We start from the raw sequence: 72,089 nt of genomic DNA on the forward strand, positions 1-72,089 counted from the left end.
AGCGAAATAAACATTTTGTCATATTTCAGATGTAAATCTGTCTTTATCTGGTTCTGAATGTAATTCACGTACTTCCTTTGAAACGCGGTGCGTTTTCGGCACTAAGCTGCTGCTGTGTGCTGCTTTCAATATGAAAACATTTGGAGGTATAAAACCATCTTTGATCAATGCTTTCAGTCACAGTTTGCTTCATTTTTCCACACAAATTATTTTGTAAAAAACTGCTTACAGAAAATATTTTCTATGCTGAAATAATTTATCAAAGTAGTATGACTTTTTCAACATCTGTTGTGTTCACTGGTCTAAATATTACACAGTTTATCTTGTTTTTTAGCTAAATATACTAGTTTGTGAATAATTATAACCTCTATTAAACTACAAAATCCATAATTTTGTGGCCTATTTATGGTATTTTGTTGCTAATATGCATAATAAACACCGGAAACAGAAATTGAGAATAGCTGCTGTTTTTAAGCCATTTTAGTGGTTTATTACTGGGGGTTTTTAACCTGTTTAAAGAAAATGATCACTTATTTTATCTTGGTAATGACATGCGAAGTGAACCTGCTTTATTTCTTCATGGTTATGATATGATTCTGCTTTGGAAATGCCTCATATTTCCCCAGGTTTCATAAGTTGGTATCGCGGTTCGGCCACTTGGGGACGATAGAACAGGAAGTGAAATCATGCATGTCAAACTCTGAGCTGACAGGACATGCTAGTCTTTAATCAGCTGCCGGCATGGCTGTCTGGTCTAAAAATATTATTTCTCTGTGGTTCTTGCTGAGTTTCTAGCTCTACTTCTCACAGAGAGAGAAAACTATTTTAGCAGGAAAGGTGTTCAGCAACACGAGAGCAGCTAAAAGTCATTTTAAATAGAATATTGGAAAAAAGAGTCAATTTATGCCAAAAAATCAAGAAAATGCCAGAGTTTGAAAAGTCAAACATTTGCCAGAAAATATCAAAGGTTTTGAGACGAATCCCAGAAATTTTCTAGAAAACTCCAGAAATTTCTGAGTTTGAAAACTCAAAAAATTGTGTTAAAAAACTCAGACAAAATTAGATTAATATCAGAAATATTTGAGAAAAAACAAGAAAATTTATGAGTTTGAAAAGCTGAAAATGTGCCCAAAAAAACAGCAAAACATTTTGATTAATTTTTATCAATTTTCTTGTTTTTCTGAGAAAACCTTGGAAAGTCAAAAAATTGCCAAGAAAAAATCTCAACATTGTCAGAAATTTTTGCAAGAAAAAAAGGAAATATCTGCATTTGAAAAGTTGAAAAAATTGCCAAAAAATCTCTGAAACATTTAAGGTTAATCTAAGAAATTTTTACAGAAAAAACAAGTAGATTTCTAAATTTGAAAAGTCAAATTGTTGCCTGAAATTTTTTTTTCCTTCCACCAGGAATTTTCTGAGTTTGAAAAGTTAAAAATTTGTGCTTCAAAAGTCAAAAATGGCTGGCTTTTCAAACTCAGAAAATGTCCAAAAGTTTAAAAAAAGGGAAACAAAAGACTTTTTTTCTCAAAAACTGCTGAGATTAATCTTAAAACAAACAGTTGCTCTTAAAAACAATTGGAAAAATACAGAGTAGAAACGTTAAATGAAAATTCCCGTCCTTGACGATCATCTCTATAAAAGCTCAAAGATTTTTCAGAAATTACAAAAAGAGGACAGTTTTACAACACAGTGACAGAAATATTCTTCAACAAGGAAACAAATAAAGGTGGGATTTGACATTATTTTAATTAAAATAAAAATGACATAAAAAAGATGTCAGTCAAAGAAAAAAACTCAAATTGTTGAACAGGAATTAATTAAAACAATAATTAAAGATTTTAAATAAGGTTAAAATTAAAATGTGAGTTTTGTTTTTATATTTCAGAGCAGTTTTACTGAGCTATGTAGGCCACAAGTTGAAAAGGTGACAAAATTACTTTTAGATTTAAACATTTTGTCTGATTTTAGTCACCAAATGTACAGAACTTCCTGCAGTCATGAACACAGCAGTTGGAGGGTAGCTAGTGACCGCAGTCTCTCTGCAGGAATGTCTGGCTGCGCAGCAGGGCGCTCACCAAGAAACCCTGCAGACCGCAGAATGCCTGGGGCGGCGTCCAAAGCCTAGATCGCCCTCTGGTGGGAGAACCGAGACACTGCAGATCCGGCTGCAGCGTTATTACTGTTAGAGAAACACAAATAACAGGGAGTTTACAACGAAGCTCAGACACTTTCTGTCAAAAAACAAAACAAAAAAAAAACAAGAAAAAAAAAAAATTTTTCTAGAAAAGAAACAATACAAATTCTGAGTTTGGAAAGTTTAAAATTTGCTAGAAATTTTTCTGAAAATTACAAGAATAATATCAGAAATTTTGTAGAAGAGTTTAAAATGTAGAAGATGTAATGTTAATCATGCTTTTTATTATTTAGTTTTTAAAATACCAAGATTTGCACAAAACTTTGCATTTTTGTCTGTCTGATGACATCATTTTGTATAAATAAAATCGGGTGTCATTATGTACTAGTACTGAGGTTAGTACATATAAGTATTAGTTTTAAATAAATATTTAATTATGTGTTTATTTAGATCTAATATTGTTTTTTTAAAAGGAGCAGAAGTGGTTATAAAAAATCTGCAAAATACGCCGAATTTTTTATTTTTAGAATAAAGGCCAAAATACTTGATAACTAAAATAATCGCTAGTTGCAGTCCTATTTTATTTTCTTTTTATCTATGGTTTATGTCTAGGGAGAGCAGAGTACTTTACTCAGGTAAGAGTAAAAAATATACATCCAAGAAAGTACTTACAAATTACAGAATCAGACAGACCAAAACATAAAGTTAAGTGGAAATATGGGTATTTTAAGGACAAAAATGACAATAATTTATGTAAGTAACAAAAAATAACAAAATCAGGCAAAAGAAAAATGTTTCCAAATCAGTTTCTTTCAATAAAAAAGCTCATGAAACTTGCATGAAAATACAAAAAAATAAATAAAATAAAATAAAAGAGATTTTAGCTTTTGTTTAATAAATAATAAATAACTTAGAGCTTACACAGTTGCGATGTTGACATTTTAATCTGTGGCGTATTTCCTCGCGAGGAAACGTTAAATGTTGATTTGTTGATTTGAAATGGAATCAGCTGATTTGTTGGCTGCGGACGGCTTCAAATACGGCTGGGAGCCATCTTGAATCCTTGTTTGACAAGACTCTCTCGTAGTCAGCTAAAAAAATCCAGTACACTGTACAAAAAAACCGCAAACGGAACCGCTTTATTTCTGTTATCCAAGGTAACTGCGTTTGTATTCAACCCGGGACAAAGTAATGACATGTATTCGACTGTTAGCGCTTTCTGGCGGCTTTTACCTTTAATGGTGAACGTTAATTCGCCTCCATTAGCCAGTTAGCTCGTAGTTACCCAGACTTGTCACTAATCGACAAACGAATAATTCGGACTGTTAATAATATTGTTCGAGACGATTTAACGCTAAAACACAGCATAAAATGTAAGTCGTGTGTTAGTTTTTTTTTTTTTTTTGAGCATATTTGAATACGGAATCCTCATTGGTGCCGCAAACCTCTAGCTTCATGCGCTAGCTCGAAGCTAACTAGCCCCGTTTGACGTTGGTTTAACAAGCTGGATAAAACTGGGAAGAAGCTATCTCATTCTTTTGTATACACGTATGCATACGTGAAACAATAAATATGTTTAAGATGGGAAATATGTTTCACCGTGACGCTTTGCCTTGCTGTTGGCATTTAGCAACGGTCACCGCAGGGTCGGCTAACTTTTGACTTTAGGCCAACTCCTAGCTAGCGCTTCTTACAATTAAAAATGCAATTTTTAAGGCTAAATATTGTGACTCACTTATTTAATTAACCCCTGTTTTTATTTAACAATGCTTCCTTCTGCGTTTCTTATATTTCAGGGTTGGACAGACTTGAAAGGACACAGAGGCCCGGTTAAGCTAACGGGATGGCTAATGGGGCCAACGTTTAAAAGCTAACTAAGCCTTCCTGGTGTATTGATTTCCAGATAAAGTTGGCCGATTATAACCCTATGCCAAACCCTTATTTAATTTTCATGCTCAGAAGTCTTAGTAAATTTGAAAGGACGAGTTCATTTCTTGACACTTGATGGCCCATTAGTTTTGATGAGTAATTTGATTTATTGAAAAGCCAAGGGCAATCTTTACTTTGAATAGTCCCAGAGAAGTGGACACTGTTTGTTTAGAGACTGTTAAAGATTTAATTGGTGTTGGAGTAAAATAAAAATAAGTGGACATGAGCACCACCAGGACAGAGAACCCAGTGATTTTGGGCTTGTCCAACCAGAACGGACAGCTGAGGAGCTCGGTGAAACCTGGAGGGGCACCAGGTGGAGGTGGAGGAGGTCCTCAACCTCCGCAGTTAAACCAGATGATAAAAGGCGCAATCAACGGCAATTCCCAGTCAGCCCCTCCAACAAACGCTGTTATCAAGTAAGTCTTGCCACCAAAGAAATTAATGTTTATCAAAGAGGCCCCAATAAAATGGTAGAATGGATTCTACCATTTTTTTCCACTTGATTCATTTCAAAATGTTAAATTCTACCAATTTTTTTACTTGATTTGTTCTATAGCATTTATTCTACCAATGTCTTTAGTCGATTCATTCTATAATATTGAATTCTACCTTTTTTTCCACTTGATTCGTTCCAAAATATAGGATTCTACCATTTTTTACTCTTTATTTGCTCCAATACATTGCATTCTACCAATCGCTCCACTTGATTTATTCCAAAATGTTGGATGATACCAATTTTTTCAACTTGATTCATTCAGATCAGTCGGGCAGATGCTAAAAAATGAGATTTCAGGCTATAATATTGTCAACTATGCATTTTAGGTGGATAGTATCAGGATAAATACTGAAGGCAGATGCTTTGGTAGTTAACTCATCTGTGTGAGAATCCTACAGAGAATCTGTTGGAATCAGTCCTGAGAATCATAATCTTCATGAGTGCATCTTTAATGTTCACTCTCTTCCTATTTATGATTTCCTTGAATTTTGGTCTCTTTTTCTACTGTAAATGTTTTTCTTTACCCACTCAGGCCTGGAGATGACTGGAAGAAGAATTTGAAATTGCCCCCAAAGGACATGAGGATCAAAACTTCGGTAAGTATAAATAAAATTTTTATTTTAATGGCAAAACACATATCTATACGTCCTGTAATCCTACTCATGAGCTATTTTGTGGTTGCAGGATGTGACTGCAACTAAAGGCAATGAGTTTGAAGATTATTGCCTAAAGAGGGAGCTACTTATGGGAATCTTTGAGATGGGCTGGGAAAAGCCATCTCCAATTCAGGTACAGTCTCAAACTGGTTCTCAAAGTTAGACCTGTCTCAATAAATCAGTTATTAACACTAACTCAATCATCTCTCTTTATTTATTTTTACCAGAAACTGAATGGCAAAAGTCTTCAGTCTGGTGATTGTCTCTGCTAGAGAGTTCCACTTTGAAAGACATAATTAATTTTATTTGTTTTTCTGTTTTATTTATTTTTGGTATTTAAAATGTCTTCCAGTTCCAGTGTTAAATGTTTATTGATCTGTGAGAATGTGTTCCCAAATTATTATGGCATTGCCATTACATTACTTAAACAATATTATCATTTATTGCAATAACTACTTAAACTTTATTTTTCTTGTAAAGTACATGTCTGCAGTAATTAACCACTTTGATACGTTTTGATACAAACCGCATCAAATATTTGTAGTAAAATGTTCATCAGAAGTGACTATTTTCCGTTAATAAACTCTTGAATTATCTTAAGTCGTGACATATATAATATAATCTGTTGATATGTGGGTGAGTTGCTGCTGCTGTGTTAATCTCGGTGGATATTTGTGGGTTTAGATCGAACCAGTCTGGACCGGGTTTGGTAGAAAGTGAACTCTTACATTTGAAGATGAGTTATTTTTATCTCGGGCTGCCGTTGCCTTTCCGTTTTCTCTCCCATTGATTCAGCTGGAAATATTTTAACTGTTAAACTGTTTCTCATGTTAAACTCAGATCAGAATGGAATGAAATTTTGAAAGTGAGCCAATTTTAACTTTAATCTTTCATGTCTGTTTTAAAGAGTGATGGATAATAATGATTTAAACATGTGATGACAGGAAAAGACTGGAGATACTGCGATAATCAGTTTGTGGAGGGAAATTAATTTGTTTTCTGCTTCAAATTGATATGAAGCCTTAATGTTTGAAGATGTTGTGTACATAAACAGGAGACGTGTTTTGTTTTTGTGCAGGAGGAAAGCATTCCCATCGCACTGTCAGGAAGGGATATTTTGGCCCGAGCCAAGAACGGCACAGGAAAGAGCGGAGCCTACCTCATTCCCCTGCTGGAACGCATCGACCTGAAGAAAGACTGTTTACAGGGTCAGTCTGATTTCTGCTCATTTAGCTGCTGCTGCAGATTCACATAACGAGAACGATTAGAGAAATGAAACCGCATCCAGGACTGAGCGACTTTAAAACATGAGACTACAGAGACACAAATTAGCTTTACTTCTACTGGAGACCTTTGTTGTGAATTTACATTTTATGCGGTTTCTTTGTTGCACAACAAAAAATAAAAAAAATTTCTTTTTGAAATTTGGGGAATGTAAAGTTGACGTTGTTGGTAGTTAAATTTTAGAGAAGGTTGAAAAATCCTCAATTATTTCTGTACGTCAAGAGTTAAATCTGGAGTTTTGTCTCAAGTTTATGCCAAGTAATAATTACTGAAGAACAAAAAGTCTTTGTGAAAATGGATGAGGAATTCCCTGATTGCTTCAAAAAGACTTATTCTAAAAATAGCTGCATGTTAATCTCCAGAAGCTTCAATTAAAGCAAAATAAGACCCATATAAAGTCTCTTCTGTGAGCAAAGAGAATTGTTTTGCAGGTTTATCTAAATGTTACATTTTTGTGACGAATGTCCAACCTGTTTTGTTTTGTTTGGGGTTTTTTTTGTTTCTAGATTTTGAATTTCAGTTGATTTTTAGTTGCATTTACATTATTATTCTCCCCGTTCTCTCCTGACCAATCATTGCTTATACATTACAAAAACCTTGCAAAATATTTTTGTCTTGTTTCTCGTGCAAATATGTCAGCTTTGTCTTATTTCAAGTGTACTAACTTACAAGTAACTTTTCAGCAAGAAATAGGAGCTTGTTTTAAAAAAAAAAAACATTCCTTAATATTGATTAAAAAGTACAAGTTCCACTGGCAGATTATTTCACTTAACAATGGAAAAATGTCTCATTATAGTGAAATAATCTGACTGTGGAACTTGTATTTTTTTTTAAATCTACAATCAAGAATTATTGGCTTAAAACAAGCTCTTATATGTTGCTAAAAAGTTACTTATAAATTAAATTTCTTATTTACACTTTACTGATTTATTTGCACTAGAAACAAGGCAAACATACTTAGTAAGATTTTATATTTTTGCAGTTTAATGGGAGCCCTGTCTCTGTAAAACAACATTTTAAAGCCAAAATAATTACAAAGTTGACAAGTAATTATTATGGTTAACATTATGAAACCTGCAGATTTCATATTTATAGTCCAAATCCTTCTGGTGCCACAACAGGAAAATTTTAAAAGCTTTTTGACATAAATAATTGTCTCCAAACAAGCTGCAAATTTGACAACTTTAGTCATCAGCAGATTTCTTAGAGCCTTTCTTGGCTTAATTAAACTAGAAATGTATTCACACAAGGATGTAAGCAATTAAAATAATATCTAGCATTATTTATTACGATGTTGAGGCATAAAATATAACTAAAGCGATAATAGATCCAAAGGACTTGATGTTTATTCTCACTCTGAAACTTTTGTTTTTGACTCTGCAGTTCTGGTAGAAACATGACGGTAAATTAATCTCAGCTTGGCTTGGGTTTTAATATCATTTTTATTTGCAGCTTTGGTAATCGTGCCCACCAGAGAACTGGCACTGCAGGTCAGCCAAATAAGCATCCAGGTCAGTAAACACATGGGCGGCGTGAAGGTCATGGCGACCACAGGGGGGACGAACCTCCGCGACGACATCATGAGGCTCGACGAAACGGGTGAGCATCCAATTCCCACCAGGATGGGATTTTATAAAGCTGCACCTAAAGAAACTAAAAAAAGAAAAAAAAAGCAACTTTAATGTATTTAATTGGTCAATCTAATGTAAAAATAAATAATAAAAACTGACATTAAAATAAACTGCAACAAACCTTTTAAATAATTCAGAAAGTGCAATTAGGAAATCTAAATATAATGCAAGATAAATAATAAAATGAGATGTTTCTCAGAGCAGAAAAGCGTAGAATTAGACTCAATAGATCTGCACAGTCACAAATGTCTGATCTGATTTTTTTTCACAATATCGAGTTTAATACAGATAATGTATTTTTTTTTTTTTTGTCTTCCAGTACATGTGGTTATTGCTACACCAGGGAGGATTTTAGACCTAATCAAAAAAGGAGTGGCCAAAGTCAATCAGGTCCAGATGATTGTTCTGGATGAAGTGAGTCATTTTTGGTGTTGAATATCTGGTTTTTTTTCTGAATAAATCCATGTATTGAGCTGAAAACAAAACGTTTTCTCTGCGTTAAGGCTGACAAGCTCCTGTCTCAGGACTTTGTGGTCATGATGGAGGAGATGCTGGGCTTCCTGCCCAAAAAGAGGCAGATTTTACTTTACTCCGCCACTTTCCCGCTCAGTGTGCAGAAGTTTATGGTGCCAAAGAAAATCACATTTATTCACATTTTTTTAATATTGTCTAAAGCTTCTAGAATCATCTAAATGTGTTTTTTTTTTTACCCCGGTTACAGAACGCACATTTGCAAAAACCTTATGAGATCAACCTAATGGAGGAGCTAACGCTGAAGGGAGTGACTCAGTATTATGCTTATGTAACAGAAAGGCAAAAGGTCCATTGCCTCAACACCTTGTTCTCCAGGGTAAGTTTGGTCAAACTCATCTTCATTTTGGGCCAAATCAAGGTAATAAATGTCCTTAAAGGGCCGGTTGTGCCAGAATGTATTGATTAAACCTAACCGTAAAAATATGAACTCTTAAAATTAAATATTGAACATCTTTTCAGTCCCTCCAGGGTTTTGCCATTGTTTTGGGATTTAAAAAAAAAAGAAAAAAGTTTGTGTAAGTAATTTATAAATATTTGCGCTCATGTGTGATAGTAAATGCCACTTTATACTATAGATTATAGCATCTAGTGAGGCAGCTGTTTAGTAGAAGAAACACTGCAGGTGAGAGTAAACAGTCAGTTGGAACGAATGTTTTTCACCATTTTTGCCAAAAGTCTGCGATAAACTTTCAATTACATATTAACACAAAAAAGTGCAGGGATTTGTTTTTTTGTGTGAATTTCTGCAATAATTCGCAAGAAATCAGAGGGACTGATTGATGAAAACGGATAGAAACTGGTTTGATTGGATTGATAAAATAATATTTAGGCACAATGTCATCTTTACGGTTCTATTTATGTCCCCTTAGAGTCCAGAGCAGGGTCATTTTGGGCCAAATCAAAAATCTGAATGTTCTTAAAGGGCCGGTTGCTACAGAATGTATTAATAAAACCCAATAAACTGTTAAAATATCAATAAACAGTTGTTTGTTTCAGAGTTCAATAAGTGTTTCTTAAGAGTAAATAATATTGAACATCTTTTCAGTCCCTCCAGGGTTTCATAATTGTTTTTGGGATTTTTTGGGGCCACTTGTGGCCCTCGATCACAGTTCAACGGCCTAAAATTGGCATCAAATGCGAATCCGCATTTAAAATCAATGTTGGTGAAATTTTCACTGATGCCAGGCTGTTCAAAAATTATGCAATTAAAATCTTAAAATGGAAAATGTAACGTGCAACACAAAGTATTCATCCAGGGTTTGGCTTTTAATTTAATTTATTTGTAACAAAAACATCCAGTGGGTTTTAATAAAATACAGACCTGGACACGACCAGGTCTGTATTTTACAAGAGTTAGCTGTTCTTATGGCTAAAAAACATTGACATTTTTGTATTATTTCAAATCTACAAAAAAATACAGATATCTTTGCGTATTTCATTGAAATATTGTGTGCTCAAAAATTCAAAAAAAGAAAGTAGTTTTTGTGATTATAGTTGGGGAAAAAAGTACAAAAATTGCAACTTGAATTTTTTGGCCTCCATGCCAAGAGGTTTGGACGCCACGTTTTGGCCACATAAAGAGCTACGGCGGGCAGGATTTGGCCCCCGGGCCTCGAGTTTGTGCTATAAAGTTCGTTTCATGGCATTCTGTCCACACACTGATTTCCTTTGTTTCTCTTTGGCCTTCAGCTCCAGATCAACCAGTCGATAATCTTCTGTAACTCCTCTCAGAGAGTGGAGCTTCTTGCCAAGAAGATTTCCCAGCTTGGTTATTCATGTTTCTACATTCATGCCAAGATGAGACAGGTCAGCTGGAAAACGAGTTTTACTGTCCTCTTATCACTTTTTACTGTTGCTCAACCTGAGCTTCTGCTCCAACGAAAACAAGAAAAGCCTTAGCTGCTTTGTTTAATCGACCAGGCAGCAGCCAGCTAACTAGCGTAGCTTTAGTTAGCAACAGACATTTAGCTTCTAAGACAGCAGCTAACTTAATATCTTATGAAAGCATAGAGGATATAATGAAATGTTTGGTTTCAGGTGTTTTAATTGATTAAATGTAAGTTGGGGAAAATACTTAACTAGCTTGTACTGCTCCATGTGCCACAAAACCTCTGGACTGATAAAGAAAAATAAAAAATCAGAAATGTCCCTTTAAGGGAGGCCTTTAGTATTGACCCACATGGTGATGTTTCCTAGCAGCTTACTGTTAGCAAATGTTATTATATTTAGTGACTTTTCAGACAAAAGAATAAGAATCAGGCTTTAAAATGGATGATTGGCCAGAAAACTGATCGGTTCACCTCTAGTTCATATGATTCCAGTTGTTGAAAAGACACTGTAAAACAAAATCTGGTTGCTTCATCTGATTAACTTTCTGAGTCTGCAGTTTAAATGAATCTTTTTTATTTCTCAGGAACATCGCAACCGTGTTTTCCATGACTTTAGAAATGGGCTCTGCCGAAACCTGGTCTGCACTGGTGAGTGATGCAGCTGCTCGGTGCTTCAGTGTGTCAACGTCTCGTCTGATTGGTGGTTTTTACATTTTAAAGCTGCTCCAGTCTCATTCAGAACCTGGGATCACATTTAATTTATTTGTAACTGTTTGATTAGCTGCTGCAGTTTGAAAAGTGGTTCTGATGTTTCTCTACCTTTATTCTGCCTGTTGAACACTCGAATGTGTGCAGTGTTTGTCTGAACGTTTTGGTAATTACCCAGCATGCACCTTGTCATTTCCTGTGCACTGTGTTTGGGATGATAGCTGCTGCTTCAGATTATTTCTCCTTTCCACTTGTTTGTGGTGTCAAGAGTAAATCTCATATTTTTCTAAACGTAGCTTCTTGCTATCGGAATAATTTTCTGCCTGGATTTCATCCTGCAGTTTTCTGCTGCAAATGCTGAAATTATTTGATCGCCTGCTGTTATTGGGAGCTAAATACTCTGAAACAAAAGTTACAAATCTTTCCATTTGACTCTGAACTACACATCAGAAGAAAATGTGTTGAATGCAAACCATACACAGTGGAATATGTTTTCCTTAATCTATATTTACAATCATTTTAGTTACCATTAGAAATGAAAATGTCATTATCCAAAAATTTAATGAAATCTATTTATTTTGGACAAGTAAATATCTGACAAATTCAAATTATAAAAAAAGAAATATATCACAATAATCAAGCATATCCTGTTTGAAAACAAATATGGAGACAAAGATTATATAATTATCCAGATATATCCCAATTTATAAATTTTTACAGTTTTTACTGATATCACAGTTTCCACTCTTTCCAAATTATGAATCAAGTTAAAATGTGTAGCACATTTCATCAACAAGGCATTTTAAAGAGCTTTACATCATAAAAACACAAAGATGTAAAAGACAGTAAGAAACATTACATTTTGATAACTGCCATCATTGTTGACGTTTCATTTATTATGGTTCAAAAATAACTTTAAACATTTGGGTTTCCAGTCTTGCTTTAGAGGAACTCAGTGTTTCGGCTGTTTGCTCCAGATTTGTGGCGCATAGAAGCTGAGTGCTCAAATTCTCCATTGCATCTATTTGACTAATTAGTTTTTATTTTAGTCTACATCATGTTACCATCTGCAGTCTCTGCTGTTAGATATTTACACAGCTATGTTAATTAACAGGACAACCAAAAGCAAATTATTTCCCTGTTTATGAATCTGATCATGTTTAATCTGCATCCCTTTACAGTATGTGGTGCGCTACGGTAAACGGTTTTCCATAGTTCTTTTTATTTGTTTTTAGACCTCTTCACGAGAGGAATTGACATTCAAGCTGTGAATGTTGTGATCAACTTTGATTTTCCTAAACTGGGAGAGACGTACCTCCATCGCATTGGGAGATCTGGTAAGAGCAGCAGAGTTTATTCCTGGAGTAAATGTTGTTTCAGTAACTTTAAGTGTTTAAAATCCTGAAGTGCTTGAAATTCAAATAGCATCTTTTGATAAAGTGCAATTTAACGTTAATTTAAAAGTCTGACTTTGGAAAACATTTACAGTTAAAACCAGGTATTTTCACATGCAGAATAAAAAGACATGCACATTTTTTCCTCACAGTCTGAAGTTAAATCTGACTAAACTTTTCTTGCTTTTGGTCACTTGGAATCACTGACATTATTTCAATAATACTAGAGAACTTGGCGAGAACATTTTATAAAAATATTTTGTGACTTTTTGTATATTGTGTTCATGAATAAGAAGGTAATTTACATTTATGTAATTTAGTTGAATTGTTTCAATGTAATATCACATAAAAATTGGCCCACAGTATATTCTATGCATTAAATGTTATTAAAATTTTGAAATTTTTTAGTTAAATTGGTTTTCTTTTCCTTCACAGATCAGTCAAGTGTATGTTTGATTAAAAATAAAATTTAGCTTTATTTCACTTGTTCCTGCTGTATGAAATGCTATCACAAGTCACTATTGATCAGTGATAAATCATACAGTCGTGAAATGAAAAGTCGTCTTTAGTTCGTTTGTGCTGCTGTTATCTCCAAAGTGTTGTGGAAAAACTTGCCTTGAAAATGCTTGAGCGTACAAACCGTGTGATTGATTCCCAGGACGCTTTGGCCATCTTGGTTTGGCCATCAACCTCATCACGTACGACGACCGCTTCAACCTGAAGGCGATCGAGGAGCAGCTGGGGACGGAGATCAAGCCCATCCCCGGCATCATCGACAAGAGCCTGTATGTGGCCGAGTACCACAGCGAGAGCGGCGAAGAGGTCAAGCAGTGAGCCTGCAGGTACAGCAAACGTGTGCCAAACTGAAGGCTCGGGGGCCAAACATGGCCCTCCAGAGCTTTTTATGTGGCCCTCTAAACTAGAGATGCACCGATCCAATATTAGTTTGAATCTGTCTTGATATTGAAACAATTCTAGATCGGGTATCTGTGGCAGTAGCTGCGTTTTTATTACAAATATGTGCAAAACCTTATCAGTATTCTGCTAATGTTGGGCAGTTTCGCTAATTTCGCAATTGCATTGTTTAATAAACACAATTTAAATTGCACATGAATAAGTTTGTTCACATCATAAGTCATTAAAAACATGCAGCACCGTGATACTTCAGCTACTTCCTGTCGTCTTTGTGGTTTTCCAACATCCAATTTGTTTCCCCTGCAGTTTAGAGAAATAAACAAATTTCAATTATTTAAAAGAAATATCCCAATTCTAAAGCGTCTTTCCTAAATTGACGCGTTTCACTGAGCAAATTTATCTTCAAGATGTCAAATTGCTCAATTATATCATCAATGAAACAAAGCTAGTGTGTTTGATCCATAATCTATTCAGTCTAGTTCTATGCTTTGTGCTCCGAGCAACGTCATGCTTTCTGATTTATTTTATATTTCCTAATTGCACTTTCTAAGCCATTTGAGAGAAAGTTTGTTGCAGTTTGTTTTTTACATGTTGGACTGAAATAGTCGACCTCTTATTGCCAGTTTCTAATTTATTTTACTTTGACTGTTCTACTCCTGACTGAATAAATTAAAGTTGATTTTAAACAATAGACAAAGCTTGTGAAGCTGGTGGTGAATCAGCCAGCTGATAAATTGAACGATTTCCTTAATTTTGGGTGATTGACTGATAATTGTACGTGAAGCCGATCTTAACTTCTGAAAATCATGTCTGCACGTTCTGTGTTAACAATAGTCACCCCACTGTTGCCAACACAGCAACTTTCTTACCATATTTAGCAAAATTTCAGATGGGGGGGGGGGAAAAAAAATCAGCATTGACCAAAATCTGAATTGGCAGGTCAGGCTTTTTTTTTAAAGATCTGTGACCGGCAGTCTGCCAGAAATCTGCACCTCCAATTGGTGCAGTGTTGATATAAATATACTTAATTACAAATTTATTTGATGTTTAGAAAAAGAAACTAGGGGTGAACCGATCACAGTTTTCTGGCTGATTACAGATCTTTAAAAAGCCTGACCTGTGGATTCCGATTTTAGGCAATGCCAGTTATGTGAAATGTTGCTAAATACAGTAAGAAAGTTGCTGAATTGGCAACGGTGAGGTGACTATTAACATGCAGACATGACTTGGTGGGCCGGTCTCAGTCTCCTCTCTGTTTCTGATTTTTAGACCTTTGCTGAGGTAGATGAGATCTGATTCACGTTCAAGCATCGGCCGATCACCCAAAATCACGGAAATCAGCGCTGATAAATCAGTGCATCCATAAAAGAAACGTTTACGTGAATTCAGCTGATTTTCTGTATTTGATCGACATTAGCCGATACTAAACCTCAGGTATTGGCATCAGAAGGGGACGAAAAGTGGATCTGTGAATTCCTAGTTGGAATGTGAACAGTGTGAATATTTTTGAAAGTTGCTACATTTTATAAAAAAATATTTATTTTCTAATTTCCTGTCTGACTTGATTGTAATCTGTCTTCTACAGATCGGTCTCCGCTCTCCTTCAAACCCTTCTCCATCCCCTGCTTGTCTTGCTTCTTTTTTCTCTTTTTTTTTTAAACCTTTTTTTGTGTACAGTTTTTTTTTTCGGATGCCGCCACCTGGAACGCGTTTGGAGACGGACACTTTCTGGAAGAACTCACTGGCCTCACTTAGAGGCTTCACGCTGCTCCGCCACGTACCGAAGACGCAAGCGGCAGGAGGAAAGAACGGGACCAAATCGGAAACGACGTCGGCGCAAACGTATAAAATAAAAAAACGACAACCGGAACGACTGACCCACATCCACCTCCGACCCCGAAAGGACGCCCTCCATTCTGCACGTCTTCACCTTTAAAACTCTTCACCAATTTGTAACAAGTGCCTTAACGAGCAGTTTCAACACGTTCCGAAGTAATAACCCCGCCATCTTTAATCACTCCATATTCATGCTCACCTGATTGAGAATTGGTTCCTGTCGACGTCCGACCAGATGAGGAGGATTCATAACCGGTTTGGTCTGGCGGATAAATGAGGGCAAACTTGGATTTTCAAAGAGCACAGACTGGATTTTGTTTTTTTTTTTCTTCTTCTTCGCCCAGAGACGACCAGACTGCTCGGTTGCTTGTGATGAAGCTCGTTCTCCCAAGAGACCCTGACCCCTTTCCTTTCCGCTCGTCTTCAGCATCAGAACACTAAAAGTCAAGAGAGAAAAGAGGGGAAAAAAAGCAGCAGCAGCGTGGAAAACGGAAAAAAACAAAACACCGCGATTTGTGGGGATTCCTGCTCCAGTGGCGTTCCTTCGTCTTTCTTTTCTTTTTCTTTTTTTGTTGTACCTTATTTTGCGAGACACGAAGCCGACATGCGGGGTCAGCTTTCACTTCCTGTACATACTTTCATTTTAAGATTGTTTTAAAGAAGAAAAAAGAAATTGTAATAGTAACTGGCTGGCGAACTGGAAAGCTGCCCGTTAGCACTGGAGATCTCTTTCCCTCTACTGCCAGTTTGTTTGTCCTGCCCGGGAGTTTATTTATAATTTTAGAGAAGAAAAAATTTGCAAAAACATTTGACTGTGTTCATGAAATGTTTTTGAGGTAATCAGTAATTATTTTTTTTTTTATTACTTTAAAAATTTTACGGTGCAATTCCTTCAACATGCACTTGGTGTTTAAATGTCGCCCTTATTCTCTCCTGCTACCAGTGTTAACAAGCACAGAGTCAACAAGATGGCTTCCCTTAACTTCTGTGTTTAGATTGACGACTTTTATCTTATTTTTCTTTTTGTGTCACCAGCTCAGGTTTGTTAAACCGCCTCCAAAAATTGATTTGTCAAAGCGATCGCTGGTGTTTTGAAGAGGAATAATCTGTGGCGTAGTCGTGCTTCTTGCTGCAGTGCAGCTTAATTGGCCGTTTTTGTTTTCTGAAGGGAAGCTGTTACGTTGATTTATGCCATGTTTAAGCCTGGCTACATAAATTCCTGTTGGGCAGAAGCTGTTTTGTCCATCCCCCTCTTTTGTTTTGTTTTTTTTTTTGTTTAATGTTCGCCAAATGCATCAAAATGAACCATCTGATTTAAAATGTACCAGGAATTTAATCAAAAACAACCTCAGCAGGTTGAGTTGCACTTAAAACACTCAGAGAGGTGATTTCTTCCATCTGCTCTGACTTGGACTGCTTTATTTACATCTTTGATGACATAAATATATTATGGTGCAGAACTGCTGAATAATTGGCCTAAAAAGAAAAATAATTAAAGAGTAGATGTATTGTTGAGCCGGTGGCGTCTGCGCTCAGCCTGTCGTTGCTTTATATTGTGGGGTTTTGGTCTCAGTTTGTCATAAAAATCTTTATTTGCTTTTAGCAACAAATTTACCCATTTATTTCTGGTGAGATGCTCCTAACTGCTCCAACCAATGAGAATTATTCCTCCAATTAAAGCTCCATTCTCATTGGTCGGCGCTCTGATCCCTGTTCTCCCGGTTTTGTAGTCCCAGAAATCGTCGCAAATGTGGCTTTAATTCGGCTAATTCTGAGGGGACGGACCTCTATTTTTCTTTCTTTTTGGGGGGTAAATAAAAAAAAACTACATTTCAAAAGCGACCTAATCATTACCGAGCGAACAGGGATGCCGTTGTTCAGACACCCGGCAGCTGTCTGTTTCCTGGCTTCCTGCCGTTAGTAACGGCTGCCGACTCGAAGCTAAAATGTTTCAGTTGGAATTAGCCGCACTGACGCAGGTCGCCATTTTGAACCCTAAAGACCGAGACAAGAGCATCTTACCCTGGATTCGCTGGCTAAAGTTAATAAAATTTGAATCCAAATTGTCTCCGTCTTTAAGGTCTCTTTACTAAAATAGTATTGGGTGGGTAATTTGGCTCATTTGCTGCCCTGATGCACTCCTTTGTTGTCTCACTGGTCACAACGCCGGACGAGAGAACGTCACAACCGGAAGTGCATCGGTTAACTGTGGGAGGGACAAGCGGGCACCTAAAGACAAATCCAAAGTTTTGGTAATGGGTATAAAAATATTTAAGAGTTGCCCCTTCAATTTGTTTTCTAATGGCGTGTTCAAATGGAGTACACCTTAACTTAAAGTCTCCAAATTTAAGTAAATTTATTAAAGCCTGTTAATTTTTTTTTCTTTTTTTAAATTTGATGTAATTGGCTGTTTTCAGTGAGGCAAATTTTACATGTTCAAGAAGTCATGGATATTGAATATTGGATTGGACGTTTTTTTTGTTTTGTTTTGGATGAATAAACTCACTGAAATTTATCGCCTGGTGTGTGTGTGTAGTTTGTTGAGCGGACGCTAGAGGGTGGTGTGGCGCACTTTGGGGCAGGTATATAAATAGACCTGGAAGCCGATCTGCCACTTCGACTCATCGCTCAAAATGGAGAATCGTGTTGTCTTCTGCTTTTCATTCATAACTCTGTTTATTTGTGTGAAATGTTCATTGCCTCCTCCATGCGACAGGTGAGATAATTACTACAAAAATCCAGTTTAACTTCTGCTTTTTGTTTAAAAGTAATATTTAAACTTACAGAAAAAAGAATGAAGCATTTGTTAAACTATATTTGGTTCTGTTGGCTGTGTTGAAGGTTAAAGTTCATGCTCTGTTTAAAACAAAGGGGAAATTGCTTTTAATTCTGTTTTTATTTACTTAAAATTTTATTAGTGATTTTGAAAACCTTTGATCTTAATGGCACTGCAATAGAAGGTTTAAAATAATTATCTGTTAATGACTTGCAGATCTTTATTTCACATCAAAGTCCATTCTGATAACTTTGGGAAAAAATCCATTTTACGAGCAGGGGCGTCATTTCAATGTGGAAATGTAGGAAAACCTGTACTTTTAGGTAAAAATGCTTAAATCGAACAAAAATGGAGCCTAAGGAATATACACATCTTAATAAATGGAATAAAGTCAAAGATTGTGGGGTTAAAAATGTTTTGATTTTTTTTTTTAGTAATTTTGATTAACTTTGCATAACTAAAACCATTTCAGACATTTCAGTCACTTGCGAACTTTAAAATGTCAGAATTACTAACAAAAAAACCCGACTTTAAATACAGGAAGGCCAGCCTGCACTCGCTTCCTGGTCTGGGCTCCTTTTACATAAATTACTGCAGCAAAGAGCTGTTCAGAAATTTGGACTCCTATTGGTGATTTTTCATATGGCAGTTGCACAGGGCACCATCTTCCAATGGGCAGCGCAAAACTACTAGATAAAAATACATATATGTTGAAAATTCTGACTTTCAAGTAAAAAACAATTTACTGGAAAGCCCTTGGAAGCCAGATTTCCCACTAGGAAACTGGGAGCAACACCAGTTATGATTTCTGGCTCACTTCATGTTTCAATATGGCCGCTCCTCACAGAACGTGTAAAAGTGCGTCTAAAGTCTGTGTTCCAAGGAGTGCTTGTAGCTGTAAACAGAGAAAATTAAAAGTGGTGTTTGCGTACAAAACATAAACCTTAAAATATTTAGAACTGCTGCAAAAAGTGTTTATGGACACGGACAGCGCGGCAGGAAGCATGAGCTACAGCGATGACTTGTTGTCACCCGAGCTTCAGGCTCTGTTGGAAAAAGGTTTACCAGGAGAGCTGGTCAACCTTTCCTGGTAAAGGAATTTCACCATCTTGAAATTCAAACTTCTTATCTGGAGCTTCATAAAAAAAACAGCACAATACCCATAAATAAAAGTGGTATCAATGCTGTGTCATTGTCGTATTTAAAGCCTGCTGTTAATCCTACATGAGTTGGTTCAAAAGTTGGGTTACATAATTAGAAAATGTCATGTTCAAATAGATTAGGTTCATCATATTTTTTACAGATAAGTCAAAGTAATCTAAATGGATTTGCATTTTACTCCTGCATTTACAACATAAAATATATTATCCTTGCAAATCCGTCTTGATTCCAGCAGCAGCTTGATTCTCTTGAATCATTCTCTTTTCCATTACACTTTTTCCTTCCACTAAATTTTCCATTAAAAGGCTCGGATATTCTGTTTCTTTAGCGCTTGTATTTTGTGGCTTATTCTTCCCCTACATCAGGTGTCTGAAACCTTAATCATTTATTTCCCTCAGTCCACCAAAATAAAATAAAATTAGAGCCATAAACAAAACACAATTTTATTTCTAGATTATTTTTATATTTTAAAACAAAAACTTGAAAATGTTAGCAAAAATAAGATGGATACATTTTCTTCTATGAGATGTTGATGTAATTTTGTATATGAAGAGCATAGTTTCCAACAAAGACAAGAAAAACTAAAATTATATATATGGTACTTTTTGTGTCTTTTTTTTGTAGAAATTTAATCCAATTATTCTAAATGAAAAATTACACAAACGTGTTTATTTCTCTACAAAAATAATTTGTCTCTTTGGTTTTATATGACATTTACATTTTCTAAGAAACTGAATCTTAGGCACTTTGTTGTGAGCCAAAGTTAAATAAAACATAATATTTGTGCTTCATAAAATATATATATATTTTAGTGTATGGTCAATTTCCCAATAAATCACATAATATTCCAATGAAATACGTAACATTTTCTTGTTTCTAACTTGACAAAATATTGTTTGAGAAAATGTGCTTGAAATAGAAAGTTTTAGTAATTTTATTTAAATTTATTACATCAACCTTTATCCCAGTTTGCTTATGCATTATCCCACTGGGGTTTATTATGTTCCAGTTGGAGTTTCTTAATGGTTTCTCCTCCTTGTTTCAGTGAAATCTACTGCTCAGGCCCCATCCTGCATCACATGCAGGAAGCAAAGCTGTTCAACGATGACAAACACTTTGTAGACATGAAGCTGAAGTCGCCTCCTGGTGAGTCTGTGCCTCTATAAAAATGTTTTGATTAGACATTTATTATTATTATTTTAAAAATCTTCCACAGGTGAAGTTTTGGCGGCTTTTCAAACGCTGTTAAACGAGTGGCCAAACTCCAGCATCCCAGCCAAGGAGCTCCAGGAGTTCCTGGAGGCAAACTTTGACAAACCGGGGACGGAGTTTGAGACGTGGACGCCGACCGACTGGCAGGAAAAGTGAGTTCAAGTTGTTCCACTCAGGTCTACGGAACAGAATTAGGGCCAAAAAATAAAAACGTTTCAGCAAAAATACTTTAATCTCAGAATTCGGATTCTGTGTCAACTATGTCAAAATTTGAATAAATAGCCAAACATTCCTAGGTTCCTGCCAATTCTGTTGTTCGTATATGAAAATGATCACATAGTTGTGTTTTTTTTTTTTCATTTGTATACAAATTTACCTGCTAGATTTGACTGATAGAGCATAAACAATTCAAACCATTCTGATTCTGAGACAAAAATGTCAGAATTCTGTGATTATAGTCAAAATTCTGAGAAAAAAAAGGAATTCTTGGTCTAAAAGCAGAATTCTGAGGAAAAAACAGAATTTTGAGATTTAAAATCAATTTTGAATTCTGCAAAACAAAAATTGAGTGCTACGGAAAAAAAAGTCCGAATTTTGAGGGGAAAATAATAAAATTCTGAGGAAAAATATATAATTTTGAGAAAAAAATCTGTATTCTTTTTTTTTCAGTGGCTCTAATTGTCTTCCGTACAGATCTGTGTATTTTGTAGCGGTGTCTGGCTAACAGGAGACGTGTCTTTCTGTGGCAGGCCGCGGTTCCTGAGTGGAATCGCAGACGAGAAGCTGCGGCTGTGGGCGGAGCAGATTCACGGCCTGTGGAAATCTCTGGGCAGAAAGGTGACGATTTCCAGCTTCGTCACCCAGATGAGTTACAGTTTCACTCTTAGTAAACGCGCGTTAGCAAGGTTAGCATGTTTTCACGCAGCAACCTGCAAAAGTATTCAAACCGCTTTAACTCTTCCACATTTCATCCCGCTACAGCCACAATCGAAATTTATTTAATTGAAAGAAATGAGGGATTATTCAAGAACAAATCTCTCCTCCAGATGCAAACCAGTGTCAAAGATCACCCGGAGCTCTATTCTCAGATTTTCACCCCAAATCCGGTCGTGGTTCCGGGCGGCCGCTTCAGGGAGTTCTACTACTGGTGAGCCAGCAGTTTGACCAATCACTGCCGTCAATTTGACCGTTGTGACCCCATCAGCCAATCAGGACGCTCCCTTCACATTCAACAGGGACTCCTATTGGGTCATCAACGGGCTCATTTTGTCGGAGATGACGGAAACGGCGTACGGAATGATTCAGAACTTCCTCTTCTTGGTCGAAAGGTATTAAAAAACGCCGGAAGTTCGTGCAGAAGTGTGGTTTCCATGGCAACGGGGTTCGCCTGAGTTTAGGTCGCCCTAGCTTGTTTTTTGTTTGTTTGTTTTTTTCCGTTTTCCGCCATTTTGACTAACATTTTGACTAAAATCCCGCCATAATCTATTTTTACCCATCAGTTTTTAACTCAATAATGAAACTTAATTCCACTTTTATTTTTTATTTTGTTTACTTTTTATTCAACGAGCTGAACAGATAACCCACATCTCGTCATCATCACGCTGGAATCGAGTAAAATTTCACTAATTGATGTGATTATTTTATAAAAGGCGACGGAAAAATCTGACGCCCATTCGTCATTTTTGACAGATTTGACACAACTTTATTTTCATACGACTTTTTCTAGTATTATTTCGACTTTATTCTCGTAATTGTATTCATTTATTTTTCTTAGAATAGCCCTAATACTCTGTCGTAAAAGAATTTAATAGATAAATAAACATGTCAAAGACGGAAGATATTCGGTTAAGTCGACCCCTGATCCAGAAACATTTTTAAGATTTAATAAAATAATAAATTTCTTGTGATTCTCCCTCAGATACGGGTTCGTTCCCAACGGCGGGCGGGTTTACTACGAGCGGCGCAGCCAGCCTCCCTTCCTGCCGCTGATGGTGGAGAGCTACTACGGAGCAACCGGCAACCAGCAATTCCTCCGGTGATTTTTCTATTGTTAAACCATAAAAACAAAATGGCGCCGTCACATCTCAGGCTGCTCTGCACTTACACTCCCGTTCATGTTTAGCGGAGCTCTACCGGCTCTGGAGACGGAGTACCGGTTCTGGATGCAGAACCGTTCAGTAACTGTGACGGTAGCCGGGTCAGAACACGTTCTGAACCGGTTCAACGTGGAGGCGGACCTGCCCAGGTAACGCAGGAACTAATTTAAAACTTCTGCCAAAGTTTTTTTATGTGGCTTTCTAGACTCCAGGTACATAAATAGAAACTATAAAATAGCATTTGTCTGCTTAAATATGATTTTATTAATCAAATCAAAACAGCTTACAGCGATTTTTGTCGCACCAGAAAGAGGAGTAAATGTCTGCCACAAACTCAGAAATTTTTAGATTAATCTCAGAAAATCTCAGAAAGAATAAAGGGAATTTTGAAAAGTGGAACATTTGCTTGAATTTTTTTTTTGATTTTGAGATTAATGTCAGAAATATTAAAGAAAAAGAGAACATTTCTATGTTTGGGAAGTCAAACAATTGGTTGAAAAAATAGAAATCGTATTAATCTCAGACATTTTCGAGAAAAAAGGATGAAAATTTTTGAGTTTGAAAAGTGGAAAATTTCCTAGAAAAAAACTTTGAGATTAATAGCTTAAATTTTCTTGAAAAAATAAGGACATTTCAAAATGTGAAAAGTCACTAAATTTCAATATGCTTAAAAAAACTCAAAGTTTGAGATTAATCACATAAATTTTTTGTAAAAATAAGGACATTTCTGAGTTTGAACAGTTTAAATTTTACTAAAAAAAACAGAAATATTGAGTTAATCTTAAATTTTCTAAAAATATATATATGTATGTCTGAGTTTGTGAGAAAATACTTAGATAATTTACTGAAGAGAAAGTATAGAACATTTATGAGTTACATTTAAAAAGTGTAAATTGTTTTTTTGCAGCTCAGAATGTTCGTTTCTGAGGAACAAGGAAATTTCTTTTTAGATTAATCTCAGAAATGTTCCTGAAAAATATGGAAATTTCTGAGTTTGAAATGTGGAAAATTTGCTACACAAAAACGCAGAAACGTCCCACAGATTGAGTTAGAAAAGTAAAACTAAAGGAAAGAAAAACTCTGATTTTCCAAATCTTAAGCAGTAACGTTTGTGTTAAAAAACAATATTATCTGCATCTTTACTCACATTAATTTGTTTTTGCTTCCAGGCCTGAATCGTACACAGATGATCTGGAATTAGCCGAAGGACTCTCCGATGGTAATAAATTATTAAAATTATTATTCCTCTTCCTCAAAAGAGACATTTTTGCTTTTTATACTTAAATTGTAGAACAGAGGTGAACCTTTCATTCCTCCACTCCAACAGTTTATTAAAACTGTAAATAGAGTAAATAGAAAAAAGGGAGGACATTTGTCCAAAAAAAACCTCAGAAATGTTTTGACTAATTTCATACATTTTCTAGAAAAGAAAACAAGAAATTTTCTGAACTCCAAAAGTCTAAAATTGACTTTAAAAACAACTTCAGCCTCAGAAGTTTTCTAGAACATTTCTGAGTCTGAAAACTCAAACATTTGTTTGAAAAAACTCAGAAATTTTGATATTAATCTCAGGAATTTTCTAGAAAAAACCTTTGGAAAATACAAAAGTTTGAAAAGTCAAAAAACTAATTCCCAAAGAATTTCACTAGAATTTCACTAGAAATTCTCAGAGTTTTGCTTTTAGCAAGTTTGGAGTTCAGAAATTCTGTTGTTTTTATTTTTTTGTAAAAACATTCTGAGATTTATGTCAAACTTTCAGTTTCTTCTTGCAGATATTCTACTTTTCAAATATTTCTTTGTGTTTTCTAGACATGTTCTGAGATTAATCTCAACATTTCTTATATTTTTTCTACCAAATTTTCACCTATTCTGTTCCCTTATTTTTTCAAAGAAATTCTGGGATTAATCTGAAACTTTCTGAGGTTTTGTTGGAAATTTCCTCTTCATGTTTTGTCTTTCTCTCTAAAATGGCCTGGTTGTAGTTTCCCTGTAGCAGCGAAGCGATGCATGCGTAGCAAACGGCCCTGGATGTGTGAATGTTTCTCTCTTTCTCTCTCTCTGCAGAGGCCAGACAGCTGCTGTTCATGGATCTGAAGGCCGGCAGCGAGTCCGGCTGGGACTTCACGTCCCGCTGGTTCATAAACGCCAGCGGCCAGAACGACGGGACGCTCAGAGACACGCGGACCAGCCAGATCCTCCCCGCCGACCTGAACGCCCTGCTCTGCCGCAACGAGAGACTCCTGGCCTCTTTCCACCGGCTGCTGGGTCAGATGCTGACCTCTGACCTCCACTTAGCTTTCAGCTCCCAGCTGGTGTTGCATAAAGACTAACAGTCGCATTTACTCAGTTACATTTACTTGAGTAACTTAAAAAAAAAAAGAAAGTACTTTTAAGAATATTTTTATGCTGTACTTTTTTTAGTTTTACTTGAGAAAAATGTGTGGATTTTTTATCCGGTGTCAGTAACTTCACTGAATGAAGAACAAAAGTTGAAAAATTTAGACTTTTGAAACTCTGAAATCTCCTTTTTTTTTCTAGAAATTTTGTAATAGAAATCTATATATTAGATCTATATATATTTAAAATCTGTATATTATATTTTCTTTTTCAAAATATAAAGTTTTTTTTCAAGCTAATTTTAAAAATTTTAAATTTCTGAGACAAATTTTTAATTTCTAGTTTTCTTACTAACCAAATTTACGGCTTTTCAAACTTAGAAATTTTCTTACTTTTTTCTAAAAATAAATTCTGAGATCAATTAAAAAAATTCTGAGTTATTTTCAAGCAAATATCCCATTTTTCAAACCAAGACATTTTATTGATTTTTCTAGAAAATTTCTGAGATTATTCTTAAAATATTTTTACTTTTTATTCTACTTTTTAATTTTACTTTTCAAACTCAGAAATATTCCTATTTTTTTCTATATATATATTTTTTTTTGCTTAATCTGAAAATTTATGAGTTTCCTCCATCTAATTTTCCAAATATAAAACTTAAAAGTTTCTTAATTTCTTGCAAAATTTCGGAGATTAGTCAAAACTTTTTTGAGTTTTGTCTACCAATTATTTGACTTTTCGAACTCAGAAATATCCGTATTTCTATGCTGGAAATTTCTGTATATTTTTTCCCAGTAAATTTTCCAAATTCAGAAATATGAAAACTTGGGAGTTTATTTTTCTAGCAAATTTTGGGTAATATTTTTGGATTCTCTACCCACAAACATGTTTTAACCAGAAATTCACCAGACGCAGACACACACCTGCAGTTTTTTATTAAATTTTCTTAATTTTTTATTGAAAGAAACGGAATTGGAAATATTTTCTTTTGCCTGATTTTGTTATTTTTTGCTACTTGTATTTATTATTGTCATTTTGCTTGTGCGTGACGATGCCGTTCTCCGACAGGTAACAACGAGTCGGCTGCTCTGTACGAGCGAGCGGCGGCGCGCAGGACGCAGGCGATGGAGGCGCTGCTGTGGGACGCAGAGAGGGGCGCGTGGTTCGACTACAACCTGCTGACGAACTCCAAACATTTTGACTTCTACCCGTCCAACCTGGCGCCGGTCTGGGCCCAGTGCTACTCCCAGCCGGACATGGGGGAGAAGGCGCTGCAGTACCTGAAGGTGGGAAGCTTCACTCTGCATCAGAGTCAAACATTCAAAACTTTTATTTGTTTTGCTGGCTGGATAAAAACGAAGCAAAACATTTATCATATTCAGTGTTGGGATCTAAATAGTTACCTTTACTCCAGTAACATTTGGAAAAAAAATCTACTTTTATGAGTATTTTTACTACGCTGTACTTTTATTATGAAGTATTTCAACTTTTACTTCAGTAAAACGTCTGGATTTTCTACCCACTGAATGAAAAACAAACATGATTTAAACAAAAATTCACCAGACAGACACACACCTGCAGTTTTTGTCAAAGTTTCATTTAAAAGTTTTTTATTAAAAGAAACGGATTTAGAAAAAAATTTTTTTTTTGCCTGATTTTATTATTTTTTGTTACTTTTATAAATAATTTTCTTTTTGGTCCATAAAATGGCAAAATTTCCACTTAACTTTATATTTTGGTCCATCTGATGATGTAATTTTTAAATATCAAATGACTGATAGTTTGATCCATTCTTGAGTAAATTTTTCTCTCACTTCTACTTCACTGCTGCCTCAGTCTTTTTTATTATTTTTTATTTAATTTAGACAAAATACAGTACAGACCAAAAGTTTGGACACACCTTTTAATTCAATGAGTTTCCTTTATTTTCATGACTATTGACATTGTAGATTCACACTGAAGGCATCAAAACTATGAATAACACATGTGGAAATATGCACTAAACAAAAAAGTGTAAAACAACAGAAAATACCCCTTATATTCTAGTTTCTTCAAAGTAGCAACCTTTTGCTGTGATTACTGCTTTGCACACACTCTGCATTTTCTTGATGAGCTGCAAGAGGTAGTCACCTGAAATGGTTTTCACTTCATAGGTGCCCTGTCAGGTTAATAAGTGGGATTTATTGCCTTATAAATAGTCATGAAAATAAAGGAAGCCCATTTTAATTAGAAAGTGTGTCCAAACTTTTGGTCTGTACTGTAGGTGCAACAAATTAGAAGAACGGAATGAAAATAAGTAGCAAGAGAGCAAAAATTACAACCTTAAAAAGGAAAAATACAAAATTTTTGGCAGATTTTGTTAGAAATTCAGCACAAATTGAGATTTTAAAGCTGTTATGTTGGTACAATACTTTAGAAAATACAAATATAAAAATAAATAGGCAAAAAAATGCATTAAGCTTAGGTTTTAGCTTGATAAATTTACAGCTGTGTATATCAAATTTTGCTCTTATGGAGTGTTCAAACAGGAGAAACCACATAATATAGTTTTAATTTAATATAAGAGCATTCCCAGAAAAGATGAGTGATGCTTTCCACAGAGCTGTGGCAAAATGGAAACAATAAACAGAATTACATCTATGCAGAATCTCAAAACGTTTTAGTTATGAACCAAACATCTTTCCAGCAAATATCACCAAAGGTATGATCCCAGGAAAATGAATTTTTATGGTCTCTTATTAGCCATTTGCTGTCTTACTTAAGTGCAAATATTGCAAACTTTCTCCACAAATCAGTAATTTTTATTGCAAAAACAATCAAAATTGTGAAATCCTGGACTAGAGTGAAGAGATGTTCAGCGTTATTAAATGTTAAGAAGTGTTTACAAAACTATTGATATTTTATCTGTCAGTACATTCATAATATTCATAATCTTGATATGATATGAAAATGAGAAGCTGATCATTAAGTTTATAAGAAGAAAAAGGCTCATTAGAGGAGTTTAGGTTTTATCTTCATGGAGGTTAAAGGTCACATTGACTCTTAACATCTATTTGGTTCTCAACTGTTTCACACTAACATCAAAAGTTTCTAGATTGTTTTGCAGCTTGAAAGGTGCAAAGGTTTCTTTCTGGCTGCGCCAGCAGATGGCGCTGTCACACCGCAAGGCTTTTTCACTTCTCGTTTTCTTCCTTTGGCGTCTGCACAGGCGAGCGGCGCTCTGGACTTCCCCAACGGCGTGCCGACGTCACTGAGGGACTCTGGGCAGCAGTGGGACTATCCCAACGCCTGGCCGCCTCTGCAGCACATGCTCATCGAAGGTGGGAAGCACAAAAAAAACAACATAAAATTAAATAAAAACAACAACTTCCTGAAACCATGGGAGGACTTCATGAAGCAAATTCAGATTATATGACTCATTTTTTTTTGGATTTGTACTAAAAAATCAGGAAACATAAATATTTAAGCTCATTTGTTGCTATTTTTAGTAGAAATACGACCAAACCTCCCACTTTGAGATCTCAATTCATCACACTTGGTTTCCATTTAAATGTGTTTATTACATTCACATCAGACACACAGCTGGAGGGATTGTTTCCTGTCATATTTTTTTTATCTGGCATCTTCCTCAGTGATGCTCTGATGGAGCCTGTGTAGCAGCTCTCTCTATTTTCTTCTTGCTTCGGGGGATTTTTTCCTTTCAGTTTGGTGTGCATGAAGTGAAATACATGCTCACCTGCATTGAAATCAGGTAACAGATTGGATCAGAAAAATAAAAAAATGCACCACTGGGACATAAAAAACTAAATCTCGCCTGCTGTCTTGTATTCTGAGGTTTTTCTGTGCTACATTGTTGTAATAAGAATGAATTAGGGTAAAATATTTGAGTGTTTTATGTTAAAAAAGGAGAGATTTTGCTTTTCCAGGTTTGTCCAAACTGTCTTCAGAGGAGGGAAAGAAGCTGGCGTTTGATCTGGCGCAGCGCTGGATCAACACGAACTGGCGGGCCTATGAGATATACAAAGCCATGTTTGAAAAGGTGAGTGTGTTTGTGCTGCTTCAGAGCTCAGATCGCGCTCAGATGGCGCATCGTGTAATATTCGTCTCCGCCCCAACAGTACGACGTGAACGGAGACGGAAAACCAGGCGGAGGTGGAGAATACGACGTCCAGGTGACTCCCTCCTTATGTTTCCAGTTGGTATTTTACGCCAATTCGGTGTATTTTACTTGAGTTTTGTGAATTGATCCAACACAAAGCAGTGCGTAGAGGTGAAAGGGAAGGAAAATAACTCAAATAAAAACACAAAAATAGGGAAGATGGCTGACGGGACAGATGCTTAGAAAACACTCCGAAAGGGAGGGAAGCCATAAAACGTCATTGCTGAAGAAGCTGGATGTAAAATCAAAACATTTTAACAGAAAGTTGAGTGGAAGGAAGAAATGTGGTGGGGAAGAATTGCAGCTTTTGGGACAATCTTGTCTTTGAGTGTTCCAAAAATGTTTTTAGTATTATTATCATATATCTCCTGGCTCCAATGCTTAGTACCAACTGTGAAGCACGGTGGTGGAGGTGTGATGGTTTGGACTTGTTTTGTAGTGTAAAAGGGTTATAAACTGATCTTGAACGTTTCTGTGTTTCAAAGTTTTCAAAAGACAAACAGAATTAGTGTAATTGTCTGACAGCTGAAGATTCGTACAAACTGGGTCATTAATAAGGAAAATTAAGTCCAGAACAAAATGGCTGCCTGGCTGAAATGCAGAAACAAATGACTGGAAACGTCAGTGAACTAAGAAACACTGTAGAGAAGGTCTTACTTTGAAGAGTTGTTTGTGAGCCTCAGGTTGGATTTCAGTTAATCATTTTATTTAAAGGGGCGGTATTATTTATTTTCCGGGCACTTTTTATTATTTATAGCACAATTGGGTATCTGTTGGTAAATTTTCCATGACAACCATGGTGGCCATTTTGAAAAAATTAAAAATGATCAGTAAAAGTCAAGGCTATGGGCCCAATTATGAATTATTTGACACCAGAAGTATTAATTTGTGATAAATATTGGCAAATTTAGTGCAAAAAATACATTTTCCATAACAACCATCTTGAAAAATATAAAAAATTATCAGTAAATATATTGCAGAGGTATTCATTTGTGATAAATATTGGATAATTTTGTGCTAAAATACATTTTGCATGTCAACAATAATAGCCATCTTGAAAAATCTAAATTGATCAGTAAATATGATTTCTATGGGCTTTTTTCAGTTACCAAAGGCATTCAAATTTAGTACAAAAATATATTCTCCATGACAACCATAGTGGCCATTTTGAATTTTTCATTGGCTAATGCTATTGGGGTTTTTTTTTCTTTCTTTTTCAAAAAGCCGTTGGGAACATCTGTGCCGATTCAGGTCTTTATAATATTTTGAAATATTCAATAATAACTAAACGTGACGCCATCTTCCTTTCCCTGTAGCTAGTTAATGAAAACAAGTCGCGTTTGAGGCATTCGGGACTGAGCAGCACGTCTCTGGCTGTCTGTCTGATGCTCTTTATAAAAATAGAAGCAACACTAACGCTGCTGCTGCTGCGTCTCTCCCCACATCCCTCCTCTCCTCCTGCTGCAGCTGGGCTTTGGTTGGACCAACGGCGTGGCCCTGCAGCTCCTGGATCAGTATGGGGCGACTCTCACCTCGGGAGGCGGCCGTGTGCGCGCTGACCTCCTGCTGCCTCTGGTCGCCTCCGTCGCTCTCATGCTCCGGTGAATCGGAGGTGTCAGAAGAACCCGGCTGAGGCTTGGATTTTATTTTAGCATTCATGTTTCGACTCACACTTCCTCCTCCACGCCTCGTCCACAGACTACAGAGACTAACGAGGATGTTTTTTACCGCAGAGGTAGCTGCAGCAACCTAATATAATTACTGTTAATTGGTTTCATTCCTCTGAGGTGAATAATGTTTGGGTTCCTGAGAAGATTTAATACTTTAGTGCCACTGTAGCTTTTTCTCAGAGATAAAACTGAGATTAAAAATGTTTATCCAACTGATTCAGTTCTTGTACTTATTGTATGGAAGAGGATAAAGGCCACTGAAGAAAAGAAATTAAATTTAGATTTTTTTTCCCTCAGAATTGACATTTTCTCAGAATTCTGATTTTAGCCTCTCAATATTCTGACTCTAATCTAAAAGTTCAGAGTTTTATCACATCATTTTGACTTTAATCTCAGAATTCAGATTTTTTTCTCAGAATTCTGATTCTTATTTTAGAACTGACATTAATCTCGGAATTATGACTTTAATCTCAGAATTCTGATTTTAATCTAAAATCTTTTACTTTTTTCTCAAAATTCTAATTTTAATCTCAGAATTTTACTTTTTTCCTCAGAAATCTCACATTTTCTTAGAATTCTCAGTTTTATCTTCAAATGTCTGACTTTATTTTGACTTTTTTCTCAAATTTCTGATTCTGTGTCCATCTATGTGAAAACCAATATATTCTTAGGTGCATATCAGTTATGTTGTTAAAATCTGGTTAATATGCTAACAAGTTATAATCCCATAACTGTCTACTTCTTGTTATGAGATTGGTAAACAGACTCTTTATCTAGAAGCTTGTCACAAATTTATTTTGTAGATTTTAGTTTTAAGACTAGATTTGTCTGCATGAACAATCTAAAGGATTCTTATTCTGAGAAAAAAAAAGTCTGATTTTTTTTTTCTGATTCTCTTTTGTATTATTGTCATTTTTGTGATTTTAAAAATAAATGAAATATAAAAAAATACTTTAAGTCTTTTGCATTCTGTTCCATCAGTACCAGCATACAAGAATGAAACGCTGGATAACTGTGGCATTAAAATATGTGAATATTGTGTTTTTAAAGGTCGACCACTGAAGCCTTTTTCATTAACTGCGCTGGAAGAAGTGTGTGGGAATTAATTTCGCTCCAACCTTTTCTCCCAGCGGTGCATCACAAAGTGCATATGGAAACGACCTTTGGCCTTTTTGAAAATACACATCTCAAGTGCACATGCAGATGTTGGAAAACATGACAAACATGCATTAATCCAATGCATATATGGTTTTTTATTTAAAGCTGTGTCCCTGCTGATGTTTAAATCAAGTTTGGTTGATGCTTAGTTAGATTTTTAGGGGGAGAAAAACAACTAATTGTGTCTGACGGCTTCTGTATCGCAGCTTTGGTTGGAATCATTCTGTCCCCTCTCTGACAGAGTCGTGTTCCTCTTCTTTTTTTTTTTTAGGTTGTTTAAATTAATAATGGCCTGATGAATCAGGCCAAATCACTTTCCATCAAATTCATCTCAGAAATGGCTGATTTCTCACAGCATTGGACTCTTAAATATTCCCTTCTGCTCAAGGCAACAAATTAGGTTGTCAGTATTACTCAGTGTTTTTCAAATACAGTGGAAAGCAGAATTCATTTGTCACAGATTTCAAATCAGATTAAAATTTTTCTGTTTTTGGTCGCTACACCATTTTATAGTCACATAAGATGTGACTGAAAAGCAGTAGAAGTGCCATGTTTGCTAGTCGCCATTAAAATCTAGAAGAAGAAGAAGAAGAAGAGACATTTGATTAGTTAGAGAAAAAAAATCAAATGTATAAACAACAGTCAAAATACTGTAGATATTTTTTTTTTCCATACAGTTAAATAAAATATGTCTATTGTCACACGGACGTCGCAATGTTGTTTATGCTGCAATGCATTCTGGGTAGATGAGTTATGCTAGGTAGTACGGCGCTAGCTCCGTCCAGACAGAACAGTAATTTTTGCGCGTTGAGTGACATTTAGCCCTTTCAGTTTAAGTGTATTGAAACAGAATGTAAGAATAATTTGAAACGAGGAGGACTGAACAGACGAAGCGAAGAGATTCGGTCGAAAAAGCCGGTGTGTTTGTGCGGCAGCTGCAACCAGCTCCGGTTTCTAACAAACTGTTTACGGTAAGCACTGGGATCAGAATATTTCCTCAAATATATTAGAGTGATGTTTTACAAAGACTTAACGATGCACTTTAAAAATATCTATGTCAATTTGTTTTGAGTTTGCATTAGCTCTTTCCTGCTAACTGTTGGCTCTCCTTACTGGTGTAATGCTGCGTTCCAGTTGTTCTCGAAACTGGGAAATTCCCACTTCCGAGTGGCAAAAAAACCCCCAACAAAACTCAACCGCCCTCAGAAGTCGAATTTCCCACGGGGAAACTCGGAGGAACTCCCGACTCTTCCCAGTTAGGACTAGTAAGGCGGACTTTGCTTTTCAAAATGGCCGCTCCTCACATGAACACTTTGTCATGTTTATTATGTAAGAGTTTCCATAAAATCAAGCAACTACAAACTGAAAAAATAGATAAAAAGTAGTGTTTGATAATAGAAATTGAATCTTAAATTGTTTTCAAGAGGTACTGCAAACAGTGTTTATGAGTCAAGTCGCCATGTTGAAATTCTACTGTTACCTGGGCTTGACGTCAAATCCAGCTCTTGCTAATGGCGTTAGCTCTAGCTAGCTAATATAGTTAGCAGTAGATCAAAAGCCGGTCACGTTTTGAATATCTTGTGTATAATGACACATGAAACTTTGAGACAAAACCCTCCACATTGGATTAACTGTATACTGCATACCAAAAACCGCATACCCAAGTATATTTTATATAAATTAGAATTTTTCTAAAGCTGTTTTTTGTATGATAGAAAACATTTCAGGAATTATTTTGACACGTTTACCTCCTAATCCCACTTACCAGTTCAGTTCTGCCACCTGGCGGCATAAACTCATAACTGCAGCACGTTTTTGGGAGGAAGCTGGAGTACCTGTAGAGAACTCGGTAATGCGCATGGAGAACAATTAATCTGGATGTAGAAAAACTTTGCTGCAAGGCAACAGTGCTACCAACTAGTAGTAGTTTTTTAGTAGTTTTAGTTTTAGTAGTTGAATTAGACAAAACTTGTCTTGTTTACCTCAAAAACACTAAATCTACCAAGTATTTTTGGTCTAATTTCTATTGCTAATATCTGAATACAGTTAAAATAAGACAAAACTAACTTACACATAACTTTTCAGCAAGATAGGAGTCAATAATTCTTAAATTTTTGGTGAAATAAATGCCAGTGGAGCTAGTACTTTTTCTATCGATATTAAGGAATTATTTACTTAAAACAAGCTCCTATATCTTGATGAAAAGTTACTTGTAAGTTAGTTTTGTCTTATTTCAAGTGTATTAAAAATATTTGCACTAGAAATTAGACCAAAAATACTTTGTAAGATTTTGTGTTTTTGCAGTGTTTTAGGTGAGTTAAAATCCCCTAAATTATTTGTGTTTTACTGAATATCAAAAATAATGAAAGTATATGTCATATTTCTTTATTAATGTCTTCAAAATCAGAAATACTGAGAAAATACCTTTCCCCAGTATTTGGTAGTGTTTTCTTTGAACATTTTGGGTTTCCTTCTATTGTTTCCCAGACAGAAACGAGAAGTTTGGTTTGAGAGCATTTTTATTATAACTATGTGTTTCTTATAATTAACTTTTTAAACCAAGTTATTTGTTGTGCATTTGAAAATGAACAGATGTAAAAAGCTTTTTTTTGCATCTGCAGCATTTGTTGAAGATGTGAAAAAATTGAAGGCGCTTCAAACATCAGCACTTCAAATGAAACAGAAACGAGCCATTATTTTTTGCTCTTCTAACACATCTCCCTGTCATTTCTGCTTACATCCGTGGCGACACGGTGGTCAAGCATGAAATGACGTCCAGACTAATATGCAGATTCTTTAAAAAAGTAATGAGATATTTACTTTAAAAGGAAATTTTCTCCACCCTTGTTGGTGCTGAAGATGGGACGACAAAATAAAGGATTTTGTCTTTTTAGCATGAGTGGACACAAAAGATTGACTGTTCGATTTAAATCAGCAAAAGGCCAACAGGAGCAGCGGAGCATGTAACCTCAGAGATCGCCCTCCATAATGCGCTATCTCCATTGACAGTACAAGTCATTTCACCAACTTCTTCTGGCCGTAAGTGACACCCGTGCAGCCGCAGTCATGCATATTGCACCGTGTGTTTAAGCAGCAGGCGGCTGTCACCGACTTCTCACCCGGCAGCAGGAGCTAAAGTAGAAACAAACAAAGGAGAAAAGGAGTTATGTCAAAAACTCTGACATTTTTAGATTAGGTTCAGAAAATTCCTAGAAAAAACAAGGAAGTTGAGTTTGAAATGTTGAAAATGTTCCACTTTTGAAACCCAGAAATTTTCAAAACTGGGAAATTTGTGACTTTTTCCAAGTTTATACGTTTTTTCGCTCGGAAATTTCAGATTTTTTTCCAGTCTTTTTTATTTTTAGAAAATTTCTGTGACTAATCTTAAAATATTCTTGTTTTTTTTTTTTCTTGCAATTTTTCGACTTTCCAAACTCATACATTTCCATGTTTTCTTTCTCCTAGAAAACCTTTAAGAATAATCACAAAATGTTATTGTTTTCCAGAAATTATTTTACTGTTCAAACTCAAACATCTCTTTATTTTTCTAGGAAATTTCAGAGATTAATAAAAAAAATTTTGAAGTTTTCTTACAGCAAATTTCAAACTCAGAAATGACCAAGTTTTCTAAAAAACCAAGCAAAACAAAAAAAACTTGGCAGTTCTGAAAATGTCCAGAATTGGAAAATATTTTGATTATTACAACCCCAGGAATTTCATTATTTTTTTTTTTTTTTAGAAAATTTCTGAGTTTAACCTAAAACTTTCTCAGTTTGTTCTATTTTTTTTTTTTTTTTACTCTTGGAGCTCAGAAATTCACTGTTGTCCTTAAGAAAAAGAAAAACAACTTTGGAAAATTTTGAATTTTCAAAGTCAGAAATTTCCAGGCTTTCTTTCTTGAAAACTTCAGATTTTTTAAAAGCAAATTTATAGCAATTTTTTGACTTTTGGAGCTAAAAAATATCCATGTTTTCCAAAAAAAAAAAAAAAAAAATTGAAAATTTCCAATAGAAAAAAATTTAAACTTTTCAATGTCAGAAATTTTCTAGTTTTATTTGTAGCAAATTTTAAACTTTTCAAACTCAAAAATTTCCTTGTGTTTTTCCTGGAAAATTTGAGATTAATCACAGATTTTCATATTTTCTTGGCAGAAATGTTCAAAATTTTTCTACGTACAAAATTTCTTGTACGGCGAGCTAATGAGACCAAGCTGCAAAGTGTGGAAGGAGCCGTCTGGCTTTAGCCGGTGATGAGGTGCGACTGCAGCTATTGTTCGTGTTCACATTGCCGCTAATTACACAAACCCGATGACATTATTTCACGCAGCACATTTAATGGGCAAGCCATGAATTGCAAAGCAGCTCCAGCAACAACTGCATGGCATGTTGTCATGGTATAAAAGGTCAGAGTGTCTCACCCTCACCAACTGTACGGCAAGCAGTGCTGCATATAAATGAGCTCTGAAATGGCGCCGTCCTTCACTCTAGTGAGTTGGAATCGATTTGAAATCCTTTCTGTTTAGCAAATCTTACTGACTGATTTACAACAACATTAGCGTCTGTGTGGGAAGATGTGAACATTTAAATCACCTGCACTGTTACCAAGACTTTCTTCAATGTTGGTGTTCAATTAGTGGTGGGTCTTGATTAAAATTATAACTGGAAACATAACGACAAAATAAGCAACATTTCAATTTCTAAAACCCTTTCTGCTGCTAAATTACTCAATAAATACACATTTAAGCTCAACACCAAAGTTATTTATTGTTTTTAATCTATTATGCAGGTTATTCAACCAACAGAGTTTCAGGGACTCTTGATCGTTCATTGAACTTTTTAGAAATCTGAACTGTGGATGCTAACGTTAGCATGGGGCTGTCTGTGCTGCTGCAACACGTTTAGCATTGAGATGCAATTTTTGCTTAGCTTGTAGGCTAACTCCTGTTAGCACAACTTAAACACAACAATAGTCTTTCCCAGCGTCCCATCAGATTGCTCTTTCAAGCAAAAATGAACCACCATTTGAAAAAGAGAAGCGACTTCCATCACTGCTGTTTGCAAATGTTGCTTGTGCATCGGATTTACTGGCGTACCAGAAACATACGACTACAGAGGTTCCAGCCCGAACCTTTTTATATAAAACCCAAATGTTATTAACTGCATTCAAATTTTTATCACCTTAAAATCCATGTAATTAATTAAAATTAATGTGTTAAAGTAGATATGAAGCAAAAATTGGCTGTAGAAAGGATTGAACAACTTAGGTTTGTAAATGTTTTAGTGGTGCAGATATTACTGGACAGAGCTTTGAAACTGAGTTACTAAGTATGGACCCTGACTAACCTGCACAGAATCTTAACCTAATAGGGATGTTATGAAATAGTGAAGAATGTGAATCAGCCCTCCTTGCCCAACATCAGTGTCTGACCTCATCAATGCTCTTTTGGAAGAATGGTCAAAACTCACATAAACACACTTCTAATGCCTGTCCACCCCGTTTTACCATGACAACGTGAATCAACAGGTCATTAAAGCTGATGGCTTAGTATATTTCTTAGTGCTTAACTGTGACCTTGTGTGAATTAAATAAAAATTCACCAAAAATTGTAACTTGTACACTTGGTTCTTGTTTTTAAAATTAATCTAAATCTTATTTTGTATAATGAATCCACCTTTATTTTGGCGTTTGAACCTATTGGGAAACAATAGGTTCAAACGCATCATTAAAATACACAATAAGTTCATGTGTTTACAACTAGACCTGTCATATAGTAAATTGTCCCATAAGTTATTGAGAAAAACAATAATATTGTTGTTTTGAGACCATTTTCAGGTAACATAATGGTAATAATGCAAGATTACATTCTCAAAGATTAATAAACGTTAAGTTATAATGGACATTTAACACGGGAACTGGAAGACATTTAAATATCCAAAATAAATAAACAAAACAACAAATAAAATCAATTATGAAGATTCTGAAAATACAATTATCTTTCAAAAAAAGCGATTAGTTGAGACCAAAACTCCAGACCGAAGACTTTTGTCATCCAGTTTTTGGTCTAAACAGAGAAAAACAATAAATCATGCATGTGGAAATTACTGAGTTTGTTTTAACTTATGAGATTTATTGAATTAATGGCAGGCCTAATTACAGCTTTTAGCAGATTTCTAGGCTTAGTTCACTCAGCAGTTTAACTGAAGTTAATAGTGAACTTAAGGTTTAGGAAATGCATAATCTTTTGATTATTTTCTGCGTCCCACATAGATATTCTACAGTAAATGCAAACTTTATCATATTCAGCTGATATTCGGATTATTTGGAATTTAAATTAATGTGGGTCCTAAACTCTGCAGTCTGTTTGAAAGAAATCAGCATTTCTTGTTTTTTTTTCTTCTGAGAGCAAGATGTCAGATTACATGCAGATATGACTGAAATCCTATCAAGCAGTAGTGAACAGGGCGATAACAGCTGGATTTAAATCTGCTGGAATCTGCAGAGATCTGTGCTTCATTACTGCTACCTGGCAGAGACCCTGCAGCACACATCACAAACTGGCTCATTATCCACTGAGTCATCGCGGCGCTTACCGAGCGCTGCAGAACCCCGGGATAATCCCCGCCCCCAGCCTTCACTGCAATCTGCAGGACCGCAGGGGGAGAGAGAGCTTCGTCCTGTTGACGGGAAATCACACGACCAGATCCAGCGTGATGGCTCCCAATCAGCATTCTCAAATCAATACCCGACTCCCGAGCTGCTCCTGCAAAATATGACACAACCGAATGTCTCTCTGTTGGCAGCTGAAATGTTTGGAGATGAAGTTGACTCCTTGACCTCTAAACTGGCAGGATTAGCTAAGTACAGGTTTTATACAGGAGGATATTTGATAGCTTAGAGGTATCGACCGTGCACCGTCCAGAGAAATCAGGAGTTTCAGGATCAATATGGCTTGAGGAATCGGCCCAATTGGATTTCTCCTGTTTAAAAAGACATTTTTAAATCTAATGGATGGAAGAGGGCCAATAGCGTAACTCTGTCCCTGATTTTTAACTTGAAACTGCAACGATTCCCAGACACAAACTGAACATTTAGGCCCAGGTTTTTTATAATAAAACATCTTAATATTAATTTCAGATGTTTTTTTGTTTAGAAAAAAGAAAATTTCAGAGCTCCAAAAGTTTGCAAGAAAAAACTGAAAATTTTATATTTACCTCAGAATTGATTAGGAAAAATACTTAAAATTCTGAGCTCAAAAATTGTAAATTTGTGAGAAAAAAATGATAAACTTTTAGTTAAATCTCTGAAATTTTATAGGAAACACAAGGAAATTTCTGAGCTCCAAATGTCCAACATTTGCAAGAAAACGTTGGAAATTTTGAGATTTATCTCAGATTTTCAAGAAAAACCTTTGAGCTCCAAAAGTTTAAAATTTGTGAGAAAAACCTCAGAGAGGCTGGGATTAACCCCAGAAATTAAGAAAAAAAGGGTAATTCCTGAGCTCTAAAAATTTGTAATTTGTTAGAAAAAAAATCAGAAATTTTAAGATTAAGCAAAGAAATTTTCAAGGAAAAAAAGTGATCATTTTGGAGCTCCAAAAGTCAAACATTTGCAAGAAAGAAACTCAGAAATACTTAGATTAATCTCAGAAATGTTCTCTTTTTTGTAGAAAATGTCTGAGAGCTAAACAAAATTTGAGTCTGAAAATTGTACATTTTTTGACTTTTTTTCTCCAGATTAGTCAAGATTTAAATAAAAAATATTTTTTTAATGACCCTTGTCCTATTCTGAAATGGTTCTCATCACAACCATTCTTAGGAGTGTTAAACAGAGACGTAGTTTGTATTATGAACTTAGCTGAAGTGCAGCTCCACCAGGTGTTTGCTAATCGCTGCTGCCGCTAGTCTGGAGGAGCTGATTGAGGACGGCTCGCAGGAGCAACGCTCTGTAAAATAATTAAAAAATAATGCTTCTTAAACTAGCTTTGAGACAAAGGATGAAACCCTTAACTATTATTTTCTCGTTCAAATATCAGCCACCTCGGATGACTGTAAGTTTTCTGCTGCTTTAACCAACCAATCAGTGTTTGTGTTTTAGAAACTCTCATAATGGTTGCCATCGGAGACACAAAGATTTCTCAAACATGCATGAAAGAATCAAAGCAACACGCCAGTTGTATTTTTGAAGAGTGAATAACATTATAACATAATGTAATAGTAGATTTTACACCGTCCTGCCCCTTTAAGAGCCGACCAGCTGATTCTGCTGAAACCTGGTGTTAGTTCATCAGTTAAATTTCACAAACATTGACCTTGATGGTGTTGTGCCAGGTCCAACTTCTGGCCTTGGGCCACTTCTCTCTCCCTGTCTCCTGCCAGGATGCTGTCAAACAAAGGTCATGAACCCCTTCTAGGTTGATTTTTGCCTCATTGTTTTTCTATGTATTATATGCACTGCTTCTGTTTGATCACCGTTGAAGATTTGTGTTGCTCAACTATTCACTTTTTAAAGAAAACCCGTGTTTTATGCTGGGAAGATTGACCTTAGTTTTATCTGTTCCAAAATGGATTTGACTTTTTGACATTTGTTGTGTTTTTGGCCAAATAAAAGCTTTATTTTCCATCTTTTAAAGCGTTCTGATTGGTTTACAACCAGTATGTTTGCTACTGGGAAGACAAGAGGATGCCATCCCTTTGGAGAGTCTTACTTTGTTTAGACGTAGTGAAGCTATTTTCTCCACCATGAAAAAAGATCGGGGTTTGTCCCACCATTGGTTGCCTCCTTGGATGTAGAAGCTTTCATACCCCTGAGCTCTCACACTGACTCTTTGTTGATGCAGAGACTGCTACTGTTCATACCGTCTCTCTAAGTCTCCTTTTTTCTGAGTCTGAAGATGGATAGTTTCACTTTCTCCCCAGAACCATTTTTTGTTGTGCTTCATTCTGAGTTTTCTGTTTTTGAACTACATAGGCTGGAATAGGCTGTTTTGTATTGTACTGCCTTGAATCAATTCAACTCTTATTAATTTGTTTGTTTACTTTACAATAAGCAGGAATATTAACAGTTCTCCAGGTTTTCTGAAGGTATTGTCTTTGACGGCCTTTTCACTCATTTTCCGTTCAGAATTGCATGGATGTTGAGAAATGTTTAAAGACCAAAGAACAGTCAAGTCAAAATAAAATTGTATCAGATGAAGTCATGTCTCTTAGAAACATTAATGTACATTTTTACATGTTTTTGTACATGTTACTGTTTTCCAGTTTAAAAGCCTGGCTTCCCTTGGGCTGCAAAGAAAGAAGGAACGACTGAAGACTTTTGCACAGTGCCGTCACCCCTCCAGTGATTTATGGCTCAGCCTCAGGGTGTCACCAGAGCAGGATGCGCCAGGAAAAACATCCAGATGGAGGGGGCCGGGAGGCGTCCTGATCAGCTACCTGAACCGTCTCAGCTGGGACTTTTTAACACAGACCAGATTCAGCAGTTTGTTTTTACCACAGAGGTAAACATCTAAAAGGAATAATTAGAGTTTTAAACTTAAAGAAACTTAAAGTAAGGCTCTTTTAAAAGCTTGTAATCAGTTAATATGTTAGATCCAGTAAATAAATAGCATGGTGTCTTTATTTAGCATTAATCCAAATTTGTTGGTCCTTGAGGACTTTATAACTACATTTTGTCTCACAGTCAGATTCAAAAAAGTAATTTTTTTTAAAATGCCAGATTAATCAGCGGGAGACTTTTAGGAGAATGTCAGTATTAATGCCTTTTAAATAGTTTAGCAAACGACAGTTGATGATCCACATTTTTAAAACTTTTCTTAATTCATAACATTGAATAAATGGAGGAAATGTGGAAATGTTCCCCTGTGCTGGAGCTCAGCTTGCGTTGCTAGGTAACGGGCTGGGCTCTGCTAGGGTTGCTAGGTTACGGTGGAGCGCCTGCTGATTTGTAACGTTACATTCCGAAGGTTTTTGAAACGACTCATTTTCCAGACACCAAAAAGAACATTACCTTATTCCCAAAAGCCAATGGGTGGTTTATTGTTAAATGCTTAGGTTTAGGGCTGAAGCGATTCCTCGAAAGATTTGACTACCTTAATTATTAACATTCCTCGAGGAAAATTTACCTGCCTCAAAGATTTGTTAATTTATGTTTTATTACTTAGCGCACCGTGTTCCGGCCGGGACATTACTTATGTTGCTCGGAGCTCTGACTTCTGCATCTGAGTTGTTGACAAAAGCTAAGTGTTAGCGGCATAATGTCCAATTTTCAAGTTCAGCCCATGGAAATTTTATTGATTGATGATAATTCCCGGGTTTTCATCGTTTTTCGGGGACCAATAAGCATCCTTAAAATGACTGGTGCGATGCCTGGAGTACGGCAGCTTTCTCCTCTGGGAGCTTCTGGTTGAACGCAGACTGACCACGGCGGGCGGCTGAGTAGCTGATGGTTACTGTGTAAGTGTAACTTTACAGACGAACTGCACGATAAATTTCATATCATCCCGGTCTGAACAAACGGGTGGCAGAAATCATCGTGGCGGTTCATGGCTGATAGATGAGTTTCTGAACGAAGGTGCCGTAAATTTCCCGTATTGCTCCCCCCAGCTCTTACTTTCGTCCTCTGGTCTATCGGTCCCTGGACTTACATTCGTCTATTTCCTCCTCTCCACCCCCATCTAACGTTCGTTTGTTCGCCTGCCCCCCAACTCCAGGCGACTTTTCCCGGATTCTCAAACCCAAAGCTTGACAGGTATGGGGCAAGGTGAGAATTCATCTATTAAACTCACGGAAGATGAACAGACAAACTAAAAGCTGGAGCATAGACATTTTTATAAGTGTATTTGTGAGCCTGCCTCTTTATTATTAAAGTGAATATAATTTCAGATCTTTGTATAACTTTTCTTCAGGTTAACTTAGAAAGTGAGCTATTATTGTTACAGCTTAGTTTTCTAAACTACAGAAAAGTAACTGTTCAGGACGCTCAAAAATGAAAAATTGGACTGATATTGATATCCGATAGTAACACCGGTGTTGTGCCAGATTTACCAATATTTTATTTTATAATTTTTTCTTTTAATCCGATTACTCGATTAATCGTAAGAATAATCGATAGATTACTTGATTATTAAAATATTCGTTTACAACAGCCCTACTTAGGTTGTTTTTAGAAGCAGCAGAAACCCAAATGAAAGTGGGAAATTTGAATTTTCCTCCCTTTAAACAGAAATTAACATGTAAAACAAATCTGAACTCCCTATTCAGCTGCGTATTTGTTGATTTCTATGTTCCTGATCTTGTGTCTTTGTCTCACTTCCACTGTTTCCTGATGATGTCCTTCGTGTCTTTGTCAGTTTTATGATGAAATCCATCATGTCCACACTCCATCAGACGTCTGCCAATGTCCTGTTGCCATTTGGTCATCAACTAGCGATAAATCTGACACGCTAACTGGGCTGGCAGCTGCTCTTCTGTTTAGTCCAGGAATATTGAGAATATCCCAACAGATCAGTTTTCAACTTGGTTTTTGTTTGCGTTTGCTTTAAACCTGCCACCCTGAGGCGGCTGAACTCTTTACTGTAGTGGATCATTTTCCCACGTTTATTATGTGGATTTTTTTCCCCACCTCAAAGGCCTTTCGGTATCAGAAGAGGGACACACAGTACTTACCAGATCCAGGGAGGATTTCATTGGAAGCTTTACGCTGAAACCAGAAACCCAAGAGTTTCTTTGAGGACTTTTAATTTTTTTTATTTTTTTTGCTGCGTATGAAACATAAGCCAAGGGGTTTTTATTCCATCTTCCCCTTTTTCATCATCCGGCTGAGTGCAGTGTCAGTGCGATTACTGGCTCGGATCGATACGCTGCTGTTGGTAGGGACTTGAAATGGTTAGAACTGCTGCACACTGAGAGTTTGTAGGAGAGAAAAGAGGCGCATTGTGTGCGTGTCGCACACAAAGCGTGTGTAAGGTCACCTCGTTTCTGCCGGCGGCGAGTTTTTTCGCCCAGAGCTCGCGTGACGACGGGGACGGCGAGTGGAACGAAACAGTCTGAGGAAGAGCTGGACGATCACGATTTTGGCTTGAAGATTTAATTTTTGGAGAATGGGGAAGAATGGGGATTTTTTTCACCAATGCACTTCTTGTGTTTCTGTAGTTCATAGTGACGTCAGCACGCACAAGGCAGCCATCTTGTTTGACGAGCATGTTGTACAGCTTCTGTTTATTTGTATCTAGGTCAACTCTACAAGAGAAAATTACATCCAGGCCACAATTTATTATACAGAAACTACAAAAACTTGTGATTTCCATGCAAATATCTTACTACACTTGAAACAAGACAAACTAACTTTAAAATATTTTTTTATCAATACATAGGAGCTTGTTTTAAGTGAATAATTCCTTAATGTTGATTAAAAAGATCCAGTTCCACTGGCAGATTATCTAACCTTTTAATCAATATTCAAGAATTATTGACATAAATCAAAGTAAGAGTTGCTTGCAACCGAGTTTTGTCTCATTTTTCTAGCGTACTAAGATACTTGCACTAAAAACTAAACAAGGATACTTCTTAAAGATTTTTTTTTGCAGTGTGTCATTTGTAATTTCTGAGATTAATCTAAAAAATGTACCAGAAATAAAAAACATGGGAATTTCTGAGTTCGAAAAGTCAAAAATTTGCAAGGAAAACAATCAGAAATTGAGATTAATCTCAGAAATTTTCTAGAAAAAGTTGAAAAACTCAGTTTCAGATTAATATAAAAAAAAAAAACTAAATAAAAAACAAGGAAATTCCTGATTTTGAAAAGCCAAAAATTGGCTATAAAAAACTCAGAAATTTTCTAGAAAGTCAAATATTTTCTTTAAAAACCGTCAAATTTTGATACATTTTCTATAAAACAATGTGGTAATGTCTAAGCTTAAAAAGTTAAATGTTCTTGACAAAATCTCAGAAATTTTTAGATCAATCAGAAATTTTCTGGGAAAAACAAGAACATTTCGGAGCTTGAAAAGTCGAAAACATGCGAGGACAAAACTTAGAAATTTTAAGATTAACTTTAGAAATTTCCTAGTTTTTTCCCTCAAATTTCAGAGTTTCAAAATTGGAAAATTTTTTCACTTTTGGAAACTTTCTGAGTCTCAAGGTTTCACATATTTTTCTCAAATTTCTGCAATTAATCCAAAAAAACATTTTTTCTAACAATTTTTTTGTATTTTCAAACTCACAATTTTTCTCGTTTTTTGCTAGAAATTTCTGAGACTTCTTTGCTGAAATTTACTCTTTTTTTCCCCCTCTTATCTATAATGGCTCTAATTCACAGTTGTAGATTTGTCTGGATAAAATCGGGTATTTTATTTTTAAGCCCTGTCGCCCAGCCGTAGTTTGAGTCGTTCCTGCATTTGCCGGGTTTAACTGCTGCCTCGTTCGGAGCCAAACAAGTCAAACAGACAAGCAGGGTGAGGCTTCGCCTGGAGAGGAGTGGGAATCAAGGGAAAACACGAGGAGTTGAGCTTATTACAGCTGCACAGATGGTGCAGCAGATGAGATGGTAGGGAGAGATGGATAAAGAGTCAGAGGTGTGACAGAGGAACGGCGGCGGCGCACGACTCTGACAGCGTTCATAAGGAGCTCCTGATTGGAGAACCTCCAAAGAAAACGCTTAAATATTTATTGTTCTGCTGCACCTTCAGCTCGTCAGCAAGAAAAACGGCTCAGGAGCCGTCAGTGAAATATTAATTCCTTCAGAGCAGCACAATGCTGAAGGTAGGAGAGGCATATGGTGCGACATCCTGAGGGGAAGAACAGCAGGCTCCAGCCGGGAACGGGTCGGGGCGGCGAGGACGGCCGAGATGGAGGGGAATTAAATTACTGGGAGGAGGGATTCAACAGATCTCATGAGTCTGCAACTGCAAGGAAGATATATTTGAATAGCCCAGATTTTGTGCTTTGCAAGCTATTATTATTACAGCCTTAGTCAATATTCATTCTGTCTGCCTGCCTGTGATAAATGCAGAAGTAATAAGAGGGAAATGACATTTCATACGGGCATTAGAAAGGCAACCCTAACCAGCCTGGCTCTCCTTCTCTTTAGGCTTGTTTTGATAAGGGATATTTGGAGAAGATTTTAGATTTGAAATTACATTTCAATCAGCAGAGGGAAGAGGAGAGTTGGCTGCCGCTTTGACATTAATGCAGAGACATAAATATAAGCTCCTCTCTGGGGAGATTAAACCCTGTCGAGAATTTATAATGCCCTCCTACAGGAAATCTATACAGCCTGCATGCAAAAAATAAAACAATCCGATGGTGAGATGGAGCAGTTTCCCAAACACACAGCAGCCTTACAAAAAGAATCACATCTTTAACCTTTTCACGTTACATTCAGAGGTGGGAGGAAGAAAACGGCAATACGGACGTAAAGTTTTATCACGATATTTTGCGATAGCAATAAAAGATCATTTTTAGATAACTATATACAGTAAGTGTGATTTGTATCCCCATACTGTTAAAGATTACTGCATTTTCAAACTTGTTCTTTTTTTTACGCTTTCATTGAACAAACGTTGGAGAAAACAGCAAAACCATAAAACTCATCATTAATTCGAGTTTATTGTGACAATAATAATCATAATTCTTATTAATTATGAAAACAAATTTATCACAATAAATGATAAACAATATGATAAATACACATCCTGTGTGTAGATTACCCAAAACATTGTACTCAAGCAGGAGTAGCAGTACTTCAACATAGTTTTACTCAAGTAAATGTAAAAATTAAGAGTAAAACTGTATTTGGTTAAAATGATCAGAGCATCTGATTTAATATTTAAAAAAAATAATCAAACAAAAATGTAAAGTTAAGTCCAAAATGTGGTATTTTAAAGACTAATAGGTTCATAAACACAATAACTAAAAATATTACATCTATACTTTCAGCATGTCTTAGTTTTATAAACACAATGTTGTTCCAGGTCGTTAGTTTTTCTCCATTAATTATCATTTTTATTTGTTTCAGGAATTGAAAATGTTATCTGAATATCAGTTTTTGTTATTTTGTTTTTATTTAACTATAATAACCTTGGTGCAGACGATCCCTGAAACAGTTTCAGCAAATGCTGGATCTACAAAATACTGACTCCACTGTTGAACATCATTGCACATAATACATTTTAATTGTAAAAAATGTTGAAAATCAAACTTTTCCCACCATTTTCTGAGTTCATGCAGCACCTTGCCTTCGTTTATTAGACAAATTACCAATTACTCAACGCATATCTGGCATCAATCTGAAAATAATCGATCAATTCATCTACATTCGTTTTGTTTTAGACGGTAGAAGTCAACCTTTCTCTTCAAATGAGCCCATGCAGCTGATGGCGTGGTCCATTTTCTCTGAAATAAAATAAAAATGTTTCCATTAGAAGACAAACGACTTCTGTCGAGGTAATCGATACCCAATCACTCCAGGAGTTCTTGTTTGTGTTTTTGAGCACCGTGGGTCTCTGCGTCTGAGTGCAGGTCATGCCATCCTGTAATTAACGCTCACGCCTTCAAGGAATCTATATTCGATGAACGAGCAAATCCATCCTTATTCTTTTTTTTTCCCAAGAAAAGACAACAGAGGGACCGCCGAGGCCCCCTCCGCCACTCGTCCTCTTTCATGTCTCTCATTAGGAGCGTTTGAATATTTACAAAGTCGGGTCAAGACCGTCTTTGTCCACTGGATTTGATCTGTTGTGTCCCGTTGGTGAGGAATAATGATGGGAAACCAATTTCCTCCTTTGTCAGCGACGTGTAAAGCATGTAATCAGCGAGTCCGGCCGAAAACCCTAAACCAGGGAAGGAAAATGGGATTTCATTTTAAGGAAACATCAGGGCTTAACAGCACTCATTGTGTTTGATTGTCATTGACTTTAAATGAAATTTTGCAGAGTTTTATGACATTTTACCACAGAGAATGCTTTTCAGGAGTAATTTTTGCAACTGGTCACCAGGAAAGGAAATGGCCCATGATTCCTTTCATCTGCTTTAATATCTACTTTGAGGGAGATGGAAGGGGAAAAAAGTCATTTTCTTATCAAATGTCACCTTTTACTCTTTGCATCTCAAAATGGAAGGGAATGGAAACTAATTTCAGGGAAAGATAAAAACCGACGTTATTATCTTTGAACCTGAAGGGTCAGCACAGCTTCAGTGATAAGTAGGTAAAACAAATTTAAGCAAAGGCAGATTTTTAAAAAAAGTTTTTAGCTGGCCTTTAACCTGCAGTAAGTGACATTTGTTAAAAATATTTTTACATATTTGTTGAAACTGTCACTATGCTATGAGTTAAATAATCTGTTAAAAAATTTAATTCCTCTGCCGTCTCACAGTGTTAACTATATGCTCTCCCTCCTTTCCCCTCCATTCTTGCTTTATGCTAACTAGACTTCTTGGCTATGCTATTTAGCATAGCCACCAATAGTGGCAGATAGACGGTTTTTCTGTAACAGTAAGTTGTTTCTCCACCATTAGGACATTTAGCAGCGAGTTCATGAGGTTGATTGACAGCGCTATCAATCAGGCCCTCCTCCTGGCTCTGATTGGTTGAGGAAGGGAGTTTCCAAAGTCTTTGAACAACAGAAGAAAAGTCTCTGTCTCCTTAAGTTTTTAGTAAGTTTTCCAGGATTAAAGGACTAATGTCTCAGCAAGATCTATAAAAACTGTTTATGTTCAGTCACATTGATTATTGTAACAGTAGCTGTGTTTCCATTAACCATACAATTGCACAAATTGAAATTACGAAAATAAATGAGCTTAATGGAAACATGCCAATTTTGAAAAAAGTCAAGTTTTTCGCTAAAAAGTGATTTTGAAATAGATGTATTTCACAGAACTGCAATGGAAACACTTTGTTTACACAAGTCATGATCAACAGTCGGGTTTTACTGCTGGCAGAAACCACAAAGGAGACAACAGGAAGTAGTAACCCATGGTAACATATTTGTGTATTTGCTTGATGACTTTGATGATGGCACTTGACAAAATGTAATGTTTACTTACTGTATTTTGTAATTGTGTTGAGATTCAAACTTGACTTGATTAACCACTCATAATGACAGAAGGAGCCTTTATTAGCTGTACAGAGCATGAGTTTCTCCTGGTGTGGGCTTGAGGATGAGTGAAAGCCTCCCTCCCAGGTGTGAGCCCGGCAGATGGGCTCAGGATGCAGGCTGTAATGTATTCCTCCGAGCGTTGCCTGTGCCTTTGAGGGGGGGGGAAGCTGGTGATGAGAGAAGACGGCCTTCGTGTGGTTTGAAAGACGAGCCGCGGGGGGGACAGATGCTCTGATATCCCAGCAGGAGCACCGCTGTGGGGCCACGCGGTTGTTCTCTGCCCGGCGGGGGGAAGTTCGTTTCCAGTCACGCCTACAAGCCGCAGCGACGGGGCGGCAGGGAAAATGGCAGCGTAGGTTTTGGTGGCTGAATGTGCAGTTGTGAGCATGAGAGAAGATCTGATTACCACCTCTACCTCGTAGTTTCCAGTGTCAGGGTGTAAGTGTCTTGCTTAGTGCTTTGCTGTTGTTTAAACATAAAATAAGGGGTTTTGATTTTTGTGGGTTTTGAATTGCACAAAACAACTGATAGGCTTTGAGTGTAGCCTGATGGTCTGTTGGATGTGAATGAACATGAGCAGAAATAGACTGGAAGCTTTATTATGATAATGATTTTTGCCAAAGCTGATATTAAATGTAATCTATATTCTTCCTTGAAAAGGTTAAGATAGGTCTATGGGTTATACTAAACACTTTCATAACAATTTTTGCACAAAATTATTCTTAGATAATGAGATTTTAGTCTGCTTAGTTCTGCCTGTGTTGATCTTCTTTCAGATTTAACTGTTTTAGGGCCTCTGTAACTTTAAACGTTTACATTTTTATACACCTGAAATGGCTGCAAACTTACACAGACTTGTACAACGGTACATCTTCGACCCTGAGTCCGAACAAAACGCAATACAACTGATTTAGCAGCTAAACTAGCTCGTATAACGTACTGGAGTTCCGTTTGGGTTGCTAGGTAACGGTGCTGGGTTCCGTTTGGGTTGCTAGGTGACAGCGCAGTACCTCTTGGTTAGAACTTAATAATCGGGAGTTTTTTGAAACAGTTCGTTTCCCAGACACTAAAAAAAACAGCTGCGTGTTTTATTTTAAGTACTTGGACTGACTTTATAAGCAGTGGAAACCCAAATGGAAGTAAAAAACATGCAAAAAGTGGATTTATTCAGCTGTTTCAAAATTTAGTCATGTAAATACTTATTTCATAGTGTTTTATTTATTTTATTTAATTTTGAGGATTTTGGTGTTCCGTATTTTAGGGTGTATTGCCACTGCTGCTGCTGGTCACGTCCTCCAACTCAATTACTCTCCCATGTGAAAATGGCTGCAGATGCACAATTATATAACCGTACAACTGTGAAAAGCAGAAGTAGAGCTTCCTGCACAACCAACGAGAATGCAGCAAATGGTTTCTGGATGGTAAGTCAACACTTGTCTTTCTCAGCAGCCATTGTACAGCGGTGAAATGAGCTGTAATGACAAGTGAATGTTACTTAACAATTAGGAGGTTTTTGAAATGGCTAATTTTCCAGAAATCAAAAAACATTAACTTATTTCCAAAAAAACTGCTGGGTGTTTTTTTTTAAACACTTGAGATTATTTTAGAAGCAGTAAAAAAACCCAAACAGAAGCATAAGTTTTCATAAGTTTCCCTTTAAACAATCCAACCGTCTTTTCATGGTTTAAAGCAGAACATCTCAACGCAGTTGATAATTTCAATAATTCATTGTTTTATATGGCAGATGGCGACTGAAAAGCATAGAGAAACTGAGGTTTTCTAACATCATTACATGAAGATGAAAGTGATTCCAGAGTCTCTTTTCTTGTAATGGTTACATCATGCTAGTCCCAGTTCATCCCGTTGTCTCTTCTGAAGTATCGACTTACATTTTCATTTCACTGTGAGCAGAGAACGGTTAAAATGTGACCAGCGTCGGAGCAGAGTGAGCAAATGTACTCCAGTAAAGGATTTTCAGTCAGTTGAGCAGGACTGCTTCCTGAGGCCTGTAGCCTGTATCTGTCTCAGAGGAAGATGTCTAATTGCTGTTATTAACATCTGCCTAACAAGAACACAAGCCTCTGAGATAGCCAATTAACTGATGGTGCCTAAAAACAAGGCACTGACAGAATAATGGATTTAATCAAGTGCGTATGACATGTCTGGGATGAAACTGAAACGGCTGGATTTGTCAGTGATGATACTTTTTAGAGCCAAGAGGACCTTCATGGTGAAACTGTGTTAAACAAGTCCCCGAGTCGTCTACGTAAGACATTAAAAACCAACCTTGAGCGGAGGAGAAAGTCTCGGACTTTCTCAACGCTGAACCTTAGATGTTTCCCCACAACTGATTCAAATGATTGCATAACCTCCTTTGGCCTCAGGTTTCATCTTTCTAACACAGACGGTGCAAAAACTTAATATCTTACCAAGTATTTTTAGTCCAGTTTCTAGTGCAAATTGTTTTAAGCCAGTAATTACTTGATACTGATGAAAATGTGCTTGTCCGTTGGCAGATTATTTCACTTGGAACACGGGAAAATGTTTTGTTATAAGTGAAATAATCTGCCAATGGAACTAGAACGTTTTCATCAATATTAAGAAATTATTGACTTAAAACAAGCTCCTATGTCTTGCTTAGAAGTTACTTTTAAGTTGGCTTTGTTTTACGCCAAGTGTACTAAGTTATTTGCACTAGAAACTAGACAACAATTACTTGGTAAGACTTTGTGTTTTGCATTTCTGCTCGATTATAATCTCTCAAGAGCCGAGTCTGGCATTTCTCCAATTTACTTGGATTCCTCTGGTAGAATTTCAAACTGGCCAATCAGTGAACAGAAGGATGAGTTGTGAAAAATGATGTACATTTTCTGCATTGCAATGGCAGCTGACGAAGAGAACGAAGCCGTTCAGTCCACGTTGGCCACGCTTTCAGATATTGAGTTAGCATTAGCTGCATTTCCTTTAACCACAAAATTGCGCAAGAGTGAAAATAAGTTTGCTGAAATTTTTTTCTGAAATTTTGATAAAACTTCTCACATTTTCAACAAAACGTTTTAGCGCTACAATGAGGTGGTTTTCAGCCGTATCGAAATAGATATATTTCTCAAACCTGCAATGGAAACACAAGTCACATGATAAACAACTGGATATTACTACTGGCAGAAATGTCAAAGAAGATGACAGGAAGTGGTAGCAGGAAGATGTTTCTTTATTATTATCATTATTATAATTTTTCCCTTCAGAGCTCTCACAGCATCACACAGTTCATAAAACATCTTGTGTAATTTTAACGTATTGGATCCAAAACTCCTCTGTAAAATGGCCGACTACAATTTCCTCAAAAGGTGGACAGATGATGAGTTAGAGTTGGCAGATGTTAGCGCCATGACTGAATTATGAATATATCTCAGGTAAGCATTTACATCCTTAATTTTTAATGACATATTGCGTAAAGGGTCTTATTTACATGTGATTTTGATTAAATTTCTCATTTAATGGAAAAAAGACTTTTTAAGACATTAGCAGAATATTAAGCTACTGTCAACACTAACAGGGAATTAAGAGAGCAGGGTCGTCGCTTATGTTCAACATTTATTTGAACTTGTACCAAATAAACGTTAAAACATTAAAAACACGTTTCGTTGTATATTGGAAAGCTTATTGCACTGTCTGCAAGAATGCAACTTAAAAGGTGAAAAAGTATGCAATCTAAAACGAACTTACAAATATAAGTATATGCAAATGTTATACAATAAATATTGGGAGTCAAAATATAATATAGACAGTGTGAATAAAATATATGATGGAACTGTAAACACGCCAGTTTATTGTTCCTGATTATAACCTGCAGAACCTCCAGCCTCAGTTTCAGAACGAAATAAATGTTTTTTATGAGGTGAGACATTTACAGGGTAAGAACAGTTCAGTCATCTTCATCCATAAATCCTTCCAAGTACATTTATTCAGTCGGGAAAAGAGAATTTGAGAGGATCATCTTAATCTTGCTATTATCAAAATGAGTTGTACAAAGTATTCGCTGCAGCCAAACAATTATATTTTAAAAAGGGATTTTCCCAACACCTTGAAAACAGACACTTCATTTAAAGGTTGGATTTTTCTGTTTTTTGTGTGTAATTTTAATCTACTGCAATACAAGATGAATTTATTTGACTTATTTAAAGCTTTTTACAGGGTATCGTCTTTTGCAAATTAAAGGTTAAACTTGTTAGTACAATTAAAAAAATATTTTTATGTCTACTTCAGCATTAAAATAATATTTTTTGGGGGAAATTGATATTAAGTATATCTCGATTTTTATTTTTTGTTAGTTTTTGATATTTTCTAAACTTGATTTTATTTTCCGTTTGATCATTTATCTACCTGTGGTGTTGTATTGGTCATCTCAGGTTTAAACTTTGACTTGATATGAAGGAGATTCATGAAAATATTTGAATAAAAATGTTAAATATGATTTAGAGATTTAGTTGAGTAACTTTAAAATTTGGTGTTTGTGGACCAGAATGTGTCAATTTATACATTAAATTAAGTGGGAAAACAAAAATGTTCCTTAAAATCTCTTGGTGTGATGTTAACATGTAATATTAGGAAATCTTGTCGGCGCTGCGACAGAATCACTGCTGCCAACAGCTTTTAGAGAAAAAGACGCTGAAGCCTGTTTGGAAACTTATTGAATGCTGCTAGATTATGTTAATTTGCATATTCATGACTTAATGAAGTCATATTTGCATTCTGTTCAAAGTTAGCCGGTGTCGGGTTTTTACATCTGTTCGCTTCCCTTCTCCCTGCGCTCACAAGTGCTATATTTTGATTCATCCGAATTCCCAACTGGACTCGTCTTATTTACATTTTCCTCCCTTTACGCTGAGAAAATGGAACAACACTGAAACTGTGCTTCGGTTTTCAGTTTCTAGGTATTTGTCTTCAACGTTAGTTTACGAGCTGAGAACAGAAATAGTGATGTAGCTTCATTTGATGTCAGAAACCCTGTAAAGCTGTGATCGTGTTTGCACCTCTCCTTATCTGTGTGGGTTTCTTAATTCAAGTTATTTTTAGGTGTCTAGTTTAAGTAATTATTTTGTTTTTTATCCAGAGAATCTCCTCAGTCCAATCAAAAAGGCTCAGTAACTGTAACCGTATTTCCATCAATGTTTTTCTTTTTACATCAATCAGATTTTATTTTCACAGCACATTTCAGCAACAAGGCAGGTCTCAGGGCTTTACGTCATAAAAACACAACAATTGAAGCATTACGTTTTTCTGTCATTACACATCAGATTGTTGATTGTTTCATTGATTATGTTCCAAAAGGTGGGTTTTAAGCATAAACTTAGGGTTTACTCCAACCCCTTCTGGAAGTTGGTTTAACCAATTAATCACACAGTAAATTAAAACAAGCTCATCTATTATTTTTCTCTTTTCTCTCTTTCTACCAAAAACTGGATGGTAAAAGTTTTACGTTTGGTTTATTGGTCTCAACTACCCTTTTTGTTTACAGAGACTTCATATTTAATTTCATTTGTTTTGGATATTTAAAATGTCTTCCAGTATTAAATGTTTATTAGAATTTAAAGTTTTTTAATCTTGAGAATGTGTTCTTGCATTACTGTGCCATTATTACCATTATTTTGCTTGAAAATGGTCTCAAAATAACAATATTATAGTTTATCACAATAACTTCTGGGACAATTTGTCGTCCAGCTACATTTGTTATCGTGACAGGTCCATGCACAGTTTGAAGCGACGCATTTGAAAAGAATGATGGAAACGGCAAAATTCAAAATAATTTTGCAGCAACAATTTCTTCCGCTCGCTCGAGGTAGTTTTTGGCTTTCTAGAAATGAGCTAATGCGCTAAAGGGCAGAGGGAAACATTTTCTGGAAAAAAAACCCCAACAAAAAACAAGGAAACAAAAAAACATGTGATCACCTTTTGTGTTTTTCACAAGTTGATATCAGAAGTATTTATTTAGCTGCAGATTCATCCTTTACAAACGCTCACTAAAGAAATGCCGTTACTGGATTTATAGCAATAAAACTATGACATATTTGTCTATTTTCATATTTATTTATGTCAAATATTCAATAAAATAAGATTAAGTGGTGAAATTAGCAATCTGCAAAATGTGCCAATAATTGTTAGCTGCAGCTGTAGTTAGAAATTTTACCCAAATAAGAGTAGCTTTTAATAATAATATTATTACTCAAGTAAGAAATATGATGTAGTAAAACTACTTCTAAACATTTGCTCAAGTAAATATCCTTACACCCACCCAGGTAATAGTATTACACCAAAATAATCTTGTTTAAATTCAATCCAAACACTTAAAATGTCTAAAACAAATGTAATATAGTGTTGATTAAATTGCTGTTTTGAACTTTCCTGACATCTGTGGCTGAATGTAAAAGTTTCTCTAAACTATTTTGAGTTCAAATGATCGAGACGGTTTTGTTCCGATTATTTCAAGGTTGGAAGCGGCTGATAATAATTAGATCTGTTCTCAGAGAAAGCTCATTCCTGACCTGTTCCCATCCAGCCACGCTGAATCGTGAAGAGGCCTTGGATGCAACAACTGAGTTTATCACTTTTAATGAGAGACTCTGCAGTGGGCCACACTCCATTACGCATGAGCCAGATGATAAATTACATCGCCTTCCACGACTCCGTGACCCCCCAGGGGATGTTTAATTAATCAGAAGCTGGACACGGCCACCGTTATTCGAAGAAACAAGCGGCCGGAGCTGCCCTGGACACACTCTCACTCCCACACATCATTATTTGCCTTCCAGACGCCTCACCTTGAAGCCGTGTGTGAAAACTAAAGAGTCAGAACAGAGAGAGGGACGGACATCTTCGGGACCCAAAGGGACTGTACAAACTCAGCATCAGTTAGAAAAAGGATTACCGTCATAAAACACTGATAAATGCTGCATATTAAGGGAGTACATACTTCATAAATTAGATGTTTTCACAGATTGTTTCTGACTAAGTGAAAAAGGAGTAACTACAACACACTTCTTCTAAATGTTCTGTGTAATTTTATGAATGAGTTTTATCCTGTTTTATAATGTCTTTATACTGCAAAAACACAATATTACTAAGTATTTTTGTCTAGTTTCTAGTAGAACTGGAAAACGTATCACAATACAAACATTTCATATCAGTTTCATATTATTTTTTTTGTTTTAAATCTCTGAAATACTGACACACTATTGATGTGACCTTTCCTGTTTGATCCACAGTTTTCTCTCCATGCTGTTCTTTTTTTAAAAATTATTTCAGGCAGAAATCAAACTGATTTGATGCACCTTATGTGTATGAAGCAGGAAAAAGACTTTGTGTGTTTTTACAGCCATTGTTTACCTGTAAATACATGAAAATATGCCATCAGCAAGTCATATCAAAGCAGCGGAAAAATGCTAGCATTTTTGCTAACAGCTTTGGGTGTAAACATCAATCACCAGGAAAAAAAAGGTTTATTGAAGACTGCAGCTGAGTGTGACACTCAAGACATCTTAAGAAACAAATATTTGTAGGGTCACCTTGTTGTAGTTGTAGCAACATGCTGTCTTTTGGACACAAACGTCTGGGTTGTACCCATGTAGCTGTCAAACCTTAACAGAAAGGACTCTAATTGTTTGAAGAATAAACCCAGGACCAGCAGTGATCGAGTCCAGAACAGTAGCTGCCTGCCCACTCACTCGACCCATATGGTTCAGTTTGGGTTTCTCACAGTAGCAGCATAAATCCACTGAATCTCTCTGATCTGTGTCCGGCAGAAAGAACTCGTAGAGATTCACGCTAAGTCTTTCAAGCGCCGAGCTTCATCTGGATGGAAAGTTGAGGTCTAATGTTAGCACACCGGGTGTCGGCCTCAAGGCCAAAACACGAATCTGGTTCAACAGGCGACGAAAGATCTAACTGTTCTGCTATGAAACCTGTAAGCACACAAAACAGTCAAATATTTCAGACAAAACTGATCAAAAGTCCAATAAACAACCACATTTCGGTTCTGAGTTGAACAAAGAACAAAAGACAAGCTAAAATTTGAGGAACATTGTCTTTTACTAGAGCAAGGGCTGATGTTAAAACTTAAATCTAATGTCAATTTGTAGCTAAATCAGCTAAAATGTTAATACAGGTTCAGAGCGGGGTGAATACATGAAGCTATTTAAAAATGAAAATGTGATATTAGCTAAGAATTGCTTTTAGATCCTCGTAAATGAGAGGCTGCTTTTATCACAACAAACCCATTTTTATTAGCATCTTTGTTGCTGTAATTACCAAAACATATGATTATGACTTAGTTTATGTGGGCCGATAAAGTCAAAAGGTTTATTATTATTTATATTGTTCTCTTTGTGTACTTTTAATACAAATAATCGTTATAATTGTTTTCTTACTGACTCAGCTGAATAAAATAAATTTGGAAAATGTTTAAATTAATACTAATACTATATCAACTGATGGATTACATGTTGTTTTTGTAGTAGATATTGATGTCAGATATTATGTCAGATTGCATGTTATAAGGAAATTGGCTCCACCCTTAATTTGCACGTGTTGTTTTGTACGACGTTGTGCAACGGCCCTGCAGTCACAGCTGTCATAAAGATCGCTCTTCCTTTGCTTTTTGATGCATGTTTCTGCTGCTTGTTCGCTGAATACCGAACACATCTTCATGGCAGAAATATTCCTTCAACTTACTGTCAAGATTTTTCTTCCCTTTGCAGGATTTGTAACATCTCCTTCCCTCGCAGTCTGATCTGTCATGCTTGAATGCAGCAGTTAAAATTCATCAGACTCAACAACTTGAGTGACGCATTTTCCCCCTGCTTGCTCGGAGACCCTCAGCAGCTCGTCGCGCTGTTGTTTGAAGCTACTTTCCCCTTTTCTCTCTCTCTCTGTGCTTTGCATCTGTCTGAATAACCCGGCTTACTGAGAGTCGGGAGTACTCAAGTTGGGATTTAAAGGTGACCTATTACGCCTTGCTGAATGTGTTAGTGTAGACCTATGGGGTATATAAAACATGTTTATTACATATTTTGCACAAAATCATTAGTTAATGAAATTTTATTGAGCTCTTCTCAGAAAGAGCTGTTTTACGGCATCTTGTCACTTTAAATCCAAATAAACTGCTGTTGACCACGCCCCCTCAACTCAATGTTTAGACTCACATGTGAAAATGGCTGCAAACAGATGTGCAAGTATACAAACAACCGTACATCTCTGAAAAGCAGAGTAGATCTAAAAAAGCTTATATATATATATATATATATATATATATATATAAACTTAAGTTTTAGGTTTAAGTTTATATATATATAAACTTAAACCTAAAATAAAAAAAAGAAAAGCAAACATAGAGCCTTCTGCACAATCAACAAAATAGCAGCAGCGAAGTTGCTGAATGATAAGTCAACAACAAAACACCTGTCATTTCCAGCAGCCATTTCTGGTTTTTACCAGCTGACCAAATGTCCTGGAACTCAGCTCTGGTTGCTAGGTGATGGCTGGAGCTCTGTTGGGGTTGCTAGGTAACGGAGTAGCGCCTGCTAATTTGTGATTTTATGTTCCGAAGGTTTTTGAAACGGCTCACACTAAAAAAAAACATTCGCTTATTGCAATAATGGTTTTTGTAAATGCTGTTTCTAGAAGCAGTAGAAACCCAAATGGAAGTACAAAAATGTGAATTTTGCAGAATAACCTTTAGCATTGATGGCGTTAAATTGGTGGCAGGAATATCCATCTTCTACATTTAGGTGTAGAAAATAGCTGGGTAATAATTTAGTCCCCCTTTTTTTTTTCTTCCTGCCTGTTGAAGTAAAGCCCGAATTCTTCTGAAGAGTTTAAAGCTTGTCAAATTAGCTCTACGTTACAAATGGAACTCCATAAGAGCTAAGAGACACTCTCACTCTATCTATATTACATCTCATGTTTGATAGAACTGCATTTATTTTCAAAAAGTCTCTGCACATCCAGCTACTTGGCTCCTCCAGAAAGTTTCGGATTCCTACACAATCTAAAAATAGATGGAAAATGACTCAGACTTCTGTGGCAGGGATCTGCGGCTGGAGTGTGAGTTTTGGCCTCTGAGTGGCACTGTGCCCTTCCCAGACTTTTCAAGTTTAGCTCACTCTGCAAGGACAGCCCTCCTGGCTCCTCTGCTCGTCTCATCTGCTCTCTGCATGCTGAGCATCTTCCAATCTGGCCGCAAGCGATGGGCAGACTTGCACTCTTGGTGTCAGCTCTCCTCTGGATTGTCAGAAGTCCTCTGTCAAATCTCCCTACTGGCTAGCCCTGCAGGCTCTGAGGAAATTAACCAGAAGGAGAGGCTGAGGAGGGGCGACACTCTTTATGCTGCAACACTATTACTCTTTCACAAAAGACGCACTCTGTGGTCTCTGCCAGTGGTCATTTCACTTGGGGAATATGAAGGGAGCAGAAATGAAACAGGGTTATTTTTTTTTTACTCTTTTTTTTTTTTTTTTTTGGGGGGGTGCTTCAAAATGAACTTGAGCCCTTTTCATGACTCTCTCTGCAAAAACACATGAAAACTCCCATCCGGGCTCCTATTAACGCTTTTCACTGACGAGCCAAAAAAGCTTTTAGATTCCCAAATTCAAAAGCAAAGATTAAAGTTTTAGATTAAAATAAGCGAACTGGTTGGATGCAACCCAAACTGGTTGAGGGGTAAATAAACCTCAACCAGTGCCAGACTTTATTCGCATTACACTGGATAGTTTATTTAACACCCTGATGAACAGAACATAATCTGCTGACAGCTTCACATGGATTCTGGGAGAGGAGAGGTCGGGTTAGAAGGTAGTCCAGTTTTCACTTGTAGCTCAGACACTTATTTAGAGGCACCTATTAATTTAAATTTCACTATTATTCCTTTATTTTGTATTGACTTTTTACTGTTAGAGTTCAAGCCCCACAGAAGAATTTCCAAAAGTCAGTTGTGGGCACCGCTAACTAAAACGCTAAACAACTACATCAACACAATGTTTAGCAGAAGCTAACGCTAAAGTGCTAACCATAAACATTAGTTCTGGTATTGCTAAAGCACGACATCATCACAATGTTTAGCAGAAGCTACCGCTAAAGTGCTAATGATAAACATTAGTTCTGCTATTGCTAAAGCACGACATCATCACAATGTTTAGCAGAAGCTACCGCTAAAGTGCTAATGATAAACATTAGTTCTGCTAATAGTAAAGCACGACACCAACACTGTATTTATCAGAAGCTGGCGCTAAACCAATAATAATAAACATTTATTTAGTTTTGGCATTATGATTTATATGTTTCATAAAGTTATTGGGAAAAAAATGTTGGGAGAGGAAATGGAACTGCTGTTTATAAACAACCTTCAGAAACTTCAAAATAAAAGCATTAAAAAAAGAATCAATAAAACAATAAATATCTTTGTTGCACAGCTCATGTGCCTATTTATTCAATTATTTAGCAACAAAAAGAGGTTTTGAATTTAAAATATCGCTTATTTTCTCAAAATACAGACTCTGCAATTAACCCAATTAAAATTTAAATTAAATTCCACCAGTAAAATAAATGTTAATTAGCAAAGAAACTGAAATCGTCAGGTTGCGCTTGTGATTTTGGGAAAAAAAAACAACAACAAATGTTTCTCAACTTTTGACTGTTGAGTAGATGTTTTCAATAAAAAGTTGCAAAGTTTTTTGCAGCATGAGACGATGCAACTGCAATAAATACTGAATTTATCTATATGCTGTTTTTTTTTCATCTTTATCAGGGTTGCTAGTAAGTCCTGTGGGGTGCTGTAAAATCACCTCAGAAACACTGAAATGCTAATTTATTAATGATTTATATCAAATAATAGATGTCCTGCTCTCCCAATTCAACCTGAAACACTAACAGCGAAGACTTGCTTCCAATTTTAAACTATTTAAACCCCAAATGCCTTTGAAGTTTCATCCCAAGGAGAGCAAATGCTTTGACTACCCAGCTATTAGCAAGGCCCTGCAACTCGAATGCTATGTAAATTATACAGAATCCCACATCTAATGGGTTCTGGGAGGGAGAGAAGATTGTAACAAGCACAATAACTGGATGCATTGAAATGACTCCATGTCTAAGTGCGTCCTTACTCTGCTGGGCGCATTGTGAACGAGGAGCAAAAAGCTCTTTGACTGGGTTTCTCTTTGACATAATAACACAGTGTAAGATATATGATAATAAGGATTTTTTAAAGCCTAACAAAAGGAGGCGCAGATGCATTTGCACAAGACGTTTCACGCTGGAAAACAGAGAGAATTTTAATGTGCAGATAAAAGTGAAAACATTGCCTGGCAGCGTCTTTTCCGCCACGCCCTCCTGTGATTTCAAGCCCAATCCTGAATAGAGTTTTGTCCGTATGCTTCCTAATGCGCGGTTATTTCCAGCTGTTAAGAGGTTTCTTTTATCGCAAACTAATGAAAGGAATTTTGAGGAGGAGAGGCGGGAGAATTGGGTTTGATCTTGAGGCGAGGGAAGGGGAGTAGCAGCCCTCCGGGGCTCGGCCCCTTAAAAAGCTTGTAGCCTCCAGGGAAGACGCTCTCCTTCAGACTCACCCTCACCTCCCACTATCAGAGCTAGTGAGGACGCTGACGTCTTTGGAGAACTTTGTTCACAGTTGTCAGCTCAAGCGAAGTCGCTGCTGCAGGCTGTGAAAACTGGGCTTTAAAATGTAATAAAACATAATTGAAACAACATTATGTAATAATCGACGCAAAATGTAATAAAATCCTTGAATGACTTTTTGAATCGTTTAGTACAGAAGAGGATTAGGGCCTCTGAAAAAATAAAAAAAATAATGATTCAGATTTCTTTCTCAGAATTATATAACTACATATCAGAGTCAAAGAGAGAAGTAAAAAATAAAAAATAGATTGGTAAATTTCTGCCAAAAAACAAGGACATTTCTGAGCTCCAAAAGTCAAAGATTTGCAACACTTTGAGATTAATCTCAGAAAATTTTGAGAAAAAATGTGGAAATTTCTGAGTTTCAAAGGTAGAAAATTTTAAACTTTTAACCAGAAATTTCCTATAAATTTTCTGACCTCTCAAAATTTATTAGTTTATTATATCATATTTTTGACTTTTCAAACTCAGAAATTTCTAGGCAAGTTTTGAGTTTAATCTAAAAGTCTGAGTTTAGTGGCAGAACTTAAAAAAACTTTAAAAAAAGAAAATTTCTGAAGTAAAAAAATGCTAGAATTTTGACATAAATTTTTGACTTTTCAAACTCATTCTACATTTTTCTTTTTTCTTGAGAATTTCTGAGATTGATCTCAAGATTTCTGAGTTTTTTAAAGCAGATTTTCAACACTTCAAACTCAGAAATTTCCATGTTTTTTCTGAGATTAATTTAAAAAGTTTTTGATTTTTTTCTTGCTAATTTTTTTTACTTTCGAGATTAATTTCACAATTTCTAAGTGAGACCTCACCAAACAAAATCAATCAGTTAATCATTAACCCCCACAATGAGTAAATACAGTTTCAACTATCAAAACTAAATCTCTGAAAGTGTCAGATGAGGATATTTTTACCTGTTTTCTGCTTCCGTAGAATATTTGTTTTAATGCTACTTGTACTTTTCTTTAACACACTTCCTGTGAGGTTTTGTTCTATCGGTGCTACTTAAAGCATCATCTTGCGTTTGATTTCTTTTTAAGTCTTTACCTGGAAATAATATGATATTTTGGTGTTTAATATGTTTTAATGGCATCCAGTTGATGCAATTTGCTAATTAATGTTGGTCTTTACTTTCGTTGTAGCCTTTTGTTTGACTGTTTTTGCACCATCATGCTATAAACAAAATCAGTCTCTGAAAGAAACGCCAATCTGTTCCAGCATTAGTTTTTTTCTGTTTGCCAAATGATTTGTATAAGAAACACTTTGATAAACACTTAGATTCTCAACTGATTCGACATCTGAGTTCATATTTAAATATCTTTTTTCTTATTTATCTTCATAGCTCCTTTAGGGTTGTCTGGGGAAGGATGAAGCAATCTAGTTTATACACGAAATGTCTGGGAAGGCTGAACATAAATAATGATTTCTAGACACATCAGTTCGCTTCATCATTGACGTTATCTGAGATTCTCTACGCTGAAAAATTTCATGTTTACAGGAAAACAAACATCACATCAGCGGAAAAACATTAAACCAGGCACAAATGATGATGATGATGATTGGGGTTTGTTTTGCAGCCACAGGAACTGAGCACCTTGCAGCCATTGAGCCGACCATGAACGTCTCCGTAAAGTATTTTAGAGTCAAACGTGAGACCATCTAACAGCTGAACCTTGACCCCGCCGGGTCATCCACAGGACAATATTCCCAAACACAGCAGTAAATCTACAGCCGAATGTCTGAAAGAGGTTTGAATAAAGGGACTGCAGTTGCGCAAAGACGGAAATGCTTTGTGCAGAAACCTCAGTGTGTTAAAATTAGCTGGTCAAATGTGAGAGACTGCTAGAGTCATGCAGAAGATTACTACTGACAGCTATTGCTGCTTAAGGTGGTTTACAAGACGTTGAATCATGTACTGAACTTAGCTGGATGTATGTAAAAGCATAAATCTTGTTGCAGTCATAAAAAAGCTGAGGGGGCATATTTATACCGCAGATGGTGGTTAAGGGTGATAAAAATACCTCCAAAGACTCTGTTAATTTGATTTGGCCAAATAAAGGCCACTAGAGCCAATAAAACCTTTAAAATAAAATCATAAATGTTTTTCTTTAATATAATTGTATATAAGTTCAGGCATTAAAACTTAAAATATTTTACAGCATTGGGAGGCATTTGAAATTTGGGTGCTGCAGAGAAGAAATGCTTTTGGAAACTTTAAAGGCAATCTTATTCTGCAAACTCTTGTCATTTTTTCTTCTAAATTTATTTTGAACACCCTCACATTGGCCAGTACCAAAGGTACCGTTCCTCCATGTATTGTCTATAACCGACTATATGTAGGGTCATGAAGTAAACTGCAGCCTGTGGGTTTTTCCCTGACTGGGAGCGAGAACGCAGCCTGTTGAATGTGACAGGTAGCCAATCAGAAAGCGCGGTGACGTAAGAACGGAGGGGAATCCCAAACAGTTGACATGGCAACCGAGAGTCCGGTTTAGTGCATAGTGCAACAAATAGAGCGGCTGCTCCCTCCTCTTTTATCAAACGCCTTTTCTTTTTGTTTTGTCGTTTATCGCTTAAAATGAGCCACAAATTATCACTGCTGCTTCTACACCGTCGGACATGTTTGTTACTCTAAATTCACGAATTGGCATGTTGGGGGTTTTTACTGGATTTTCTTAAGGAATCGGGACGTTGGTGAGTGGAAGCGGTTCGTGTGTCCAGCAGGAGCGACACACCACACGAACCGATCGAACCTGTTGGACTTTTATCGGCTCTGTGGTCACAGAGGTTTGGAAAATCGGCCGACGATCCTTAAATCGTGTGAACCAGACTTAAGACTCACAAGTTCCACTCTCATCTCGACCACTGCTAATGTTCTGGTCGCTATGGTAACGTTTACATATCCCTTCAAAATAAGATGCAGATGCGCCACAAAAACGAACATTTTACTTTCGTGAAAATTTTAACTCATGATAACGACGAATGGGAGCCCTGAGCTCGTTTCTCTGCAACGAGGCGGTCCATCTGGGAGTGAAGGGAAACAATAACTCACCAAGTGATGCTCAGGGTTCTTGGTCTCTCAGTAGCGAAGCAGTTTGAAGCTTCATTCCCTCATTAACATCCGGTCACCATATCATGCAGAGCTTGGAATGTGGGAATCATCTACCGGGATAAATCCATCCTCCTGTCTCTTCCTCTTTGCAAAGAAACTTTCCAAAGACATCTGTTTACTCATTACTCATTTTGCTACTTGTGGGCTCAATGATGGCGCAAGACTTAACCGTGAGAATCTGGTTAAAGGATTTTCAAAATAAAACCTCCTACACACTCACATAATACATAAAACGGAATTGGTCCACTGACCGGTACCGGTCCGCGGCCCGAGGGTTGGGGACCAGTGATCTAGACAATATTTTCATTTTATATTACCTGCCTGTTTCACTGCAGTCTGCAGACTGATTACATTCCTATTGAAATGAGCTGTTCAGCTCTGACTAATACTGTGTATACCATTTTGAATTAATCACATTAGGTTGTTGTTGCAGAGTGTAAACAAACACAGTGCCCTCTGTGACACACACACTGCTCACCCACACACTGGCCATCATGTCCTTTAAGTTGTGTTGGATTTCCACTGAAGTGATCAGTGTGAAATTAACAGCAAAAAGCGACACTAAGACCAGTTTCTGAAGCTCCTCTGTCCACACACCTCATTATTTCCTCTTCCCACTGCTTTGAATTTGGACTCATGTTACTGGAAGGGATTTTCAGGGAAACAAAACTGGGAATTTTTTAATCAAGCCAAACAAAATATAAAGCCCCTCATGTTGTAGGTCATTATTAGTAGCAGTGACAGTTTGGACAGAAAATCCCACACAAAGCTTTTTGGCCAGCATTTGGTTCCAATCAGCTTATAATATCAGAAATCTGAGTTAAAATCTTCAGTACTTTAAAGTATATTAAATTGCCTTAGATATTGCAAATAAAAATGAATTGTAAGTCATTACAATAGGCTCACTCTGTTTTGTGTTGTTCAGTGCTTGTTTCTTCCCTTACATCACACCCAGTTCCTCTTTATGTACTCGTTGTTTCCTGCTTTTAGTTATAATTTTATTTTTTTTAATTCACCATGTTTTAAAAAAAAAAGTTCCTATCTGCACTTTGATTCTGTTACAACCTCACCAAACATGACATAATCTGTATTTATTCAGCGTTTGAAAGCTGTGTAAGCCTGTAGCGATGTGGTTTATGGCCGTATACGTGAACTACACACGAACCAGTCTGAACTGCTCTGTCAACGTGAAAAAACCTTATCAGTGCAGCTGCACTGCGTCACACTCCAAAAGGACAGCGCATTTGTTAATACTTATATCAATATTCACAGTAATCTTTGTAACGTGTGAACTGAGAGCCTGCAGATTGGTTTTTATTCTTCACAGGGCGACGAAGAGGCAATTTAATTTCTTTCCCTTCTCTCTGCCTCCTGGGAGATTACATATATATATTTTTATAATTCCAAAATAAAGAAAAAAAGAAAAAAAATGCGACTTTGTCAGCTCTAAGCACATTCCCTGGAGTGATGGATATCATCTGACCCCAATTTACGAAAGCCAGAGACGAGACGCATTCTTTCAGCGCAATATGAATATATTATCATCCCCAAATGTCCCGCTTTCAGCCCTTGAGAATTATATTAAAGGATCGAGGAGGGGATTCAAACGGCCTTTGGTTAAATAAGACAAATGTTTTCTCTTTGGAGGCAAAACAAACATGACAAATGTCTGTTTCTGTGTCTGGCTACAGGAGCTTTAACCAGACTTTAAAACGCGTCGTAAGGTACGACCAGAGATCATCTGGAAATAAATAAATTACCTTTTATTTCCAGGCGACTGAACACGCTACGCTACTGACATCTGTATGGAGTTTCTGTCTCGGCTCTGCAACGCAGCAGTCGGCCTCGACTTCAAACGGCGCTTTTATACTTGATGGTGCGTTGTCATTACAGCGCCGGTGTTCTCCATGTATAGATGGGCCTCTGCATTTTCTGAACCGCAGCCGTCTTTCTTCACTTTAATGGCGTTTTCTGCCACTCACGGAGAACAGCCAGCATTATGTCTATTGAATTCTTCTCTTAAAGGGGTCGTATTAAGCAAAATTCACATTATGCTCATTTTTTTTAAAACTTCCTTTAGGGTTTCTTCTGCTTCTAAAACAGCAAAAGATCTTTAAAAAAATCACCAAGCTGGTTTTGGCAACAACTTTTTGGTTTCTGGAAAATGAGCCGTTTCAGAAACCTCCAGGATGTAGTCACAAATCCCTTGACCTAGTAACCCCAGTGAAACTCAGCCCGTTACCTAGCAACCCGGGTGGAATTCCACCCGTTACCTAGCAACCCAAACTGAGTTCCAGGACATTTTCCAGCTGACTTTAATGTATGATGGAGTTTTAGGGCAATATTGAGAAAGAATAAAACATAAGAAAATAAAACTACAAGAATAAAGTCATAATATTTCAAGAATAAAGACATTTACAAAAGTAAAGTTCTAATAATGTGAGAAAAAAGTTATGATTTTGGGCTTTAAATGTAATTTAAATTTAATTAGCCCAACTCTGAGCTAATTAATTATAATTTTTCTACACTTATTTATAGATTAGTTGTATTAATTATTTGCATATGCATGTTTATTTATTTATATTTAGTCATATTGAACTATCTCGTCACTCTTAGATATATTTGTAATACTTTGACTTTATTCTCATAATATGACTCTGTAACAATGGCTGCTGTAAAAAACTAGTGTTTTGTTGTTAGCTTACCATCCAGAAACCACTTGCTGCATTCTTGTTGGTTGTGCAGGAAGCTTCACTTCTGCTTTTCAAAGATGTACAGTTGTACAGTATAATTGAGCTTCTGTTTGTTGCAATTTCCACATGTAAGTGTAAATGTTGAATTGGGGGGCGTGGCCAGCAGCAGCTTATTTGGATTTAAAGTGACAGGACATCTAAAGCTGCTCATTCTGAAAGGAGTTCAAGCTGACCAAAATAAAATCTCATTATCTAAGATTGATTCTGTGCAAAAGATTTAATGAACATATTTTGTGAAGCCTGCAGACCTCTCCTAACCTAGCAACGGCGATGAAAGCAGACATAAGCAGCTGTAAATGTTAGTAAATCCACATGTTAAACACTTTAACTCTGCACATGCAAGCACACACCGGCGTGAACGCGCAACAGTTGGAGTGCGCACGTGCATGGAAACAGGCTCATACAAATTGCATTGAGAAGACATCTGCCATCATGTGACCACGAGGCATTCAGATGCTACTCTCCAATGAATATAAAGTATAAACACTCCTCCAAATTCTCCACCCCTGGCCTCTATTTCATGCTATTATCTTGGCATAATAAACACATTAGCTTCTCCCTCCCCAATTCCTGTTTCTAAGATGAATCTTTCCTGACTATATAAAATAATTTGCCAACATTATATGTGACTCTGAATTATTCATGAAGAGTTTCAGAATCGTCTGAGTCCTGGAGGAGGAGGTGGTGCTGACAGACGGCTGGTTTCCAGATGGACTTCTCTCTCTCAGGAAGGAAGGTGAGAGATCTGCAGAAATAGTTTTTATCTAAAAATGATGTACGGCCCTATTTACTCAATCTGAGAATCGCTTACTCACTCACACATGAGAGCTGTTGCAATGAGGACACAGTAGTATCTGTTGGATTTGTTCTAATTCAAGCAAAACGAATTTTATGGTCAAAACTTTAGTTGGCATAAAATGTAGCAGCTAAACTTTCTATTTTTATATCAAAATTTTCTATCACTGTTGAGTTTCCACAACAATACAAACAGGAGAAGAGCAGAATAATTTCAAACACTCATTGTTTGAAATTATTTTTAGATAAAATTCCACTCAGGTCTTTGAAAACTGTCTATTGGTCCCAGAATAACAGAAAAGAAAAGTGGATATGCAATGCCTTAGAAAAATATTTAAACCTCTTCATGTTTTACTGGCCAGATTCTTCTTTCACGTGTTTGAAAACTGAAAATGTGACTTCTTTTGCTGCTCTAACCATCCTTAAAGGTAAGTTGTATAGGCGTGAATCTGCTATAAATTCTGGAACGTTTTATTAATTTCCCAAAACATTTTTAAATACCCAAGAAGTTTAGGATGCACTAAAGCCAGGTTTGTTTGGTGTAGCGCAGGGGTCACCAACACGGCGCCCGTTGGCACCTTGTCGCCCGTTGGCACCTTGTCAGTCGCCCGTGGAGGAAGTTCTAAAAATAGCCGTTGTCATTAGGGAGCAGTCCGGTTCTGGCGGGTCGTCGGTTTCTGAGCTTCTTTGATGTTTCCCGAACTGGAGAGCTGATGGGTCACCTGTCGGCTGACGTCTGCCGCTCTTCCTGAGCGTCGCACTAAGACTGCTAGTTAAACAATTTAATCTAGTCGAATTTAATCTAGTCTAATTTAATCTAGTCTAATTTAATCTAGTCTAATTTAATCTAGTCAAATTTAATCTAGCCAAAGTAGAGCAGAAATTAACCAAATATTGTAGCTTCACCTTCTTGTCCTCTGGACGTCTGACACCACCTGAACCTGCGATCAACACTCTCCTCTTTCCGTGAACCACAAGGTCAGGCTTCGCTTCCATGTCTTTATTATTTAGCATCGTCTGAAAAAAAAAAAAAGTCTCTTGTGGTTTAGGTTTGTGCTGATTTTTGGCGGTTCTGCCCTTGCAGGTCAGGTGCAGTGACAGTTTTGTGCTACCCTCCGATCTGTCGGACCTTTTTTTCCCCGACATCTGCTGGTGTCAGCCAGCTGTTGACCCGTCAGCTGTTCAGTTCGCGAAACCACAAAAAGGCTAATAAACCGGCGACCCACCAGAACCACACACTGTAAAAAGCTCAGGCGGGATCTTAGAACTACGGGAGGTTCAAACTCCACTTACAGAAAAACGCCAACCCGTGAAATAAACAAAAGCAAACTGACCAATCAGATTTAGGCTTTGTGCTCCACCTCACCAACTTAAAACTCTGAACTAAGAACTTCTGATCACATAATAGCAATTAACCATAGCTGTCCTTACTGATAACTATTGTGAGTAGTCCATAACATTAATATGATCAGGCAGCATGTAATCATATTTACATATATGTATTATTGTTATAAAGGCTGAGCCAAGACCGCTGGTGTAGCGTGAATGCATAATCGAAGTCTGGTCAACCTATAAAGTGAACTCTGGTGCGGTTTGAATGGATATGTGAACACCAAGTGGACCGGAGACCGCTCCAGAAGCAGGAAGTGAATGACAGCGCAGGGCATTCTGGGTAAATACTATCAAAACAAACGTCTAAGGCTAGTGGGAAAAATGTCTAGTGGTCTTTTACCAAAGACAAAGGAGAAATCCTATATTTGCTAAAATCTGACGCCACTCCATTTTTGTTTGCATTTTGTGATGAAGGAAATTGTGCTCAGTGTCTTCAGAGGTTTTTGTGTCGTTTCCTTCAGTGGTTCTTGGTGCAGCGCCACCACAGGCGAGGAGGGGAACAGGTTTTTCAAAGAGTTTGGTTTGTTTGACACAGAGAGGTGAGAAACAGAAAATGAAACATATGTTGCATTTTTGGTCACCAATTGACCTCAGTTTAAGGTTTCTGACTAAAATCTGACTTATGCAGAAGTAAACGAAGAAGACAGAGGGGGAAAAGCAGATCCAATTATAAAAAACAGGATATTTAGCAGTTAAACCACAACATTTGATTCTGCTAAAGTAACAGAAGTATTAATGTATTTTGTTGACTCTGACTTCCTAGTTATCTTGATTTCCAGCTGATTCGGCCTTTGTGCTGGTTTTGAACTTCATGCTGGTAATGAGTCACAGATACTGAGGTTGTGTTGGTAAAAATTTGTGTTTCACAATATAAACGTTGCAAAAATCTTATCATTTTACAGATTTAACAACTCAAAAAAATGTTTTGATGAGAGCGCTACTCCCTCATTCTGTTTATTAAATCATCAATTTACAATAAAGTTAGTTGATTTTATTAATGTATTTAAATGTAAACACTGTGATACTCAAAGATGATGTTTGCAACCAAGAATACAAATTACAATTAGAGACCTGGGCAAAAATCAGCCAGTAAAATAATTTTTACTTTGTCTTTTGTTTAGCGTAACAGAAACGTTATTACTTAGATTTACCATCTAAAAATGCATCGCAGAAGCAGTTTTAGAATATATACAATGGATGTATAACTTTTACCGTATAAATAAACAATCTGAATTGAGTTATTGGATTGTTTTGTTTCTAAACTGACAGAAAAATCTCACAAGTTGCTTTTCTGGGAGCATAGAGCTGAGATTTGTGATTTTTCTGAAGTGACATTATTCTCACAGCTGGGGTGAATATCGTATCTCAGATGGTTCGATGTTTTTCTGCATTTACTTAAAGCAGGGGAATAAACAATGAATCTTTGAAGATGTGCTGTGAGAGGCAAACTGCGGTGGTTATATACGGTATGAACAGCTGGGAGGTTTGTGTTCACACGTGACATCGGACACATCTGGAAACGATCTGCCATCGTTCATAAACACCGTTTACTTCTGATATCTTGCCAAGACGGAGGAGTTTCTTTTCTGTGTGTGGTCTTCAAGTTAAAGGTTAATTATTAGAGATTTTCAAAATCTCGAGTTTCTTTTTCATTTTGTTTACAATAGTTTGGTGACAAAAACTCAGATTATAAAACACAGTGATTCTAATATTCACTGCATTCTACACCAAATTATAAGTTCATTTTATTTTTGTTTTAGAAGCAAAAATTTTAATGTTTGATGCAAAAATCTGATCCTTATAACACAGAATTAGGGTGACACTAATAAAATAGAAAAAATACAACAAGAATAAAATCATATTACGAGAATAAATTCATACGGAAAAAAGGTTAAGATAATGTGAGAATAACGTCATAATGTCATAATATTATGACTTTATTCTCATGAGTTTATTTTCATATTATTTCAACTTTGTTTTAATATTATGACTTTATTCTTGTAAAAATGTGACTGACATCAAAATATTATGACTTTGCTCTCATTTTATTTCAACTTTATCCTTTTAATTTTATGGCTTTATTTTTGTGATACTACAACTTTAATATCCTAATATTGAGTTTATTCTCCTAATTTGTTTTCTAAGTATGGTCCTAGTTCTCCATCCTAGATCTTCTATTTTTGGAGCTTTTTTAAACTTTCCTTCTAATTTGTAAGAAATTGCAAGCGATTGTTGGAAACCAGCAAAAACCTCATTTGTATGTGAGCAAACGGTGAACTGCAGGCAGCACTCGAATTAAAGAAAGGTCGTAGTAGATTGTGACAGACTGCAGCGTAAACTAAACGGGTT

General features: G+C 36.4%; 2 protein-coding genes across 2 annotated transcripts; both read left to right on the forward strand.

The window, feature by feature from the left end:
• Positions 1–3,159: 3,159 nt before the first annotated feature.
• Positions 3,160–17,864, forward strand: ddx6 (DEAD (Asp-Glu-Ala-Asp) box helicase 6). The gene is made up of 14 exons (XM_032590651.1): positions 3,160–3,291; positions 3,931–4,482; positions 5,095–5,158; positions 5,247–5,351; positions 6,297–6,426; positions 7,955–8,101; positions 8,453–8,547; positions 8,637–8,759; positions 8,855–8,983; positions 10,357–10,473; positions 11,081–11,144; positions 12,440–12,541; positions 13,257–13,440; positions 15,099–17,864. Exons 2-13 carry the CDS (start codon positions 4,286–4,288, stop codon positions 13,430–13,432), a joined length of 1,449 nt encoding a protein of 482 aa, XP_032446542.1. The 5' UTR covers positions 3,160–3,291; positions 3,931–4,285; the 3' UTR covers positions 13,433–13,440; positions 15,099–17,864.
• A 101-nt stretch (positions 17,865–17,965) lies between these two features.
• Positions 17,966–30,879, forward strand: treh (trehalase (brush-border membrane glycoprotein)). The gene is made up of 15 exons (XM_032590650.1): positions 17,966–18,065; positions 20,332–20,432; positions 20,503–20,650; positions 21,248–21,335; positions 21,545–21,645; positions 21,734–21,826; positions 22,417–22,533; positions 22,621–22,743; positions 23,764–23,813; positions 24,659–24,859; positions 26,000–26,217; positions 28,140–28,251; positions 28,858–28,970; positions 29,050–29,103; positions 30,558–30,879. The coding sequence occupies exons 1-15, from the start codon at positions 17,983–17,985 to the stop codon at positions 30,693–30,695; spliced, it is 1,740 nt and encodes a 579-aa protein (XP_032446541.1). The 5' UTR covers positions 17,966–17,982; the 3' UTR covers positions 30,696–30,879.
• The last annotated feature ends 41,210 nt before the right edge of the window (positions 30,880–72,089 follow it).

The sequence above is a fragment of the Xiphophorus hellerii genome, chromosome 18, assembly GCF_003331165.1.
Source record: "Xiphophorus hellerii strain 12219 chromosome 18, Xiphophorus_hellerii-4.1, whole genome shotgun sequence".
In the NCBI taxonomy this organism is placed as follows: Eukaryota; Metazoa; Chordata; class Actinopteri; order Cyprinodontiformes; family Poeciliidae; genus Xiphophorus; species Xiphophorus hellerii.

Coding starts and splice junctions, on each gene's coding strand:
- ddx6 (XM_032590651.1), top strand. CDS start 4,286: ATGAGCACCACCAGGACAGAGAACCCAGTGATTTTGGGCTTGTCCAAC. Junction 5,159..5,246: donor ACATGAGGATCAAAACTTCG/GTAAGTATAAAT, acceptor TTGTGGTTGCAG/GATGTGACTGCAACTAAAGG. Junction 8,548..8,636: donor AGATGATTGTTCTGGATGAA/GTGAGTCATTTT, acceptor CTCTGCGTTAAG/GCTGACAAGCTCCTGTCTCA.
- treh (XM_032590650.1), top strand. CDS start 17,983: ATGGAGAATCGTGTTGTCTTCTGCTTTTCATTCATAACTCTGTTTATT. Junction 23,814..24,658: donor AGCCGAAGGACTCTCCGATG/GTAATAAATTAT, acceptor CTCTCTCTGCAG/AGGCCAGACAGCTGCTGTTC. Junction 28,971..29,049: donor ACAAAGCCATGTTTGAAAAG/GTGAGTGTGTTT, acceptor CCGCCCCAACAG/TACGACGTGAACGGAGACGG.